Source organism: Malaya genurostris, chromosome 1 (genome assembly GCF_030247185.1).
Source record: "Malaya genurostris strain Urasoe2022 chromosome 1, Malgen_1.1, whole genome shotgun sequence".
Classification (NCBI taxonomy): Eukaryota; Metazoa; Arthropoda; class Insecta; order Diptera; family Culicidae; genus Malaya; species Malaya genurostris.
Window position 1 is genome coordinate 32,185,755 of NC_080570.1, and position 72,089 is coordinate 32,257,843.

General features: G+C 37.0%; 3 protein-coding genes across 4 annotated transcripts; 2 read left to right on the plus strand and 1 right to left on the minus strand.

Moving 5' to 3' along the window:
• The first annotated feature begins 4,615 nt into the window (after nucleotides 1–4,615).
• Nucleotides 4,616–19,977, plus strand: LOC131436040 (alkyldihydroxyacetonephosphate synthase). Of its 2 annotated transcripts, none has more exons than XM_058604476.1 (5): nucleotides 4,616–5,299; nucleotides 10,033–10,119; nucleotides 10,177–11,365; nucleotides 11,633–11,737; nucleotides 19,425–19,977. In XM_058604476.1, exons 1-5 carry the CDS (start codon nucleotides 5,226–5,228, stop codon nucleotides 19,794–19,796), a joined length of 1,827 nt encoding a protein of 608 aa, XP_058460459.1. In that variant the 5' UTR covers nucleotides 4,616–5,225; the 3' UTR covers nucleotides 19,797–19,977. The 2 variants fall into 2 exon arrangements, with proteins under 2 accessions (XP_058460459.1, XP_058460469.1); XM_058604486.1 differs by lacking the exon at nucleotides 4,616–5,299 and adding an exon at nucleotides 9,810–9,923.
• An 18,443-nt stretch (nucleotides 19,978–38,420) lies between these two features.
• LOC131436052 (odorant receptor 49b-like) lies at nucleotides 38,421–39,556 on the minus strand. The gene is made up of 6 exons (XM_058604498.1): nucleotides 39,454–39,556; nucleotides 39,150–39,401; nucleotides 38,991–39,090; nucleotides 38,824–38,928; nucleotides 38,609–38,764; nucleotides 38,421–38,550 (listed from the first exon to the last, which is right to left on the minus strand). Exons 1-6 carry the CDS (start codon nucleotides 39,546–39,548, stop codon nucleotides 38,467–38,469), a joined length of 792 nt encoding a protein of 263 aa, XP_058460481.1. The 5' UTR covers nucleotides 39,549–39,556; the 3' UTR covers nucleotides 38,421–38,466.
• Nucleotides 39,557–53,478: 13,922 nt separating this feature from the next.
• Nucleotides 53,479–54,961, plus strand: LOC131436058 (uncharacterized). Its single transcript, XM_058604510.1, has 6 exons — nucleotides 53,479–53,993; nucleotides 54,051–54,302; nucleotides 54,356–54,455; nucleotides 54,514–54,615; nucleotides 54,679–54,834; nucleotides 54,908–54,961. The coding sequence occupies exons 1-6, from the start codon at nucleotides 53,479–53,481 to the stop codon at nucleotides 54,959–54,961; spliced, it is 1,179 nt and encodes a 392-aa protein (XP_058460493.1).
• The last annotated feature ends 17,128 nt before the right edge of the window (nucleotides 54,962–72,089 follow it).

A 72,089-nucleotide genomic window follows, 5' to 3' on the forward strand; every position in this document is an offset into this window, starting at 1 on the left:
GGAGTAACAGGGTAAAATGTACGAAAATATGAAAAAAGTTCACTCGATTTTTTACGAGACCGGTCAACCGATTTTGTCGCCATGGAGCACCTTTTCAAGATTTACCCTCTGAGAGAGTGTTAAATATTCGATCGTGAATATCTCTTGTTGTATACAACATATAAACATCATTTTTGTCTTTCTCATATAAAAAGTTATGCAATCATAGTGAAAAACGACTTTAGAATGGTGGCCCGTAGGGCCGAGTGTCATACACTATTCGACTCAGTTTTTCGAGAAGCAAAATATCTGTGTGTCTAAAAAATTCTAAAATGAAGGAATCACGTTTCATAACACAATTTCATTTAATTCATAATTGAAATCTTAAATTTTAACACATCAAACCTGAGTTTATGTTGCAAATATGTTATGCCCATCAATGGAAGGGGCGTCACGTTTTAATTTCAGTAAAATTAGTTCAAATAGTTCGTGATACGAGAAAAACACTGTTTTTCTTAAATCATGACTCGTTTTGCTCATTTCTAGAATTGGAATTTTGTCCATGTACTGTCCTCAGCTCTTAAAAATGTTGGCGCTTAAAAAATGTCTTGAAGATATCACCAATTTTCAAACTTTGACTACGGATGTCAGTAAAATTTTACTGACTTTCAAACAGCTGAACATTCAGTAATCTGTGCAGTAAAAGTTTCATTTGCTGAATGATCGATAGACTTCGAACTGTCACAATTCTACTGACTTCTTCATCATTCAATACCGACGTTCGGCGAAATTTACAAAACAATCCTCAAATATGTAAACGTCTTGACCCGTAAAGTATTACTGTTTTTTTTTGGTAAATTTTATTGGAGATCTGTGAAAGGAAGGAGCAATTTTGTTTTCAAACATATTTTCATGCGATTAATTAGTAGTGTTTGAGTGTGATGAATGAATTTAATTACATTTGCTCTCTAGAAATTAATTATACAAATAAAATGATCATATATCATTCCGATGCAATTCAGTAGAATATGGAATCACCCATCATATTTTCAGAGTGCTGAAATAAATAGTTGTAGAAGGCTTTTTGAATATATTATCCCAGTTAAAACTTACCGCCTTACTTATTATCTATTTTCCGTACAACAATCAATTTGCACCACTATTTTTTACAGCTCTAGAAGTTTTCACATCTTTACGTCCGAAAATGACTTTATTTGACAGATCTGTAATTCTACTGAACATTTAGTGATGATGACTGAAATTCTATTGGTAAAACTTTTACTGAGTTCGGCAAAAGAAATGTCATTTCAGAGTTCATAGACGGTATCAGTAAATGTATTTAACATAGGATTTGCCGATATTCAGTAGTTCTTTGGCAGATGACCGTAGGCTGGGTAAATTTTACGTATCTTTCAGCAAAAATAATATTTTACAGATCATTACCGCAAAAATTATTACCGATCACCAAAAGAGAAATTTGATGTACATTGCAATGTAAACAATGATACACACTAATCACCTGCTATTGAAACGGCATCTGAAAATAACAGAATCAAGATTAGGCTTTCTGGGACACCCTAAAAGGGATGGAAATAATAACACGAAAAAATAAAAATTGTTTATTGCAATAAAGTGAAAATCTACTGTCACTTTGACAAACCGCAATCAAACCAACGACGACACGACCTGCCACTCGAGTATCAAGACTGTATCGAAAATTTAACTACCCCTCAGTAACTGGTAATGTCAAAACGGATTTGCTTGAAAAAATGTTGTAACTGGCAACACAAGTTGGTAAATTGTTGATTTTGAAAAACAGTTACCAGTAGCCTTGGTAACTACGTATGGAATGTAAACAAAAACAAGAGATTCTCACTTAAAACGAAACCACTGAGTGTAGTTGGGTCACTGTCAGGTATTAAATTTATTATTTCAGAGAGTTTTGAGTCATTTTTTATTTAATTTGTATCTTTTTTTTAAGAACTGAAACAATACAAAAAATAGTATATCTTACGATGGAAGATTTTGCAAATTATGCAAGATTTCTACTAAAATCTGGAATTTCAATTTCTCCGTTTTCGATCGCCTCTCGTTCTTGTTGCTTTATTAAATCGAGCGCATCCTTACGATTTAAACCATAATTGCTCATGAAAATTCGGATGGCCCATTCCCATATAAGAACAATATCAATAAATTCCGTAAACTACAAAAATATATGAAAAATGTACAATATTACTTTATTTATGCTTTTATTACCCCCCCTTTTTGTTGTACTGGAACTATTTTTTCGTCCAGGAATTAAGCCATGTATACTGCCTGTTCGTCTTTTATTATTGAGGACACTTGTTCCCAGGTCGCGAATTTTCCTATTGCTCGAATACGATATTCGCTTAGATACTTATATTTTTCGGATATTTCAATGAGTTCCTTTTTATAGATTGTAAATGTTTTTCCCAATTTATCATTGGAAAAATTGTATAAATTCTTAGACACATAATCTATATATTATCACTATTTCAGTTTATGATATATGATATATCTTATCATCCTACTTCGTTGAGACAAACCAATAACATCGTTGGCGTTTTTTCTTTTAAGTTTAAGTTGCCCGAATAACTGTTCGGGCTGGGGAAATAATAGAAGTACCCACTATTTACCGAAATACAAAATATAAGCTACAGCTAAAACAGGATGATGAAATAAAACTCCAGAACTTTGTGGTCGCAAAACGCCATTTGTTCAGTGGCGTCTTTTAGTTTTGGTCAGAAGGTTTTATTTGTAACGAGTATAAATTTACTTTATAACAGTATAGTGGTACCGAGCTTCTTCGGGCGAATAATAAGACCATTGAAAAGTGAGATTACGAGTGATTTGTTGTATGATTCATTTAGGTACAGCATATTTTGCAGCTAACTGGCTGAGAACAATTCCGGTTGGGTACATATTTGATTGTCTGGAATTTGCGGGTAAATTCAATCACTGTCACAAGGATTGGTGACGCAAATTGAGAGAGTTATTGGCTAGTTTCTGAGGAGAAGAACGTCGTATTGAACAATTTTGTGGCTCTCCATGTGATCCATAAAACGGTGAATTGACGCAACCGAGGGTGGATAGTTTCGCTTTTGGTACAGAATTTATCGGTCACAATACAAAACGATAGCAGTTTCTGGGAATTCTCTAGAACGAATATGAAGAAAATGACATTATATACGGGAGGTGCACTCACCACTAAAATAATCTGAAAATGATTGATAATGTGTACAAGATTTTAATCTGTTCAGAACAAAATGCAGTTCACAAGAAGAACTATATCAGAAAAATTTAAAATTGATTGTAGGAATAGGTTTCGTATCTAAATTTGTATATGCAATAGTATGTAATTGTTTTTTGTATCTGAGTTTTTCATATGAAATAGTGTCATTGTTTTTTGTCAGTTTTAGAAAATCATGGTTATAGATAATTGTGATATCTTTCCTTAAGGAGGAAGAGCTGTAATGTCAGCGTTCTGAAAATGATATTCTTTCAATGTAAATGTGCTTTGACACGATCATGGACAGAAAATAAACAGCTTAAATAATGTGTTCTGATGAAGAGCTGGTCTTTTTATCGGTTGATCTTCAAGCAAGCAACATCTTTTATTTCAACAGTACCGAAAGTCCTGAGGATTTTAGGAACAATCAAACAGTATGTAACGAAGGACATAATAGATCCAAATTATTTAGATTTCACTAACTCACTAAATAACCGGAAAAGACAAAAAAACTCAAATCGGAGGAATTGTTCCACAACTATTTCAAACTGTTTGTTTATTTATTCTGGTACTCCTTGGTAACTAGTTCATAGCAACTTAAACAGTGTTGCTCGAATAGTTAGTTTTTGTCATTTTCAAGGGGTCGCTATATTTATGGTAACTGGTGGTAAATCGCTCACGAACACTTTTTATTCCGATTTTTCTTCGGAGTGTCTGGTCGTGTCGTCGATACCAATGTTTTGCAATGTTTCACCAACAGCGTCCGTTCACGAGACAAGAATATCGATAGAGCTGCAATCCATATTATGTGATACACTACCCATTTCTGACCGTGTTTTTTTTCCTCGTGCATCAAACGGTAAACATCGGCACGGCATCTAGTCAACCTGGGAGCACGCGATGATTATGACAAATGCGCGCGCATTCGCATACAAGTTTTCTGTTCGCATTACAGCCGCCCATGTGCTCGGTAGAATCATTCACTGATGACGGGCTGGTGGTTCTCAGTGATGACTCCTTGCTTCGATTGCGGTATTCATTTCGGCTAATTTCAAGATTGTTCCGTTTTCCGAGTTCATTTTGTGGTGTATTTTTATTATGACTCTTACATTTATTGTTGAAAAAATGAGCTACTTTTGTAATTGCAACCAATTTCCAATGCTTGCTGAGCCGAGCTAGAAAATGAACCACTGCCGTGAACTACAATCGGGGTGTCCCTCGATGCGACGCCGTTTTTCACGGTGCCGTGAAAACTCTCATTTTTGTGTCATGACCCTTTCTCCCTCTCTCTCATATGTTTCGTACACGACCAATCGTTTATTTTGCACTACATTCTATCACTGCTTGTGCCATATGTAGGATGAAAATGTGTGTGCTGGAAAGAATAGGGTAACTACAGAGTGACTTCATCCGACAGAACCCTTCGTTCAGTTAGCAACTTTCAGGGCTCTTGTTCAGTCGTGCCGTGCCGGAAGTTACAGCATTTGTTCCGATTGCAGCATACTATATCGGAGTTAGCTAGAAATAACAGACCAAAAACTTAAAGGCAGATTACTGTTATCGTGAAAAAGCGACTTAACAACTAGATAAACACGACTTTCGTTTCGTTTTCGAATAGTAGTGAGCCGGATTGAGCGCAACATAGCCTAGCCGCCGCGGACACTTTAGTGCGTCAGCAATTAGTTAATTATCTCCGGCAGTAGGAACTAGTTCAATCTAATTGGAAGCAACGTACGTCCGAAGACGAACCAACGAAATCCGAAATCTAAATCTTACTTTGGAAAACTTGGCCTGTACTTGGAAGCATCTGAAAAGTAGGAAACAATTTCCCCCAGTGAAGGGCACGTTGAGAGGCAGTACGAGAAAGGCAAAATCGGAAGAAAATCGATAACGAACCTGAAGGCGAAAGTGGAAGAGGGCGCGCACCGAGAAGGCGGCATCCATCGACACTAGCACAGGAGGAGAGTTTTTATACCGCAAAAAGTGTTCCCCCTAAATGACTGATCAGAACCAGGTCGGTTTAGATCCGCAGGCGGGAAAAACCATCCAGAGTGTGATACCGAAGAAGCGGTGAGTTAAGTGATCCGGCAGTAGCAATGCACAAGGACTTCAAATTACTTTGTGAATGAATGAACGCCTGAAGGAGGCGGCTGGCAAACATGAACGCAGGACGGTCGGGATGAATGGTCGGGAAAATTTCGAAGGGTGTGTGCTTCTGTCAGTGAGAGCGGACCACGAAGGTCTATTTGAAGAGCAACGGGAGTACGAATCTGGGTTATTTACCATACACTCTTACACACATATGAATTCCGCGTGGTTTTTCACTCTGTTTATAATATCTCCAACCGAGCGCGTGGTGTTTCTGTTTTCGTCAGATGGAAGCAAATTTCCACAGATTGTCGGCATGCCACGAGTGGGGAAAATCGGTATTTCTCAATTCCGAACTCCTAGCTCAGATAAGTTCGGCAAAAGTTGGGTCGGGTGATTCACACTTCCTGGTCTTTTCGTTCGACACCGTACTTGCGCAACAGATAAAGCATGGGGCATTTAGTGTTGCGAAGTGTTATGTCAACATTATTGATAACGACTTATCTTACAAGAGTCTCTATTTAATCTTAGATCAACGTAAATCTATCAATGTCGTCCTATTTAGATTGGTTCATCGAAAAATTATCGTTTATCATTGGATGGTAGAAAATTGAATAGCTTTTAATTTCCTGCAAGAACATTAAACAGAAAATCTTTTTTGTTATTCTGATTACCTAATTACACCGCACACTTTATTCCAAATGCATTCGACTAAAAATCGGCCACACTAATTTTACATACATTAACCTTCCGGTTGTCGCGATCAATATGTCAAAATTTGAGTATGGATTTGAGTAAAATTTGCGCAGCTCATGAGTTCTCTCGCATTTATACATACTTCAGAATAAGTGTTGAGTTTTCAAACATTTGTGTGAAAAAAAATACAAATACAGGTCAATGCGTTTTCATTCTCGGAATATTCTTATTGAATTTAAGAATGCGAGAATACGTCATTTTTCATTGCCGTTTCTAGATCTGGTTTTTGAAACCATAAATCATCAATCATAGATGTTTTCAATAGAAATTTTGTGGTTTCAATTATGCTAAGTGAGAAGTACAACATAAGGATCAAAATCGTTCAATTTCGACTCCAAACCGGTCAAAAGGAAACGGATTTGAATCACTTTTTTGGGCTTCCGATTTAAAAGAAAGAATTACTTTGTATGTAAACATTTAAGAATAAGAATGTCTTTATTTTGAATGCAGGGGACTATCGTTTTGAGTTAAACTCACTCAAACTTTGAAAAAAATATTTTTTCTCCTACCTATGAACAGGCCCGTACCCAGGATTTCGTTTCGGGAGGGGCCCAAAGATGAAAAAATAATGTTACTGAAGACTGCTTATGTAGCTAATTTTCGGTGTGCCATTTACGGGTGTTTTTAACAGACACTTTAAACTTTTCCACTGGAACTGTTATTGTATTACATTATTGTCTGAGACCTTCTAAATAATTATATATCTGTTTTAGATTTCGGGAGGGGCCCAAATCTTAGATGATTCTTAGATTTCATTTGAATCTTAGATCGGTTCAGCCATCTACGAGAAAAATGGGTCCACAATTTTAATTTCGTTTCACATATCATCCTGTAGTTCCGGAATCAGAAGTCGGATCCAAACAAAATTCAGGAACCTTGTTTAGGAGCATACGAATTTTCGTATGAATCTGAGTTTGTTCATATGAATCTGAGTTTGTAATTTTCATATGAATCTAAGTTTGAGTCGTCTTCGAAAATAAGGTAAAAAATTGAGTGAAATTATTTGTCACATACGCATTTGCTGATCTCGACGAACTGATTCAAATTGTATATGGGTGTTATGTTCTTCCTGCATTTATTGCTGTAAGTAGTTTAAATCAATATAATTATGAAATTGTTCTGAATTCGGAAGTACTGCCATCTTTCCAATATGTCATATTCGAACGATTATGTTGCCAAAAACGAACCGTGCCAAAATCGGTCCGAGGCAAAATTTCTTTAAATAGTAGTACTTAGAAACAATTGTATGTAACAGTATAAAAAATCGTGTTTTACGTTGCTCCCAAGCCTTTCTTTGCCATACAGCGCTCAAAACTCCTACTGCTGGAATAGGGGGAAAAGTCGCTTATACAAAAATGTCGATATCTCCTTTGAAAATGGACGGATTTTAACAATCTATGGCTTGTTGGATAGCTATTACCGTGCGGAATCTAAGTATGAAAACATATTCTCTTTTCAAGGTCAATTGTGACAGATACTGCCAAAAAACAAATTTTGACATAAAATTTCGTATAACTCAAAAAGTAAACATCCGATCTCAAAACCATTAAATAACATTCTGGGTGACGGAGAGACCTTTCATTTGCGACTAGTTTGATCAAAATCGGTCCAGCCATCTCTGAGATCTCGACCTCTTAGTTGACAACACACATACAGACACACACACACGGACATTTGTTCAGTTCGTCGAGCTGAATCGATTGGTATATGACATACGGCCCTCCGGGCCTCGGAAAATTTTTCGAAAGTTTGAACGAATTCTGTACCCATTTTTTATATATATAAAAAAGGTAAAAAACAAAAATGGTTGTACCAGTTTCCAGTTTTGTTTTATTATGATTACATGGCTACTTTGATGGGAACATTGCTAATGTTGAACGGCTTGTCAATTGACATAGTCGAAAAGTGACGGAAAATGCTAGCAGCACGATTAAAAATAGTTACTCAAAAATTGAGTAAGATCCCACTCATCTACAAAAAAAAATAGAACAACTCTAATTTAGAGGAAACTCATTAATTACTCAAATTTGAGTTCTTCCACTGAAAAACGATGTTGGGGTAAAATCTACTCATTTACAATTTATTATTTCATACTAGCTGACCCGTCGAACTTCGTCTCGCCCAAAATTTATTTGTTCGAATTTATGTTTTCGGACAGCAGAATTGTCAAACGACTAAGTGGTTGACGTTTCTCTCCAATATTTTTCTGATTGCTTAACCTACTTTTTAATATGACTCTTGCAATCCGTTATTTAAATGGACAAAAACGGCAGCATTTTGTATTGAACCAGAATTTTGTATTGAAAAAATTAACATAATGTTGAGTTTCTTTTCTAGTGTTGCTCATTCGGTAGAGTAGTAATATTTATAATCTGTATTAAACTAAGTAACCAAAAGTTCGTAAAAATGAAAGATGATTTGACCTAAGTAGCATACAAAACTAATGAATAGCAATCTAAACAGTCAATGTTAAAGGAAATATTCACGCTTGAATGTTCACCCGATGCTACAGAACAAACTTTGAAGTAGCTCCTTGTTCCGCAGCGAGCAAAGTTCTGTCAGAACTTTTTCTGTACGTTCAAGTTGCCATAAGTACTGTAAAGCAGTAAGAAAATAATATTTTTCGGATACTGTGGAATTTTTGATGGGTTGGAAAGACTTCGCTTCAATTTCATATAGATTTTACCAATTTGAACATATTTCACGGAATTGAAAATATATAATTCCAGTCTCAATCCATAATGGTAATCATCCTAAACATCGGTATTTAATTACAACTGATTATGTGCGCTCAGTGTAATCTAAATTTATTTGAATGCAAAATGCTAAGAAAATTTCATTACTGTTCAACCTTATCGTTTCTACAGCACCATCTTTTTAATTTCGCAATAATTTCGATACACAATTAAGCACGTGGCTCGGAGTGACGAATAACATGAATCAAGTATGCATGCGAAAACTTCACACAAAACAACTCGTTGCGCGCCAAAAGATTCTTTCAACGATCTAGTATCCCTTTCTTCGACGGCCAAACATTTATGCAACTCGATTATGCGTCAAACACCTATCGATGATCTAGCAATCATTGGCGACTTTTTCAGTGGAAAATTCCATTGTCCATACAAAACAACTTTATGGATTTTTCCCACTTTTCCTGCAAATTTTCCGATTTTTTCGATGTACGAACCCGGTTGGGGTAAAAACTGATCAAACAAAAAAAGAATCATGTAAATCCGTCCATTCGTTCTTAAGTGATGCGAAAATGAAAGGACTCTTTCGTTAAATCTTTCCTTCCATTAATACTAGCAAGTTAATCGTTTTCGGAATCTATCGGAAAAAAGGGAGCAATCTCTAGTGCACTACTTGGCAAGTGAACAATATAGATGTTGTAATCATGTCAAGCCCTGTAATTTGGGTGATAGCATGACATAAATCCCCCCTCCCTACTAGATAGCACAAGCTGACAAAAGCAACACGTTTTTTTATTGTACGGTAGTGTTTATTCGTGCAACGTGCTCAGTGCAATTTGTCCTTCCATTTATGGAATCCGAATAGACATCGTGTAGAACATGGTATCGAATCGATAAGATATCAAAGTGCAAAGACCCTTATCGACGTGGTCGACTGGTCGAAAGACACGTTCGTCAAACAGGAACTATCAATTATTCACTTGAACTAGCTTTCAAAACGGTAAGACAACAAGAGTTGATAGTAGCAACCGAGGCCTGCTTTGTTGATTTCACTCACGATACATCCTACCCGGCATTATCGGTTAATCGGTGAAAATTTAAGACGCAGACAAACAGTGGAAACATTCTTCGTCGATTGAATTGATGGTACACAATTTCAAGTTGGTTGAATTTTTTCGTCTGTGCTCTATGAACGCGCCATGTCATGATTCTCACCAGATGTTAGTGCAGCTTTGAACTAATTTTTTTCGTGATCGTTTATTTTTTCAGCCAACAACTGCTCAAATGGAATGGTTGGGGCTACAAAGATTCCCGCTTCAAGTACACAAACGGCACGCTGATTTTCACCGGTAATCGGTAAGCTACTGTTGTCAAGTGTTCTCAATCATCTAAAACTAACACCTGTTTTTGCAGTTACCCAATCGGAGGTTCGCTCTCGCTGCCGTACTTTAAAGAATACGTCGAAAAGTATCTCGGAGTGGACCTGACGAATCGACACGAAGGTAAACCACTACCAGTGCACTTTCCGGATCCGGCACCGTGTCCGCAGTTCACAGCCACACTCCGCCAGCATGGTATCGAATTCAGTCAGGCCGGGGAAGATCGGCTCATTCGGTGCCATGGGCAAACGCTGCATGACATTCATACCCTTCGTACGGGACAGTTCAAACGAATTCCGGATGTGGTTGTGTTTCCCACCAGCCACGCACAGGTGTTACAGATTGTCGGGGCGGCCAACGAGTGCAACGTCGTGGTGATACCGTACGGGGGTGGAACTTCCGTGTCCGGAGCATCGACGTGTCCGGAGAATGAAAACAGACCGATCGCCTTACTCGATACCAGTCAGATGAACAAAATGCTGTGGATCGACAAGGAGAACTTGATCGCCTGTTTCGAGGCCGGCATTGTCGGACAGGATCTGGAGCGAGAGGTTCGAAAGTTGGGTTTTACCGTTGGACACGAACCAGATAGCTACGAGTTTTCTACTCTGGGAGGTTGGGTGGCAACCAGAGCGTCCGGTATGAAAAAGAACCTATACGGAAACATCGAAGACATTGTCGTCAAAGTTAAAATGGTAACTGTCAGAGGGGTACTGGACAAGGACGTCACCACGCCACGGGTATCGTGTGGTCCCGATTTCAATCACATTGTTCTAGGATCGGAAGGAACGCTCGGGGTGGTGACCGAAGTCGTCATAAAACTGCGACCATTACCCGAGGTGAAAAAATACGGTTCACTGGTGTTTCCCGATTTTGGTTCCGGGATAAAATTCCTCCGGGAGGTAGCCAAACAACGCCTACAACCTGCCAGTATTCGACTGATCGATAATGAGCAATTCGTGTTTGGTCAAGCGCTCAAACCGGCTGGTGGAACGTTGTCCAATTTTACCAGCTACCTGCAGAAAGCCTACATCACCAAAGTCAAGGGGCTAAGTTTAGACAAGATCGCCATCACCACTCTAGTGTTCGAGGGAAATGCTCAAGACATCAAGCTGCATGAACGGAAAATTCTAACGATCGCCAGTTGCTACGGTGGCTTCTCAGCCGGCAGCACCAACGGAGAGAAGGGTTACATCCTAACCTTTGTAATCGCTTACATCAGGGTAAGAATGCGCAGCTGAATTAATCGTTACGACTAATCTGCACCCTTTGTTTAGTAAGAGTAACTATTTACTCTTACGACCTATTGACCATTCACGGAGCATTCGGAATAATATTTACATAGATATTGTTGGCGAAGATGCTTGCAAAGTGTTACGTAAATATTTACCGACCACCCTAGCGGTCACACACTAGTAGCAAGATGAGAGAAAACGGTTGACTTCATGCCATGTAGTAATAATGCTAATTTAGTCATTGTCCATTTTTAGGACTTAGCTCTGGAGTACAACGTGGTTGCGGAATCCTTCGAGACATCCGTTCCGTGGAATCGATGCGAAACACTTTGTAGCAATGTGAAAAATCGGATTGGAAAGGTAAGGAAAGGTTGTGGCATAACACATTTTTCATCTCCTCTGGACTCGATTTCGATGGAAATACCACACTATATTTTAAGTTGAAATATTTGCTCAGACGACTGCAGATGGTGGCCTAGCTGATATAGAATTCTCATGGAATGTATTGTATTGCATAAAATTCAGATAAATTACCTTCTTTGTTTCACGGAAAATAGGGTAACAGAGGTATTTTGGCCCACTTTAGGATTGATTTTATTTTGGCCCACTTTGAATAAATATCCACCAAATGTTGTAATATCTTTGAAAAATCCTTCCGCAATGGATAATTTAATGTGATTAGCTTCAAATTTATGCAACATCAGTTACTTAACATCAATAAAATCCGATAAAAACGATAAAGTTTGTTAGGTGGGCCAAAATATATGAAGTGGCCAAAATACCTCTGTTACCCTAACATTTGTCTTGATAGTCACGATTGGAGTATGTGGCCAGCTAGAACCAGAACCGGTTTCTATGCCAGATCATTTTGTTGGTTTGTTCACATTACAATTCGACAAAGAAAAAAAAAACACTAGGTTCAGTAGGAAATCGAAAATTCTAGAATTCCAATCAAAACTTGACTGAACCCAAATTGTGATATAAATATTTAGATTCTCAATCGTTCAAGTTGTCGGAAGTATATACCGAACATGACGGACTCACCTTACTTTTTGCATTTTAAACCGCAAGGTTATAGAGATCGGATAAAAATTGGTTTCTTGATCTAATTTCTGAGTTCAGCAGAGTCACAGATCGTTGCCGGTGAAGAGGTCTTGCACTCTTTTGGTCTGAGTGATTTTAGAAAGGCATTTAAGGAGTGTGTCGAAAATAAGCTATCCACAAATTTTTCTTTCAAATTATGACAAAAAACGATATTTTATTCATACTAAAAATGGATCCTTTATTGTACGAGGTTAAACTTGAGCATAATGAAATCCGGATGAAATTTAAGTTATTCCTTCATGAATTTTCGAACTTTTGATCGAACACTTCTCATCAAGCTCCGGACAAGTGTTGCATCGCATTTTTTGGACGCTTGAGCCCAAATTTTTTTAACTTCTGCATGTTTCCAGCTGCCTTACCAGTCTTCTTGAAGACCCTTTTCACGATTGCCCAGTAACGTTCGATGGGTAGAAGCTGAGGGCAATTTGGTGGATTGATATTTTCTCAGCAAAATTTATACCCTTTTCCGCAAACCAATTGACAGTGGTTTTAGCATAGTGAGCCGACGCTAAATCCGGCCAAAACAGTGGAGGTGTACTATGCCTCTTATATAAAGGCAGCAATCTCTTCTGGAGACACTAGGATCGATAGATTTCTGCATTTATAGTTCCGGTAGTGTGAAAAATGGTTGACTTCAAACCGCAGGAACATATTGCTTGCCATACCAGTACCAGTTTCGACCGAATTTCTCCACTTGAATCTACCTGTCCGCATCGCTCACATCCTCCCCAACGACGACTGAAGTAAAGTATTGTGGACCTGGAAGGGTTTTTGAGTCCTCCTTTACATAAGTCTCATCGTCCATCAAACTGCAACAGACGCGAATGCAATTTCCGGACCCTTGTTGCTGCTCGCTTCTTTCTACATTTAGTGTCGAGATTTTCTGCTTCTTGTAGGTCTTCAGGTGATTTCGCCTCTTGATACGCTGGATCATTCCGACACTCGTTCCTGCTTTTTTGGCCAAATCACGTATTGACAATGATTTGTTCTTCATGATTAGAAATGCCATTTTCTGGTACAGTTTCGAGTTGGAAGAACCGTTCCCCAAACTTAATAATGATGGTTTTAACACTGGCATGATGAATTCCAAACCGCTTCGCCAATTTTCGCATAGTAATACCCTTCTCACTTAGCCATGTGTCCAGAACTTTAATTTCCACTTCCTTTTCAATACGCGACATTTTGAAAACGCAGAATTTGAACCGCACAAACAAATAAACAAATGAAAGCTGACAGCCAAACGCACAGCCTGCTGTGATCTGAGCATAAAAATCCATCAAAAATACATTCGTACAATACAAATGCATGTGGATAGCTTATTTTCGATACACTACTTAAAATCCTTGGAAAACAATTATTTTTGATAAATGGTTTGACAGCAATTAGGGTGGAAACGGAACAAGGAAAGCTTCTGAATTGGAAAGATGAAAAACAATTTTTGAATGAGTAACATAAATTTCTAATTGTTTATTAAAGACTGGCCCAGAAAGTATGGACGCACACTGATTTCGCTGTAAATAATTCACAAGTGTTAGATATTCAAATTTTATTCGATATACTGATAATATTACACTACAACAACAGAATATTATTTTCAACATTTGCTACTTAGCCATTGTAGACTGTTTCCTAAGATGTGCCTTCGTTAATGCCCAAAATTCCTTAATTGGTCGAAGTTGTGGGCAATTTGGTAAATTCATGTCTTTTCGGACGAAAGTGACATTTTTGGTAGTATACCATTCTACCGTTGATTTCGAGTAGTGGCAAGAAGCAAGATCTGGCCAGAAGACAACAGGATCCTTGTGGTTTCGAATCATGGGTAGAAGTCGTTTTTGTAAACATTCCTTGATGTATATTTCGCTGTTCAATGAAGCAGTGGTGATGAAGGGTTTCGAAATCGTACCGCAGCTATAAATTGCTTGCCAGACCATAGCTTTCTTACCAAATTTTTCGACTTCCATCGATGTCTCGGACTGGTTTAACACATGCCCTTCTCGCACCGTATAATATTGTTATATTGTAATTAATCTTTTGCTCGAACGCCTTCAGTATACGTTTATCCAACTGAGGGTTAGCAGGACCTTTTTTTCGATACGTTTTCGGTTTATCCTCAAATGTGTTGAAAGATAGGAGGTTGCTATCTTTCTCAGTTACAGTCCGCGTTCTGTGCACCATTTGTACACAATTTTTCGACGTTGTTCTGCTGAAAGTCCACGCATTTCGATACAAACTAATGAAAACGTATAAACAACTGCACAAGTGGTTAGGGAAGAGTGTAAACAACAGGACGCAGCTATAAAAATTGGCAGATTCTGAACCATTGCGAAATGGCAGCGGTTTTTGATTGCATCGATACTTGCTGGGACAATCTTTACTAGTCTTTAACATATGTGTGGTAACTAAAAAATTAATTTTTCCGGTGAATGTGCATCTTTTTCACGGTTTACTATTGTAAAGAATGTTTTATGGGAAAATGAGCAATTTAACTCATTAATTACACATATTACTCTTCTACGAGTTTCTCATTGTTGAAAATTGAATAGTTGCCAATTAAACTACCCTTCACATGAAAACCCACGAAGAGAAAGTCTAATTGTCTAGAAGAACCAAACATGCTTCACTTTACTTGGCCACCACAGCATTCAATTATAGTCCTATATCCATGGAAACACAAAGAAAAAGAGACAAAAACAAAATCTTAAAACAATGGCTGGGGTACAAGACAGTACAGCGAGGATAGACTTGTGACGCGGTTTGTGTTTGTTTTCTGTTGACTGTGTTTCCATAGATATAGGACTACAATTGAATGCACAGCAAGTAAAGCGAAGCATGCTTGGTTCTTCTAGTCAATTAGGTTTTCTCTTCATGTGTTTACAAATGCAATGTAGTTTAATTGGCAAAGCAATTTCCCCGGTTAGGAGCTAGCTACGGGTTCGAGTCCCGTCTCTGCGGCAACATTTTCGCGATTTTCTTTTCAAAGTTACATTTATATGTCATTTTTCCTACCTGTTTTCACCGTTAGATACTGATCAAATTAAGAGATCTCTTTCTTCATTTCCCTGATTAAAGGGTCTAAATACATTCAGTAGAAAACATCTCGGTCGAAAGGAAGTATAAAAAATAATCGTAAATGAAATTTTTTGTGTAAATTTTTCTCTTACTGTTCGTAGAAAAAGTTTGACAAAGTTTGCAGTGTTAATTACATAATTACTATATAGAATCTGCAAAAATCTGCCGAGAGGAGAGAGCAACTGATGGCAAATAAGTGCAGAAACCGCACCGAGCAGTGCGGGTGGCAGAATGTGATATATTCAATTAAAACACGCGATCTCTTCGTATGTCACTTTATTCCGCTAATCTCGATCTTCTTCGTATGTCACTTTACCTGGCTAAAATCGATCTTCTTCGTATGTCACTAATTCGCGACCGACTTCGACCTACTACTAACTACTGTCAACAGGATGGCACCCGTGACTTTTGGCTTACTAATTAAAACTCGACTGCTTACTAATTAAAACTCGACTGCCTCCTAATTCCTTGTAAGAAGGCTTTTTATAAATCCTCTATTACTTGTTCTTCGGGTGAAGCCCGAAAGTTTTAGTACATTGCGGATGCAGAAGTTCATCCGACTTTCTTCCGAAGTCTTCTCTTGCGAGCTTTCGTTCGGTTGTTTTCACTAACTTTTCGGCCTAAACCCGAGACCATCGTGACCGTTACCGCGGTTGTCCGTGAAATTTCTTTGCTTCGGTGGTCCCTGAAATTTCTTTGCTTACGCAGGGCACCTCAGTGTCGCGCAAACAAAAACATCTCAGCAACCCCGAGCGCATTCCAAGAGCGTGTAAACAAAAACTGCTGCGCCAATGCAAACTAGCAATGCGGCAAATTCGCTAAGGGCGCTGCAAAGGCACATGAGTGTAATGAATGTGCAGAATGCATAAAGTTTGTACCTGTATAAAAAACTTTTGGTGTGTTCTGGTTTTCAATTATTTAACCCAGCGAAATTTGTTGGCCGGAATTTGATTGTTGAACCAATTCATCACGTTCCTCTATCATCATATGATAAAACAGGAAAACCTTTCTGTAATATTACTTGTTTTGGTGAAAAGACTCGACTTCCTCAAAAATCTGTATAAAGTCAGTCTTTTTCGCAAAATCCCTTTAAAATTCAGTGTCTTTTACTAATATACTTGAAAATCAGCAGAATACTGAAAAATCCTTATATCTGGTAACCCTGGTTCACATGCAGATCCGATTTGGCTGATAAAACATGTGCAAATGGTCGAATAAACAAATTTGCCAAATAATCTCTAATTCCTACCATACAAACTAAGAATTTCCCTGATTTGAAAGCTGCACCCTGTCTCAGTTTTTCGAATACGGTATTTCATTTTACTATTTCTCCATAAATACCAAGGAAAGTCGCTGAAACAGTAATGATCGAATGTTTTAGCCAATTTTAACATGTTTTTGTTTGTTCGTATTCGATTCATGAAAAAAAAAATATAAAATAGTATGCAAGTTTTTCAAATCTTTAAACAAAATCTGAAAATCATTATAATTGTTTAGTTCATAGCTCGCCACTTGAGCAGCGCAGCGATCGCAGAAGAGTTGACTGGATTCTTCAATCAATTTTGGGGCGAAAGAATTTGACATTTCTCTCACCTACATCGAAAATCAAGACTTTTTTACATTACAGACTATTGATGAAATACATAAAGCGAGTAATTATAACATGCATAGATAATAAAAATGAAAACAATAAGACCGCATATAAAAACCTGTTAATGGAATTGATTTCTGCCTGGTTCATATAAAAATCTTAGTTGCTTTTTCCTCAGTGTAAGACATTCGTTACGGGACTGATGTCCGAGTGTGCCATGCTCGCAAAAAAGTGTATCGCTCATCATTTGTTTCGCTCATTTTACATATGAAAGCTGGATATCTCGATCTTTGATGAAGTGCAGCAGGCGGAGACATTCTTATATTTATTTTAGTCTGAACGGTTTGCTGAATTTGTCACGCGAACAGATCGCATGCCACACCAAGTACTTCTTGACAAATTGGTCGGCCTTGGCAATTTTTTTCCGGAACTTCTCCTGAACAGCCACAGGAGATCTGATTGGTGTCCGCATTAATGTATGTCACGTTGTCCATTTCAACTGCACAAAACACTGTGTGCCCATTGCAAGGACCGAGCTCAATGCCCAACAAAATATGAGAAAAAAATGGCAAAATGGATAAAAAATTCCGATTCTTCCAGAGAACGTTTTTATTCGGTTTTTGCACATGTTCCTGTGTTAGCTGTGCGATGCAATTCTCTAAAATAGGTTCTGTGTTTGGCTCTGCATAAAACGGCTTTTTATCCGTCTTATTTGTCATTATTTTTTTTAGTCCAGTTCTTGTTTGTCATTATTTTTTTTAGTCCAGTTTCATGTTTCGACTTTTACGCTGCAAAACCTAAATCCACTCAGCGTTTTTATTCGGTGTTTTTATTCAAAAATACTGAAACAAACTTTCCGAAATAAGATATACTTGCACTAAAATTTATCGATCGATTATCTGACAACTTGTGAATCTATTTTAAAGTTGTTAAAAAGGATTTTTTCCTAATTGAGCAATTGGAACCACAAATTGTTGATTTTTTTCTCGGAAAAAACTATTTTTTTCGCTCGATGTGAGGCCATTTGGCTACGATTTTTATCGTTCGAATAATTCACGCTAATACTTGCTGTCGGTGGTTTTTCCTTTTTAGGGTAAGTTTATCTAAACCAGGTTGGCAGTTCAATGCATAGGACGCTGGTCCTACAAGCCAGTTGTCGTATGTTCGAGCCCCGACCTGGAAGGATTCTTAGTGTCAGTACGATCCATAGTACTAGCCATGCAATGATTCTGAACACTAAGAATCGGCTGCGAAGTCTGTTGAAACAGAAAGGCCAAATTCCACAAAAGGAATGTAATGCCAAGACTTTGCTTTTTTATCAAAACCATACCATGACAATACCAGAAAACCGATGTCATGACGCTTCCGACCCATGGAGTCTTCCTAAGCCGCTTCGGAGCACTCGTGACGATTTTAGTTCATTGTCGGGTAATCATTCTGTTCTAGGGCGTATAATAATGGATCTAGGTCTCAACTAGCGTTACTAACCGACACCCAACATCCAAATCTGTATCAACATAGCCAAACACGCTTCCGAAATGCGCTTGCGTTCGCCTGAACAAGCATGTTTTGACACCCAAACTGTGACAAACTATTTTCATTCTCGAACTATGACATGTGTGCTCAGAACTAATCCTTGTGTCATCTGTTAGCTCGCACACTTTCACTTTCCGGTCAACTAGCTCTATTTCCAGTTATTTTTGACACTATATAATGAAACCGACTCGTTGGGTCTTTCGCTGTGGGCTTGATCGGCAGAGGAATTTCACCAAACTCACGAAACCCATATTTCACGGTGTAATCTGAAGCAGCATTTTCTACGTTTTTTACCGTTTTACCTTCTAAGAACATGATTTTTGAGAAAACGAAAATCTTGTTTTTTTTTAAATAAAAGTTTATACCTATAAAACAAGAATGAGTAAATAGTATATAAAAGAACAGTCAATAAAAATGTCTGATTTCGGGAGTGGTCATCCTTGAAACTGTTTTGGGTTCGCACTTAGCAACGGGGGTTTGAGCCAACGTGATATAAAAACCAGGTTCGAAACTGACTCGATTTTCAGTTCAACAACGTTGAAACTAGGTTCGAAACTGGCTTCAAACAAACGGTTTGACAGCAGCCAGGGTGGAAACTTGGTTCGGATTGGCATCAAGCGAAAACGACATAAATCTATCCTCAACTGTCTTATATTTGATTAGTTCTACTAACTAGCTCCCATATAATTTGTCGAGTAATGCGAAAGAGATTATAAAACTGCACTGACCATCTACAAACCATTGCAGGAATGCGCCAAACATAACATCAAACACTACCTCATCTCGTGCCGGGTTACGCAGTCGTACGATGCCGGAGCGTGCGTATATTTCTATTTCGGCTTCAACCACAGCGGATTCTCGGACCCGGTGCACATCTACGAAACCATTGAGACGCACGCACGGAACGAGATTCTTGCCTCCGGTGGTTCCATCTCCCACCATCACGGCGTGGGGAAGATCCGTGCCCGGTGGTACCCGCAGAGCGTATCCCAGATCGGGGTCAACCTGTACCGGGCAACCAAACAGCAGCTGGATCCGAAGAACATATTCGCCGTGGGGAACCTTCTGCCCGTGGTCGGAGACGACGACGCCGGTCAGAATCTTATCTCCAAGCTGTAGATTTGCCTTACGATATTGCCATTTTGCCCCACGGTGGGACGGATTTCTGTTAAGACTTTTGTTTTTTTTTCGTTTACATTTCGATGTGACTAGCAATGACATTCCATTTACGTAGCAAATTTTCGTTAACGAGTGGCTTATAGTACAGTATGTTGAAATAAATGATTTTCGCCTTGTCTGATTGTTAATGTTTCGGGATGTGAAAGAAAGAAAAGTCCCACGATGACAAAACGATTCACTGTCAATTTTACTGTTGTATGATCCACATTCCAACACAGTTAACAGACGCCACAGTGAAGTCGTCAATGTGTGTAAGAAATTTAACTAACGTTCTGAAAAGTCATTACTTTGAGGCAATTAGCCAAGAGCGGTGCTACTGACGGTCTAAAAAACGCTGATGGGCACTTGCATTTGAACTTACACACGATAATGCTTAAGCAAAGCTCATTTCAATAGTTTACATAGTATTTCAAAGAAGCTGCGTTCGGTCAATAAGAATTTTGCTAAGATGAAAATCTTCTGACAATGTAGAGCATTCATCAATAAAGTGGAAATAGTAGAGGTGATCATATTAATGATGGTTTCTTGTTGAGAACTATAGAATTAGAGGTGCACAACATTGATTCTCCGAAATTGAACACTATATGCCCTCTAATGATTGTATTGATTGTATGATCATAGTATTGGAAATTGATTCAAACTCAAACTGAACATCTCAACGGCATGATGGCTACCATTGCCGGCCGTCCCCATCTTCATCGTTCACAGAGAAGGGTTAAAGATAAGGAAAAGAGGAAATGTTGGTTGGGGAACGTGCCACTTGATCCCTGATTCCGTAGGTATCGCGAAGTTGATGATTTGGATTGGTATGAGGTCTAGGATTCGCTGTAAGTTGGAAGTTGGTTTTCGCCATATAGTGCAAAAAATAAAATGAACATTAGAAACACACCGACAACACCAATCCTATCAAACCGGGAGTCCAATCTCCGTAATCACCAACTTGACACATCAACTATCGGTAACTGTAAAAGGATTAAAAAATTCACCTTTCCTCAACATAGAATCAACACATAATTACAATCATACACGGGCAAAATTCCGGCAAATGATTTGGGGAAAATAGTATATTTTCATGATATGATAATACACCATGGTTAAAAGATCTCGGATCATGATCCATTTGGATTGATTTCGTTGAAATTTAAGCGTAACGCACTTGACGTTGTTGGGTATAACTTCAGGCGTGTTTCTGCTACGATGGTAATCTTTGCAGCATAAATTCAGACGTTATGTTTTAAAATATGGAAATTTCAAATAGGAATTAAATGAAATGGTGTGATAAACGTATTTAATACGCGACTTTAACTAATGTCTCAAATGATGTGACGATGTACATTTGAAGTCCTCTTTTGACGCTATCCATGAAGCAATCCATTTTTCCAACATTTCGAAGGATTGAAAATGTTGATCTGCCAGGCCGTGCGCCATCGAACGGAATAGTGTGAAGTCAGAAGAGGCAACATCTGGGGAATACGGCGTGTGGGGCAAGACTTCCCATTTCAGCGTTTCCAGGTACTTTTTGACCACTTTTGCGACGGGAGGTCGAGCATTGTCATTCCGCTCTTGATATTGTGGCCGCTTTTCTTTTAGCGCGCGACTGAGGCGCATCAGTTGCGTTCGGTAGCGATCTCCTTTGATGGTTTCACCCGGTTTTAAGAGCTCTTATTAAATCACACCGAGCTGATACCACCAAATACAAATCATAACCTTGGCGCCGTGAATATTCGGTTTTGTCTTTGACGAAGCAGCTTGCCCGGGCTTTCCTCGTGATTTTCTGCGTTTAGGATTATCGTATCGAGCCCACTTTCCATCACCGGTTACAATTCGATGTAAAAACCCATTAAAATTTTGTCTTTGAAGCAGTTGCTCACATACAAACAGACGGCGCTCGATGTCCCTCGGTTTCAACTCGTACGGCACCCAATTTCCTTCCTTCTGAATAATGCACAGGGCCTTGAAACGTTTTGAAATGGTTTGCTGACTCACTCCCAACGATTCGGTAAGCTCTTCTTGGGTTTGGCACGAATTTTCATTAAGCAATGCTTCTAGTTGTTCATCTTTGAAGGTTTTTCCTCTTCCACCACCATGTTTGTCTTCGTCATCGAAATCACCATTTTTAGAACGTTGAAACCACTTCCGACACGTTCTTTTACTCAGAGCAGCATCACCGTAAGTTTCTGAGAGCATTCGATGTAAAAAAGTAAAACTTCCCGCAAATGGCGAGAATTGGGAACATAAACAGACATTTTCGAGCGTGAATAATTCGAAAACAAGAACAACTGTCACTGAAACGGCGAAGACAATTCGTTAGGCACTGTAGACACTCACTTTAAAGTCATTATCATCTATGTATTTTGACCAGCCTCAGCCGGTACAGCCACCTATCGGAAAACGGCAGAAGCAAAGTTGCTCACCTGATACTTAAAATAATCTACAAACTTCACAAAATTCGAGGGTGTAAAATTTATCGAAATTGGGCAAGTAACAGCTGAGCTATGATAGCTCAAGGTTACCGTTCCAACTTTTTTTCAGGCTTAGTGCTCCGCGTAACTTTTTTATAGGTTTGGTATTAGGAATGTGAAAACAGGGTTTTTTTGACGTGAATAGAGATGTCTATCTCCTCTGTGTGACGAAGAGCAAGCAAAATTTCTCCCCTCGCACTGACAACTTCAACGAGAGCTCTTCTCTTTCACATTTATACACCACTGTTGTATAAAGTGTGCACGCATCATGAGTGAGTTTGTTAATTTCCTTTTACCTCTTCCACTGAATCGCACCAAAGTGCTAGAGCATTAACTAATAAATTCTCTGAGGTGGATGAAGATACTTTCACAGAGGTGTACACGCCGGTGAGCACTCTGCTGTATGGTTTTCGTAGATGAAGCGTGGACACGCAAAATCAGCAAAATAAAACAATTTATCGTAAAATTTTCGATTTTCCTTGCAAATTTTTCATAGCAAGGCCAGATCTACTCTCTATTAATTGAAGTTCACAGAAGTGTTCGCTCACCATCACGCGCTAGTGGTCACTTGGGTGTATTTAGACGAGAGCGCGTGTGAGCGATTCATGCGAAGAGAATGTGTTTCACTCGCGCCAGCTGCTTTAACCACAAGCACACACTCAAATGCTGTCTATTCGACACTGAGAAGAAGTGCGCTTTCCTTTTTGTGCGGTGCTTCGTTTTTTGCATCCTCTGTGTGGACAAGAATCTGACTCCAGCGTGTATCACTCTAGTGAAATGCCATCTCTGGACGTGAATACGTCTTACTTTACTATGAAGCGCCTTTTCAAAATTTACCCTCTGAGAGAATGATAAGTTTTTGATCGTGAATATCTTTTGTTGTATCTAACGTATCAAAATTATTAAGTATCAATTTCAAGTTGTATGATATAACCACAAATATCTAAAAATTCAATTTTTTTTAAATGTATGGTATCAGCAAGTATCAAAGAGAAAATACCATGGCGCTATTGGCTTTTCTCGTACCTGGGACGACGGCTCTGAGGTAGTAAGAGGCATTTCATTTCTGCCTTATCTACTAGGTTGGTATAAAAGGATAACATTTTTTTTTTATTCAACTATATATTTACTGCCTAAGATGTTGAGAGCAAGCTAACTATTGATATATTACAGTTCCCAGCATCAAGATTTCAGTTTCTGAATATAGTTTCTGGTTCAGAATTCAGATGTAGAATGAAGCAATCAGTTCTGCTGCGGGACGGATTTGTTTTGTGCACCGTTCGCAGTGTGCGTTTTGTTTCAAACAAGGCAAATTACATCAGCATGCAGCTGCTGGTCATTTGCATTGGAGCAAAATATACGAAAAGTAAACAACTACGAATCAACCCTTCTAAGGGCTATAAATGTTACCAAAGGAATTATTAGAATTACTTATCTGTTAAATATGGAAACCGGAAGTGAGAATATAAATTTTAGTGTACCGAACTTCGCAACACACAAGGGAAAATAAAACCAACATTCAACTGCTTTGTTGCGTTCAATATCGCAGAAAATTTCACATATCCCCTTTTGTATTGTGTTGTATTGTGATAGTTTCATTCGCTGAAATTTGCAAATCCGAAATGAAATAATCAACATCAAGTGTCAGTTTGTTGTTATTTGCGAGCTGTTAAGACCGCCTATTTGTGATAAAACCGCAAACGAAATCGCTGAAAAGGAAATTGTTTCAGTATTCAATCAATTCGCAATTCTAGAGTTCAGTTCTGGAATTATGCAGTTTTAGAATCCAAGATCAGTTTTTTTTTGGTAATTTTCAGAATCCAGATCTAAAGTTCAGTTCCTTGTCCAGAGTCCCAAGCTAGAGTTGAGTACCAGAGTTCGAAAACTGAATCTAGATCCGAGATCAGAATCTTGATTCTAGGTCTGGAACTAAATTTCGAAAATGAATTCTGAACTTGGATCTGAATTTTGAAACTTCCAAACGAAAATTTAGTTCCGAAAATCCCGCCCGGAATTTGGATTTAGTATTCAGGTTCAGAATTCTGAAACTGAGGTTCTGGAACTTCGAACCGAAACCCAGAAACAGAACTCAGATCCACTACATTTAACAGTTCAGGTCCTGAATTCTAGACTAGAATACAGGTCTAGAATTTTCTTCCAAAACTCAGTTCAATATTTCTACAAGTATAACTGAATTCAAGAACTAGATTCTGATCATTTTTTAACTAAATTCCGTATCTGGATTCCAGCACTGATTTTGTGTGCCTAATTCTGGATCCGAATTTGAAAACTGAATCTTGGACCGGAATCCTGTAGCTGTAAATTCAACTGCGGTTCAGAATCTATGTCCAGAATTCAGTGCCAGTCTTGGTGCTAATACACAGGTTCAGTGATCCGTTCAACAATTCAGAATCAGAATTCAGTTGCCGAGTTCAGGTACAAAATTCAATTCCAGAAAAATTGAGTTTCAGAATTCAGTTCTAGCATTTGAAGCAAAAACTCAGTTTCAGAATTCGAACGTTCCATCTCGCCATATCGGTTGTGTCTCTGACATTACCCACTCGTCTTTGTAAGTTCTAATCGATTTTAAAGTTTTGGATAAGGAATTTAAAAAAAAAGTACGGCTCTTTTCAAAAGACAGCCTGGTTCAATTTTGGAAAAACAAAATATGCAAAATGGTTTTTTGTGACAAAGCCAACATGTCCAGGAAATTTCATTCAAACATCGCCAGGCGAGAGAGACGTAGCTACTAAATTTATTTTTTCCTTCACAATATCTACTCCTAGTTTTCATTACATTTCACGATCCAACTTTGTTTTTCGTTCTGATTTCGAACATTCAACATTAATTGACATTCAAAATAAAACTTTAAACTTATTTCGAACAAACTTTTTTGTCGCTATTGATCAAGAGGTTATACATTCAATCATGTGCAAGGTTTCTTAGATTCCATATCTCATTTTAAATTATTTACTACATAGTTTCAACCAATGCTTCACGAAATAGAAATTTTCAAGCATGAATTAGTTAATATCGATCTAACCGACGGTATGTGGTCCGTAAAGGGTCCTCAGCACCGCATAGTATTGGAACGCAGTTTGACAAGTCTGTTGAAAAAAAAAAATAATAGAAACACACCAAACATGTTAGTGAATCCTAGCAACTAAAAAATGATCAACCAGAGACCTACCGCAATAAAAGTTGCCCGATTTACGCCGAAGAAATCTGCGGCAGTTAGCGTCGCCATGCGTTGCGTTCTTCCCAGCATAAACAGTAGGCTGCGCTGCTCGGGCACTGAGCGTCGGTACCAGCGGGTTGCATAGATCGCCTTGGCCATGTCTGAACTCTGAAATAATTAAATTTTTGAAGGAAAGTAACTCAATATGTTTTAAGAATTTCTTTGTAACCGATGTCATAAGTTGTGTACCCAAGAGCGAGTATGAAAGTAATTGGAAAATTATGAATATTAGTGTAGGTAATATTTTACTCATCAATGCTTTGTTGCTGTTGGCCTGAAAAAAGTGAAATAAATAATAATGTGTCAAATGTTTCCGAATACAAACGACGTCGCTTACTATGGCTAGTAACATCATGACCATACAGAGTACAAACAAGCATGTCCCGTAGAGTAACAGCAACAATGAACTCAGCATTGCTTTTATTTCTATGGCGGATCTGTCAAAAATCAAAACACAAAACATAACTCCAAAGCTATCGCTCTGTAAGACGATCATTTCATTACCTGTAAGCAATCCCTTGCATTTGCACGATTTCGGCAAGCTTTTCATGGAATTGTCTACTATTCTCGGACTCATCGAGCTGAGCGGTCTTCAGCTGAATTATTTTAAATATGCCAGACACGTGATGCAACAAACACCAACTGAAGCAATCTTGTATAACGGCCACAATTACAATGATAGCTATCACAACGTATTCGGTAATCGAAAATGATAAGTATATCCAAAAATTGAAGGCAAAACTGTACGTAACGGGTCTAGTAATAATAATAATAAGTTATTTATTTTATTCAAAGTTGATCGCAAATACCATTTCAAAAGTACTCACTCAGCCGTCGAATTTGGTTCGATTTTTGTCGTTGCGTACTTCAACGTGTTGAGAAATATTGGACCCAAACTATAGATCGAAGTAGTAATAGACTCAAAGCTCATGTATCGTTTAAAAAGTCGATTGGAGAACGACTGCAATTGGTGCACCGTTGCCTGTACATCGTCATGCGAGTCGACGGAACAACGGTCCAGGACAGATTTGATTTCATACAAAATTCGTTCCAATTGCGGACGATAGTTGAACATTATAATAGACTGGTAAAGTATTTTCAGTGTTATAAATGAATTGATTAGTGCTATCATCAAACCGCGTAACGTAAGATCCAGTTCCAGTACAATCGTATGCGTGGTCCAAATGAAACTGAAACATACAAATGATTTTGCCTTCCACGAGTTGAAGCTTCCGTCGGAGCGAGACCAGAACCCTGTAATCCGCATCATCCTAACTAGAAGATCCATACCGGAACTGTTGGAGGATAACTTCGTACACAACTTTCTTGGTTAACTTGAGTTCTAGACGATCAGAAGAATAATAAACCGAAAATCTCAAACCATCCTGGATACAAGCGTGTCGTCGACGAATAAATCTGAAAATTAACATTATTTTAAGGACATAACACAAGCGTCGTCAAGTGACTTTCACTTGCAGGGAGAAAAAAAACAACAATTTCTTCGAATAAATTCAAACTGAATCCTAATCGTGATGTGTTAGCTATGAAATCAGTTATTAATTTTTAGATAATTCAATTCAATACTCAAAAAGTTGTCATATCGACTGTTCGTAATTCTAGAAACCTCCCCTCGAAAGCTCCTTTACCGACACCACTGGGTCATTGAATAAAATTTACATTATTGAACAATCTCCAAAACGGACTGGTAATGAGTTCCAATTGATATTAATAATGCATAGCATAAACGGTTAAATAGAATATTCAACTTCCCTTCTACATCTCATGATCCCATGCATGATTGGTCATATTTCCCTATGAATCGCTTGATGACGGGAAAATGTTTCAATACTATTGATATGACATCAGATAATTTTCAACGCACTCATATAGGGGCTCCGATACTAAAAATCACCATTTGTACTGAATGCTCACAATCTTTTTTTTTTTTAGTTTAAAAAAAAACTTTTTTTGGATGGTGATAATAAAATAAGAGAAGACAGATAATTGCTTTTGATAAATTTTCCATGGAAGATAACTATTCAAGCTTACTTGGAAAAAAAATCTACGCCCTTGCGAGCGACCTTCCGGTAGCTAACTGGAACATTCTCCGTGGAGGACGAAAACATGCAAGCAGGCATGTTTTTGAGTTCTTTCTTAGTTTTATTTATCATTTCATCCTCAGTCCATCGATATTCGGCCGCTCCATCTCCTCCAACGATCGTTCGAGTAGTAGGCCGACGCCAGATCCGACCAAAGCACCGCGTCTTTATGCTTATGGTAGATCTTGATGAATTTCCCCGTTCAAGGCCATTCCGGAGCGACTTTGACATCCCCTTCTTGCTGATTTCCACCACGTCGTGAGTATGTCTTGCTGACAACAATTTCTCTATAGATAATGATACACAAAACTAACTTGGCGAGCAAAACAAAGGTCGCGACATAAGTCAAAAGTTTGTAAATTTTGACGAAAGTCTGCGAAAAACTCGATTTTTAAAAGTCTGCAAAAGTGTGCACAACAAAAAAAGTCTAAAACACTATATACGAAATCTGCAGATTAACAGACAAATCTGCAGATCTGGCATCTCTGAGGTCGACTGATAGAGCTGTCAAATTTTGTCTGTCGGCTCATGCGGGTTGCTAAGATTGGGGCTGGAACAAAAATGGTACAGAATAATAATTCATCCTTGAAATACAATTCTTGTGGACGTAAAGATATGGTAACGATTTATTCGGGAGCTAACATGGCTAGGTTAATTTCAGGTAAAAAGTGGGAGTACCTTAATTGACTTGTTTTAAGTAAAAAGTGGGCGAAAATATAGATGATCCATATCCATCCGTGAGAGAATTACCAACACAACCAAAAACGCCCTATCTTGCCACCAGTGTTAATTCTACATCGTGAACCATATCCAACGGCCTTTACACGGGAATTATTAATGTCATTTTTAATGATCACTAAGTAATGATACACCTTACACGTTCATTAAAAATTACTTTTTAGTAATGACACTTCCTATGATCGTGTAAGGTCCGCTATCGGTTTTGAGGGACACATGGCTGCCATCCGATGCAGCCAAAGTGACCAGAACTGCATTTGTAAATGTGAGTTTTTTTCTTATTTGTTCGTTGATGTTTTTGTTTGTTTTCTGATCGAAAAAAATGATTCAATTATTGTCTTAAAATTTTATTTATTCACTGGTTGGCTTCTTGCAAAGTATTATAACATACCTTATGATCAAAAAAGAACCGGAATTTTCATTTTAAAATTCCCGCGCTTGTCCAATCGGTAAACTTTTATTCTCTCAACGTTGGCAACATTTTTATACACATTCTGTCAAATTTTGACGCATATCGTACGATTAGTTTTTGTTTGGCGTCTATACAAAGAAGTTGAAAAATTTTCGTGTGGCGATTTTTATAATGGATGACAATTTAGAACAATGTGCGTGCATCAAATTTTATGTTGCAAATGGATTTAAGTGTTCCGAAACGTTGAAAATGTTAGTGTCTAGGAAAAACACAGGCATACGAGTGGTATAAACGCTTCAAAGATAGTCGTACAAGCTTAGATCATGATGAGATCCCTGGCCGCTTAACAACATCTGTTACTGAAGAAAACATTGAATCGGCGAAGAAAATCGTGTTGCAAAATCGTTCTGTACCGATTAGAGAGATTGCTATGTTGTTGGTCACCTCTTATGGATCAGCCCAACACATTTTAACTGATGTTTTGGGTTTGAAACGCGTCGCTTTTCGGCCACGATAATGCGCCGGCTCACACAGCGTTGGTTGTATCGAAGTTTTTGGCCAAAAACTCAACCAATATCATCAACCAAGCACCGTACTCTCCAGATATGGTCCCGTGTGACTTTTTCCTCTTCCCCAGACTCAAATTGCCATTGCGGGGAACGCGTTTTGAGACCATAGAGACCATAAAAGGGAATCCACTGCATGAACTAAAGGCCATACCTTCGGCGGTCTATAAAACTTGTATGGAAAATTGGATCAAGCGTTGGCATGCATGTATTGCCGCAGGAGGAGAGTACTTTGGAGGCGATAATAAAGAAATTTATTAAAAATTGAAATTTTGCATTTTTTAATAAAATTCCGGTTCTTTTTTGATCATAAGGTATGTACTATTGATAAACTAACCTTCATCATCATAGGCAGCAAAAACGAGACGACGTTTGGCGAAAGTTTTATGTCATGTTGGTTTTAACAGTCGTCATTGAATCGGTTCTGACAGCCGTCTGGTGCCCATGGCTGCCAAAGTAGCCAAAATGCCGAGCGGGAGGAACATAGCCCAGGAGAGAGAAAGGTCGCTTCTGATTTTTTTCCTGCAAGCCCAATATTCGTACTTTCCCAGAAACGCCAATTTGTGTCAATCTTTGGCTTTGGTAGTATTGCGAGCGATATAATTTACTTACCGGAGAGAAGGGGGAAAAGGCCCGGGAATTTCAGGGGGCCCGGAAATTCAAAATTGTTTTTTTCATTTTTCATAACGAAACAAAATATCAAAAATCGAAACAATTTTAGCTCACGAATTATTTTGTTAAAATAATGTATTTGAAAATCTCTTGATACGATGACATTCTAATACTCAAAACGTTTCTTAATTTTCATGTTTAGGGGCCCGTAATATTGCAGTCCCCCCGGGCCCGAATTTTCTCCTGGCGGCCCTGCTTATCGACGTCAAACGGTAGAACTATATACGTCAAATTCTGAGTATGATTGATTGCATAGTTTTACCGAGTGTCATCCATGGCTCGGAAATAATTAATGCAATTACGCAACTATTACTAATATCGGGTGGGTAGCGTTTGTTCAGCGTTCCGTACGACGACGGTTGGATCTAAAATATAAATTGACCAATTAATTAACCTTGTGCTATTTTCGTATTGTATCAAGAATGAGCTTTTTTGGTTTGAAAACCGATTCTAATTAGAAATGCAATTACCGCGAAACCGATGCCTTTGTCGACCTGGTTCGTATTAATACAATGGGTGCAATTGAAATGGGGCGGACAGAGTTCGATTTCTCACGCCAGCATGTAGGCTTAGAAAGTTTATTCCAATCGGTTGGTGGACGTCATCGTTGGGACGTAAAGACAGCTTTTTCATACAACCACCTTCGGAGATGCTTAATATGTTCACTTTTTTGAGTTTTTCAATTGCAGACTTATAGATCCTCGTACCTCTTTCTGTTTATGTACATTAAATTAAGGCCTGAGGACAGTGGGTCGCGTACGGATTTTGAATCTTCCTCCCTGTGTAGTATTTTTTTAGTAACTAAAGAATTGCTGAAAATTGAAACGCTTGGAATTACATACCTTTACTTGGTCATCGAATATCTCGACTTTAAAGGCTTATATCATAAATCTACCGCAACAAAGTCTAGATAATTTAATTTAGATACGATTAGTACATAGAACATATACGTATACGATGTCGCAATAAAAATTAAGTCTTATAATGAAATACAGAAAGATTTCTAAAGACACCGATGCAAAGGGAAGGTAGCCAGTTGGTCGATACAAAATCCATAACTTTTCGAATAAGTACATGATGTTGTAAATCTAGCTATCTATATATATATAAAAATGCAGAGATCATCCTTTGTAATCGCATCACGTAAGAACGGATGGACGGATTTACCTGATTCTTTTTTTGGTTAGTTTGGTTAGTGTCTACCACCGCCGGGTTCGTACATAAAAAAAATTAGGAAAATTTGCCGGAAAAGGGGGAAAATCAATAAAATTATTTTGTATGGACAATGGAATTTTCCGTTGAAAAAGTCGTCTATGCTTGCTAGATCTACGATGTATGTTTGGCGCGCAACGAGTTGCATAAGTGCTTGGCCGTCGAAGGAAAGAATACTAGATCGTAGAAAAAATTGTTTTGAGATATTTTGTGTGGAGATTTAAGATGCATACTTGATGGATGTGATTCGTCATTTCGAACCACGTGCTTAAATGGGTATCAAAATTATTGCTTACTAAATGACTCAATGACTGTTCTAGAAAACCGTTGTATGCAGGAGAAGAAGTTTTGATATCATTTACCAGTTGATCATTTGTGTTCAATGGAGTCAGATGAATAGTATTGGTCATTGCGGGGGGCAAGATTAACAAATCAGAAATTTGTTTAATGAATCAATGAAAAGATTGTGCTGTAGAAGCGCTAAGGTCAAACTAAGAGATTTTCCATGCATTTTTCTTTCTAATGATTTAGATTAGACTAAACGCACACAGTAAGTGGTTTTTAGATATCAATGTTCAAGATGGTTACCATAATAAAATGAGACTGTTATTTCATATTGCATATTCTGTGAAGAATGTTCAAATTGGTAAGATCAATATCAAATTACAATTTAAGCGTCGCGTCCAAGCAATCAAAAGTTCCACAGTACCTGAAAATATTCACTTTATTAGAGCTCTAGAATACGCATGGTACTTTTTGATAACTTGAACGTACAGAACAGATTCTAAGAAAACAATCTCACTGCTTAAAAGCTGTACACGCCTAATTATTTTTACGGATGTCGGTACAGTTTTACTGTCCCTCAAACAGCTGAATATTTGGTAATCCGTTCAGTAAAAGTTTTATTTGCTGAACTCCGATCTCTCATAATTATAATGACTTCTTCATCATTCAATACCGACGTTCGGCGAAATTTACAAAACAATTCTAAAAATATGTAAACGTCTTGACCCGTGAAGTATTACTGTTTTGTAGTAAATTGTATTAGAGATCTGGGAAAGGAAGGAGCAATTTAGTTTTCGAAATATATTTCCATCCGATTATTTAATTTATTTGCGTGTGATGAATGAATTGAATTACATTTGTTCTCCAGAAATAATTTATTTAAATAAAATTATCAGATATCTTTCGGATGCAATTCAGTAGAATATGGGATCACCCTTCATATTTTTAGAGTGCTGAAATAATATGTTGTAAAAGGCTTTTTGAATATATTCACTAAATGAAAAATTACCGCTAGAAATCAGTATTATCTATTTTTCTCAAGCAATAAATTCGCACCACTATTTTTTCTCTGCAAATCTAAAAAGTTTTACATTTTACGTCCGAAAATTATGTTATTTGATAAATCTGTATTTCTGCTGAATGTATAGTGATGGTTACTGAAATTATTCATTATTTTGTATTAATTTTCCGAATATTGGTAGAACTTTCACTGAGTTCGTCAAGAGAAATGACATTTCAGAGTTCACAGACCGTGTCAGTAAATAATAAATAACCGTAACTTTTCATAGGAGTTGGATAAATTTTACGTATCTTTCAGTAAAAATAATATTTTACAGATCATTGCCGCAAAAATTATTACCGAACACAAAAATAGAATTTTTTTTTGTGTAAAAAAAAGTTTCAAAGCTTCAAAGTTTGTTCTGTCGGGTGAAGAACATTCACGTTTGAGTAATTCCACAAAACGGACTGTTTAGAATAGAAATCTGTGCATTTGTTCAATTTTCGCTTGACAGAAGTATTTCATATTTTCACATTAATCTTTGGTGATTTTTCTTCTTTTGGAGCTAAAGCGAGTGTGTGTCGAATTCCGTTGATTGTAGGTTAAGTAATCAGAAAAATAATGGAGAGAAACGTTGACCACTTAGACTTTTGACAATTCTTCCGACGAGACGAAGTTCGACGGGTCAGCTAGTAATGTATATATGATTTTACAAGTTTGCACTCTGTTTTCCCTTGCATTTAGAAAGATAAACTTGCAATCATCATCCAAATGATGACAAATTTCAGGAATTCTGTGAATCAATTTAAATGAACTCTAGCGTTAAAAACTGTCGTCCTGTTGAAATGAATATTTTTCTTTAGATTTAATTTACCACAGTTGTAACTATATATGCAAGAGTCGATTTCAAAATCGGTCATCATATTTGGGCCACGAAAGATGAACTTTCTGAAGCGGTAAACAAATTTAAACGACTGCCTATTCGATCACCAATCGAATACGTAACTAATGCGTCGAGATTATACTTGGCTCTATCAATCTTTCCCCCATCGGGGTTGTAAAAAACCGGTTGAAAGACAATCTTCCCGCAGTCTCCTTCTAGCATTCCAAACACCAAGCGTAGCTTTAGCATAGGCCTCAGGCCCAGAGAAAGAGATTGTTCGGTCAATTAATGAGCCCTTTTTTTTGTTTTTGGGCCAGTTGATCACCAAACTTTGAGCATGCACCGTAGCGAACAAATGATACTAATAACCGCAACTTTACACAACCCGTGGATTTACTGCTGGTGGCAGGTTTAAGTCACATAAAACAGCATCCAAGCGAACCGATTTCAATGCGTTGTTGCATCCAACAGATGACTGGAAACAGGTTTCTATCGATCTGTGAAGTAAAACAAACATTTTTCGCAGATGCTAAAGAACGAAAAGCTTTGGTAAGAATTTTCGTAGAATACGAATCATTTTCAATTCGTGCATTAAAAATTTATGTATATTTTATATCTTCGTCTGCGAACTTAACATTTGCATTAATTTATGCCGCCTTCGTCGCCTCAGTGCATAGCCATTCAAATTGAACCGCTTGTGCAACCTAGCGATTGCATTTGAACCCATGCAGCAGACGTAAAGTTCAACTGGTGAACTATGAACTGGATTAATATCATGTTTTCAACATTCAGTTTCGTATATACAATATATTATACACTTTCAGTCAACTTGTAGATTAAAGTGACGTAAATTAAAGAGATTCATAAAACCATTATTTACTCAACTTTTCTGTACTTTTTTTATTATTCCGACGTTTCTTCTCATACACGTTAAATTGAATTAAAGTGAATAAATATTTTCGTTTCTCGTTTTCTAAAAATGTAAAAAACGGATCGCAAAAAAATCGAAAGTAAACTTAAAGGACGTGATTGATGACAGATTCAGATTACCCGAAACGCTTCGATAGCCGCGATTTTTTTCCCGGTCTCAAACTATAAAGACGGGGCGAGACCGCCGTAGTACAGATGATGACACTAGACAATCTTGTTTTGTTTGTTTATATTTTTTTTATTTTGAATATTTGGCACACCACGAAGATGTGTTGTATTTGCGCAACCAACCGGTTTTGTCACTTGGCGAGACGAATGTAAATCTAAGATAAGCGCGATAGATTTGCATACATTAGCGTATCCGGTCAATTTTTGTTTATGCTCGATAGTCCTGTTTGCGTCACAGAACATGGCTTGCAGTCGACTGGGGAGAATGATCTACAAACTTTCGATTCTGGTGCTCATTTTGCATAATGCACAAATGAGTTATTTAGTTTTTTTTTCTGAGTTCATTTCTAACTTCTCTAACAGTAGAACCAAACCATTTTCCGTTACGTACTCATCGAATCCCTTTCGAAAATGTGCTCACTCTGAAGGGTTTTTAAAGAATTTCAATAAACCAGTAGTCGTCAACGTTTTTCGACATCTACTCATCATAACCATGCAGGGAATACCCATGGTATAAGAGGGATTCCAAGGAATATCGATAAACCCAAAGTCGCTATAGGATAGCGTAGTAAGTTCGAAAAAAAAGTCAACGTTATATCGAATTTACTTCCTAAATACCCTTCTTAATCTACCTAGTGGTGTGATAATGCCTTTCTCTTTCTTCAAAATAGTCTCATAAAAACATTTTTCATATTTTTATTAAATAATTTGGGACACTAATTTGGGCTCATTTTTGACACCAATTGATTCAGATTGAATCGTGTAGTTCACAAAAGCATTCTTCATTGTTTATATCACATAGTAGGCATCATTTTTTTTTCAAACAAGCGCTTGACATTTGCGTTGCCTATTTGTATGAGAAAAGTTATGCTAATCTAAAAAGTCATTTGCTCTTCGAACTTGATCAATGGCCTAAGAATAATATAACACTATGGGTTTCCGAGGCTCCGTTCAAAAGTCCGTTTTTCCAGCAATTCTAATACCTTTTTTATAGAGAAAGGCAAGAAGGTTGTGCCAGTTTCCAGGTTTGTTTTATTATGATTACATGCCTACTTTGATGGAAAATTGCTATTGTTGAACAGCTTGTCAATTGGCACATTGTCGCAAAGCTGATTTACCGGTAGCGACACCTGCCAATGAAAAATGGAACCAAGAAAAGGAGGATTCTTTCGAAAATTTTCATATCGGCAGTAGTGATTTGTAACATTTTTATCGTTTATTCAATAGTACAAATAGATGTCAGCAATAAAAGTACACTCGGAGTAGAAGAAAATCGATTTCAAAGTGATTACTACTACTTTTTTTAGTGTAAACTACGATTAAACATGGAAAACCTTCAGAAATGTGTGAAATTGGGTAAGGTTAGGTTTTTTCGGATCAACATTTTTTAAAACAGAAACCAATGTAATGTTGATTTCTCGAGTACTAGAATGTATAGAGATCGAGTACTAATTATTTTGGATATTTTCAGTCACGTACCCAGAGGAGGGGCCCGAGGGGCCCGGGCCCCTCCCGAAATCAAAAACAGATATAGAATTATTTAGAAGGCCTAAGGCATGTGCTGCAGAAATAACAAGACAGTTAACGTAAAGAAATAACAGATCCAGTGGAAAAGTTTAAAGTGTCTGTTAAAAACACCCGTAAGAGGCACACCGAGAATTAGGTACATAAGCAGTCTTCAGTAACATTATTTTTTTTACCTTGGGCCCCTCCCGAAACGAAATCCTGGGTACGGGCCTGGATACTTTATTTGTTATTTCCAGGCATTTGAAAAATGGTATCAAACCAAGTTTAATGCTATATTTTGAATAAACGGTTGATTTCGCACAATGAACTAAGAGCAACATTACCAGCTCAGAGTAAAAACTGTTTTCTTCAACTTCTACTATGATTTTTCAAATGAATTTTCCCGTTTTCAAAAAAAATCGTTGAAAAGGTGGAGTAATTGGAAATTTTCCTACCGATTTGACAGCTCTTGCTGAAAGTATCATCTCTAAACAAGCAGCGCCTCTACATTTCAGTTTTGCGACAATATGCCAATTAACATAGTCGAAAATTGACGGCAAATGCTATCTGGGTTGTGTTCTACTGACAATTATCAGCCATCTGACATCGGTATGTTAGCATCAGCCTAAGACAAAACCTGACAACTGGCATCTTATTCTTTCTTCCAAATCATCCTTCTCGTCATTTTCGCCCTGTGGAATAAATACCAACGTATTGGCTACAGTGTAGCCATATTTACAGATTTTTTTATAACTATATGCTAAGAAAAAAATATTTATTAAATTTAAATTTTTAGACTCTCTCTTTGATTTGAAATAAAAATGAAAAATGTTTTGGTGCATGCATTTTTTTATTATATATAAATGCTTAAAAACAATAGAAACTGGTCCATTTTAGAACAAAAGCAGCCCCCCCCAGTTGTCAGGTCTTGTCTTAGGCATTAGCCATTTGAAAGTACACCGATTACGTTGAGCCCCTCGCGTTTTAAGCCCCAAACACTGCGATGTTTTGACACTCATCGCAACTCTCAAATTGTGAAAATTACTTCCACTTGATGTCCCAAAACACTATCTGCTGTGTTTTAGGTAAACCGACAAGTTATGGGAATCGACCCGAAATTCTCTAAATTTCGTGCAATAAACGAGGTAAACCGTGAAACAATTGCATTACTAATTCCTTGTTTACGTTGCAATCAGCTGATTTTGAAGTTCCGATTTAGATCTCAACAAGATGGCGTCGTGACAAGGGGTCGAGAATTATCATGTTATTTAGGGACAACATGTTTTAATGTGACGTTTCTGAATATGAAATAACACATAAGTAAAACATGTTATTTCACTTAAAACATGAAAAAAAAAAGTTAACCCATAGTATGAACATAGTATAACCAAATACAAAGTTGCTCAAAATGATAGGCACCATCTTTTGGAAAATTTTATTTATGTGATTAATCCCCCTAAAAGTGAGATTAAATATTATTTTAGCCCAGGGTCAACCTCGAAACCACGTTTTTAACATGTTATTAATTAGGAGCGTAAAAGTAGGCTTTTGAACCACTGCACAATGTTTTGATACAAGAATCGGTTTGTTTCGATTTGTTTTTAATTATTTTGAAGAAGATATTCAGAGCACCAAGTTACTTTTATCTAAATTTATTAAGTGAAATCGCGATAAAATAAGCGCAACTGTTGTCTCGATTTTTTTCAACACTGCTATAGAAAAATTAAAGATGAAGATGATAGTTATGACATAACTCAGTGGCGTATCTAAGGGGAGCGGAGGGGTCATTCGCCCCGGGCGCAACGTTGTTAAGGGGGGGGGGGGAGGGCGGAGCAAATTCAGCAGCTGCAAGATTCATATGGGTGGTCTATAATATAACTGAAACTGAAACAAACGTATCGCCAGCATGCCGTTTTAGTTTTATTTATTCGAACAGTTCCACTGTCAAATTTAAAACTGGTATACGCTGCCGTTCTATTTTTTCTATATTTGAAACACAGATAAAACGCTATTGGGGCTGCCAGTTTATTTTGTTACAATTTCTAGATTTAAATTTTAAAACTGACATAAATTCTGCATCTAGAACTAGAACACTCCTGAACTCCTGCCCTTAAGGCCTTTTTTTATTTTTCGCTCGTCCAAGTCATCTCCGGAGATGGAGTTCAGCTTTTTTTGTTTTTTTTTACTAAACTGAGTAGCAAATCTCATTTTGCCCCGGGTGCCAAATTTCCTCGGTACGCCATCGACATAACTTAAGATATCAGAGAACCTTAAATAACTAATTTCTGCGTGAATTAGATCGTCAATATGCTATGAATCAATGCAAATTAAAAAAAAATAGCCACATTCTAAGGTTATAATCTTTTACACAATTACAAGATTTTATTTTGCTTCTAAATTTCAATAAGTACTTCACACTGATAACAAATTCGACTAACTTTAAAGCTCTGGTTCTAACACAAGTTGCTCTGTACCGTAAAACTGTCTTAGGACAGTGAAGTAAGAAAATGCGGATTGCAGAGTCTGCTGAAATCGAATCGAATTGAGATACCGGACGATACTGACTCGATTTAAAACTTACCGTAGCGAAAGTTGCTCGACTGACAACGAAAAAATTTTCCGCCGTGAGTTTCGCCATGCGTTGAGAGCGGCTGAGTACGAATAGTAGGCTGCGCTGTTCCGAAACTGGACGCACGTGCCAACGCGTGCCATAGACTTCATCCGCGATTGACGTACTCTGAAATTAGAAACATAGTTCAAAACAATGCTTGTCTCTTCACCAGATTGGACGCAAACCGCGGTCATGAGTTCCGTGCCCATCATTGAATATGGGAATATTTCAAAAAATATATAAACTAATACGATTCCCATTCTGCTCAGTAAATCCGTATCTCCGCTAGCCTGAGGAATGATGAATATATGAATAACGATTTTCAAACCATTTAATTGGGCTCATCGCCTACTATTGTCAGAACCATCATCGTCATACAGAGTATGAGAACACATGCTCCGTAGATAACCAACAACAGTCCACTGATCGCTGAATTTACTCCTGTTACACTTCTAATTACAAAGATCTATTAGTACTTGAATATATTGACGATTCTTTTTTTTTCACACACCTGTATGCAACTCTTTGCATATGAACGATTTCGACCAGCTTCTCTTGAAATTGATGAACTTCACGAAACTCGTCCAATCGCGCGAATTGCACGCGAATAATTTTAAACAAACAGGACACTTGATACAGCAGAGACCAGTAAAACCAATCCGTAACATAAGCCACTGTTACTAGGTGCATAAGCACTACATTGCTAACGAGCGTTACTGGCAACCATATCCAGAAGTTAGAGGTGTAATCGAACAGTACGTAGCTAAGAAATATTTCTTACAATGATATCTGATTGTTTATAATCATACACTTACTCGGCTTCGATCAATCTTCTTAGAGGTAATGAGGGTTCTGTCGTGGCATACTCTATGATAGTTACACATGTTGGAATAGTAAAATATATTATCATGGAAAAAACCTCAAATCCATAGTAGAATTTAGCAAGTCGTCCGGTAAAGAATTTCCATTGCCGGAATATCGTTTGAACCTCGTAGTGAGTATCCAGCGAACATTTTCCTAGGAGACACTGCAGATCATCGATGATTCGCTCCAACTGCGGACGATGGTAAGCAATCGAAAATACTTGATAAACCATTTTCATCGAAATGAGAGCTTCTATTATCGCTTTCATTGTATCCCGAAAGCTTTGCTTTTGTCGAAGAGGAAACAAAATTAAGGGAACCACTACCCACGAGATGCTAGACACCATGTAATATTTGGCCCTCCAGGATCGAATGGTTTTGTCTGAACGAGACAAGAAACCAAACATCCGTAACAGATTGATGGTGAACTTCATTCCACTGATGCCCTAATCGATACTCTGTACCTTGAAGTTGTTTGAAACAAGAATTTATACTTGTAGGAAGTGCCTATTAAAATTGTCGTTTACTTCATTTTCATTATTACACAGCTAATTACAGCAATCATTACTCCTTTGGATGCACTCAATTACAATTATCATATTTCTACTGAATAAGACATATATTTTGGATCTATTCTACCAACATCAATTTCTAGATATTGTGGAGCCATCTAGGGGAACAATTTACAACCCAATCTGCCTTAAATGATTGTACTTAAAGTTATTTAACCCCTAACTTTTTGTCATCAATTAAAACCATTATTCGAAAAGAGTTTCGATATCTGTAGTCAATGCTCAGTTGAAAAAATGTTATCATTTCAATTGAGCCGAAGCAAAGAACATTACTGTTGACCAGTGGTGGTAAATTGCGAACCGAACGCCGATGCTTCTGCAAATTTACTCAAAAATGTTCACCGAGCGTAAGCATGCGATAGGTTCGAAAACTATTCCCTCGTTTAATGCGAAGGTGTTCTGTGCTCGGTGTTTGGCGAAGCAATCTGATTCGAACCGTTCGGTTGGCGGACCGAAATACGAAAAGGGATTTTTTTTACTCTTGCAAATTCGATGTTTAATAAACTGGTGAGTCAATAGTCAAGAAAATTAAGTAATTTCAGGTATTTTCAACGAGCGAATTTAAATTTGATGTTCTATATTGTTGAATCAATAGAAGTTCAACTTGGATAATTTTAGACATTTTCAGAGAGCGTAGAGTGGCGAAATTTGAAAATTCGGATTTTTTTACTAATTCGATGATTTATTAAAGAGTAAAAAATCTTTGGAAATTATCTGCCACCGTAAGGTTTTTCTTTTTGAAAAATTGTTAAAGTGTGGATGTAGGATGGCGCAATATGAAAGTGTAGGATGGCGCAATATGAAAACTTGTAAGTATTTTGACTTTTGCTGATAAAATGTTTCATTTACTAGTGAATTAATATCAATTACAAATTGCTCATTTTTGAGATTTTCAGGGACCATAGGATGGTTCTACCTGTATAATGGTAAAGTTTTTGACTAATGTCAATTCGATGCTCTATTGGTTGATGAATTAATAGCAGTTCAGATAAGATGATTTTCATGATGATGATAAGAACATTTTCAGCGATCGTAGGGAGATTTAATTAAAAATTTGAAAATATTTTGATTTTTGGTATTTTAATGTTTATTTATTTATTTATTTATTTATTTATTTATTTAGGTATAATCAACAGACACAATATGGTCCTAATGATAATTTCTAGTAATATATAAAAAATTTCCAAGTATCCTACTGCGTGATAGATTGAAGTCAAATCCTGATGAAACGCGGTTGAATGATCTCTGCAAGCCAATAATAGCATTGTTAGCACCGTAGTTGGTTCGTCGTAAAGGAAGTCGAAGAAATGCACTGTTGCGAAGAGCCCGGGGTCGGACGTTGATATTAATTTCGCGGAGCAAAGCAGGGCAGTCAATCCTATCGGTCAAAACATCCGCTATCAGTGAAGCACGTGCCACATCTCGACGAACTTGTAGTGTATCGAGACCGATTAATAACCCGCGACTTTCGTAGCTTGGTAGTTGGTGAGGATTGTTCCACGGTAAGCGCCGTAGGGCGAAGCGAATGAATCTGCGTTGTATCGATTCGATTCTATGAGCTCCGTTTATGTAGTGAGGGTTCCAAACGACAGAACAGTACTCCAAGGATGAACGAACAAGCGAGCAAAACAGAGATTTTAAACAGTGCACGTCTGTAAAATGTTTAGCCATCCTCATAACAAATCCTAGGTTGCGAGAAGCTTTAGAAACGATATAGCTGATGTGTTGCTTGAATGTCAGTTGCTCATCGAGAAAGACACCAAGGTCTTTAACACACGTCGTTCTGACTATCGGGGATCCTTCCAGAAAGTAATCAAAATGAAATGGCTCTTTCTTCTTCGAGAATGTGATGGTCGAGCATTTGTCAGGATTCAATTTCATACGGTTTACTTTACACCACTCGGCGAAGCTCAACAACTGTCGTTGAAGAAAACCTGCATCTTCTGGGCTTCGAATGTAATAGTAGATCTTAACGTCATCGGCAAACGATAGACGAGGGCCCTCTAGAGTAAAGTTGACGTCGTTGAAATACAGTAAAAATATTAAAGGCCCGAGATGACTACCCTGCGGAATTCCGGACGAAGCGATAAACTCATTGGAAACGTGATCGCCGATTGTCACTGCTAAACGACGATCTACAAGATATGACTGCAGCCACCGAAGGATGCTAGAGCCGAATCCAAGTCTTTCCAATTTAGCAATTGTTATATTGTGATTTATTATATCAAAGGCAGCAGAGAGATCGGTGTAAATAGCGTCTGTTTGTAAGCCTTTTGACATACCATCAGTCACGTAGCACATGAATGACAATAGGTTGGTGGTTGTGGAGCGCTTGGGCATAAAACCATGTTGAGTGTCAACAATATATTGCTTGCAGTGGTTGAAAATCGGTGCCAGAATAACCTTTTCAAACAGTTTAGGAACTGCACTAAGCGATGTGATGCCACGGTAATTGTTCACGTCTTTTTTGTCACCTTTCTTATACACTGGGAACATAAAAGAAGATTTCCATAAGTTGGGAAAAACTTCTTTAGAGAGTGACATCCGAAATAGTCGACAAAGGGGAGCAATTACACCAGTCGAGCAATTTTTCAATATAACTGCCGGTAAACCGTCAGGGCCAGAGGAGGTAGACGACTTCATGCAAGCGATTGCCGTCCGAATCGAATCCTCGTCAATATGAATGAGATTTAAAGAATTATTAGATTCTGGAACGTTGAGCGCGGCGAGTGTAATTTGTTGCGGGCTTAAAGTTTCGTTTGTAAAGACACGAGAAAATTTTTCCGAAAAAAGCTGGCAGATTTCCCGCTTACACGAACCAGTAAACTCTCCAAACTTCATTATAGAAGGTAACTCAGACTCCTTCCTTTGCTCGTTCACGTGTTTCCAAAAAGACTTCGGATTGGATTTCAATTTCCGTTGTACATTTTTCAAGTAGCTGACATGACAACGCTTGACAGTTTTCTTATATAATTGATTGATCTGGACATATTGATTACGCAGTGTGTATCCGCCATGTTTTGAATACCGTTTTAGGACGGCTCTTTTAGTCGTTTTCAGTTGTCTCACTACGGTGGTCTGCCATGGTGGATGCAGGGACAGCCGTTTGGATCGTTTTGGTACAAAGAAGTCAATCGCGTAGCTCATGACGTTAGAGAACGTTTGTACAGCAGCGTTGACATCATCATTGTCGAGAATTTCCTCCCAGTCAATATGTATTAGAAAGTCGGTCATTTTAGTGTAGTCAGCTTTATTAAAATTATAGCTGATGATGTCGGTCGTGTTGTAGCCATCTGGTGGAAGATTAGAGTTGAGCACAATATGAAGTGGCGGGTGATGTCGAACAGATTTGACCAAAGGAAACGGTGAGGCACTAATTATAGGTGCAACATCTGCTCTGCTCGAGAAGCATAGATCCAGCATTCGGTCGTTTTCGTTGGCAACAGGATTCGATTGGCGAAGTAAGTTCACACTATAACCGTCGAGCAAGGTCGTAATGCCAACATGGAATGTTGAAAGCGTCGGATCAGCGAAAAAGAATCCACCGGAAGTTCCTTGCCATTTGATTCCGGGAAAATTGAAGTCTCCAACAATTAAAATTTCGTCGATTGGACGCGCGTGAGTTGAAAAAATTTCATGAAGGGACTCTAAGTGAGCATTGATTAGAGCAAGATCGCGACATCGATCAGGTGGAAGATAGACCACGCAGAGGAAGAGTGTGAACTCGGCTAGCTTGACACTGATCCACAATTGCTCGACACGACTACCAGGCGTTGATTCGATCAACTGCGCTTCGAAACGTCTATGTACCGCAACGAGCACCCCGCCTCCGGTAGATTTGGGACTGTTAAGAGTACTGCGATCGGTTCGAAAAACTTCGTAACTGGCACCAAACCCCTGGACAGACAGCGTGTTTTCTCGGAGCCAAGTTTCGGTAAGAGCGATAATGTCAAAACAATCGTCTGAACTTGCTAACAAATACTCGTCGACACATGAGTTCATACCACCGACGTTTTGGTAGTAAATCTGCAGATTGGAGTTACTTGATCGGACTTGCGATGGAAGGCTGGAAACTGGGATCGGATCAGTGCTAGAACCGTTCAATGCAGATGAGTACTTGCCATTTGTGGTGGTTTGGAAGACCCCCTTTTCGTTTCCGCACACAGGACCGGGACGGCTGACGATCGCTGGCGGCAGTGGCTCGACTGTGGGGAACGTATCGGGGGCTTCCATGATGCTAACTATGTTGCGTCCCAGTCCAACCTCAAACGATAAATCACGCGCATCAATGGTGCTGGGCAGCAAGAGGTTTCCAACGAGGGGTAGACATCTACAAGCGCGAGCAAGATCAGGACATGGATGCAAATAAAAAAGACAATACTTGCCGTGGAGAAATGTTTGGAAGACTCCTTCATCACACCCACACACAGGACCAGGACGGCTGGAGGACGCTGGCTGCAATGGCTCGACTGTGGTGAGGGGTTCAGGAGCTTCCAAAATGCCTATAACAGTGCGTCCCGGTATATTTCCATGCAATCTCATAACGTCATTGGTGTTGTCAAGAGGGAAAAAGGCGATCCAGGTGTACCTTGCTGTTCCATACTCACAGGCGTACTACGGTCATTCTTATCTGGAGTAGGCGGAGAAACATCGATAGGCGGACACCAGACATCCTGCTTCCGGTTGTCCTCAAACTCGCGAAAGAGGACACCTTGAGGCCATGTGTCAGGATTAAGTGCAACATCACGATACTTAGCAGGAATTCCAACTTTGAAGGAGATAAAGTTCAGGGTGTTGACGTCCATTCCTTTTTTCACCAGCGGGATGACCGAAATTTCGTCATTGCAATTCAGTCCATCTTTCGTTAGTTTTTCGACCATCTCTTTACTAACGCTGGGATGAAAGTTAAATATGTTCAATAGATAAGCGAATCAGTAGTAGGTAGAATTGGATGATTTTGGACGCTTCTAGCGAGCGAGCGACGTTTGTTAATTTTGGATATTCTCAGCGAGCGCTGGATGGCTTAATATAGAAATTGTAATTTTTAAACTATTTACAATTCCATGCCAACGGTAAAGCGGGAACCGAGCACCAATGCTTTATACATATTTGTTTAGAAATGTTTTCCTAGCAAAAATATGCAAAAGCTGTTCATTCGGTTAATGGTAAAGTTCGCTTGCTGTTCGGCGGAGCAATAACACATGGATCAATAAGTCCCGAGACTAACAATGGAAACAACATTTTTTTTGCAAATTTTTTTTATTCAACAACATAATCACGTTTTAGGGTGATACAATGGTTCCAACGTTTTTCCAATTTTTCAATACCATGTTTATAAAAATATTTATTTTTCGCTCCAAAATAAGCTTCAATTTCAGCGATGACCTCCTCATTTGAGCCAAATCTTTTTCCCTGGAGCATTTTTTTAAGATCAGCAAAGAGCCAGTAGTCACTGGGGGCTAAATCTGGCGAGTATGGGGTGTCGGGAAGCAGATCAAAGCCTAATTCGTTCAATTTCGCCATTGTTTTCATCGACTTGTGGCAGGGTGCATTGTTGCTATTTTTGTTCCATCGAAAGCAATCGCGGCACCCACTTGGAAAAAAACCTTTTTCATGCTCAATTTTTCATGAAGGATAGTAAATACACTTCCATGCGATATCTGTGTCGTCTCAGCAATCTCACGGAGCTTCACTTTACGATCTTTCATTATAATTTTTGTCACTTCACTCACATTTTCCGGTGTAACGGCTTCCACAGGTCTTCCCGAGCGTTCCGCGTCATTTGTATCGGTACGACCACGTTTAAACTCGACGAACCACCGACAAATCGTTGCTTTTGATGGACAAGAGTCCGGATAACATTTTTCAATCCATTGTTTCGCTTACACGGTGTTTTTACCCATTAAAAAACAATGTTTTATCAAAACACGAAACTCGGTTTTTTCCATTTTTTAAACAAACTACAAAATGACTTTACTCCAACCTCGATAACTCAGCTGTTTCTGATCGGATCGACTTAAAATTTTGACCCGTTTCAAGCAAAGGTTAGTACTCTAGAAAGACGTGGTTACTGGTTTACTACGAGCGCCATCTCTGCTTTAGTCTCGGGACTTATTGATCCATGTGTTATGTACCAAACCATTCAGTTGGCAGACCATCGGCGAAGGTCAATTGAGCTCTATTCGATGCGTAGTTTCATTATTTATGGTTCGATGAAATGCCTACCTACAGCATCAAAACTAAATTCTATTTCAGTTGATGAGCAAAGCTATAGCGCGTTAAAAATTACAATCAAAATCACAGGCACTTCGACGATTTGCATGTTTAAATCCGATGGTTCACCACCACTACTATTTATATATTAATCAATACAGCATCCGATTTGGAAAAATAGTTCGCAATTTCTCTTATAAAGCTGCCTTACCACCGAATAAAATGCTTAAAATTATTTATTTATTTATTTATTTATTTATTTATTTATTTTAAAATTCTAACATTCCATTTGCTATCTATTAAACATTGAATTAGCAAAAGGTAAAGTATTCCCAAATTTTTATATTAAGCCATTCCACGCCCACAAGATATGTATAAAATTATTCTATTCGAATTTAATTCATTCATCAATCAATGAAGCATCGGATTTGCAAATTCAAATACTAACATTTTTCAAATAGAACCACACTAAGCTCGCTGTAAATTGGAAATCCTATTGGAACTGCTATTGATTCACCAATTAATAGGGCATTGAATCGACCTTTGTCAAAAATTTTAAAATTATCAAATTTTCATTGCTCTTGATTCACTATTAAATGGAACATGAAATCAGCAAAAGTATAAATATATGCAAATTTTCATATTGCACCACCCTACGCTCGATAAAAATGTAAAAAATTATTTCCAGAATCAACAGACCATCAAATTAGTCTAAGATAAATTTTTGTCGATTTTTCAAATAGAACCACCCTACGGTCACTGAAAATGTCCAAAATTGTCAAATTTTAATTGCTTTTGAATCAATATATAATAAAACATCAAATTAGTAAAAATCAAAAAACTTACAAATGTTCATATTGCGCCACCCCCGCTCTCTGAAAATGTAAAAAATTATCCAATTCGAACTGCTATTTATTCACTAATCAATAGAGCATCGAAATGAGATTAGTCAAAAAATTTTCTATTTTCCATATACAGGCACCCTACGCTCGTTGGAAATGCCCAAAATTACTCAATTTTAATTGCTATTGACTCACCAATTTATTTAATATCGAATTTTCAAATGTTAAAACATTTTCAATTTATCATATTGAGCCACCCTACGCGAACACGTTTTGCGTGTTCGGAATCGATGCTTTACCACCACTGCTGTTGACTATTGGTGCAATAATCTTACATGACTCCAATATATGTCGTTTTCGTTTGAAAAACAGGCTTTTTTCACCTAGCAGTGTGATGACCTTTTCCATCGATCCACATGTTTTCTGCATCAATAATCGTTTGTGACTAGAAAGGCTGGTTATTGATTGGTTTATTCAAATAAGTAGGACAAAATATTTATTGAATGTATTTGATAAATACCAAAAATTGCGTTTATTCATTGATTTAAGACAGTGACAATCTATTTAGTTATAAAAATATATCACTTTAAATTTGAAGGTAATAAAGAATTTCCAATATAAGATTTAACACGTCACAGTCGAACTATTAACAGTTATGTTGCCAAAAAGGAACCGTACTAAAAACAAATCAAGCTAAAATACTATGCTGAAGTGTACTGTATTAAATCTTCCAATCACACAGAAACAACTGTATTGGAAATTGGGTCTAATTTTGATTCCAAGCGTCATTTCATTATGCTTCGTTCAAAACCTCAACTGTTGGGATATGGTAAAAAAATCGAACACACAAACATATCAATATCTCTGTGAATAGTTGACGGATTCTTACAATCTACGGCTCGTTTGATGTGGTATTACGTTAACATAAATTTGGAATCATATTCAGTTTTCACGGTTAATTGTAAAAAATATTGTCAAAAAACTACTGTACAATTCAAACGTTACAGGACTTCTTAAACAGCGCTGCTCCTAGAGTCGCCATCTGTCTGAAATTTTTAAACGTCAATTGTGTATTCTCCAGTGATGCCGTATAAAATTTTCATGACATTTGAACGTATAGAAGCTGAGATATCGCGCTAAATGTGACAGTACATTTGTAGTGTAGGTCGGAAAATGAGCATCAAACAAAGAGCCAACATCAAGACTGGCACTTCGGCATTTGACGCTTGGTTTCGGGTTCATTTTTGTAAGTTAAATGTGTTACGTAGCGTTACGAGCGATATACTTTTGTAAGTTATAGATGTTACGAAACGTTACATGAGTTACTTTTTCGTAAGCTATAAGTGTTACGAAGCATTACAAGCGTTACTTTTTTTATACATTATAGATGTTACGTAGCGTTACATGCGTTATTTTTTACGTAGGGCTACGTCTTTCTTTACTATGCTTACCTGGAAGCATTTGCAAAATTTCACAACACAACATTTGTTTTCTTGATGACTTTTTCCCTGTTTGAGTATTTTCTTTCATTCTTTCACGAAACCAATAGGAAAAGCTGAGAAATTATTGTTAATACCAAGTTTATTACGAAAACATTGTTTAAATAGTGAAAAAATAGGTCCAAACACGAAACATCAAAATCAACCGAATCTATAAATAGACCCTGCTGTGATAATCCATGAACGGAGACACATCGAGTGCGCAGGTCTCCATCTACGTCAAGATAATGGAACTACAACCGGCATTATTCAACTGGTGCTTCAGTTGATGGCGAATATGAGGCTTCATTTCTCAAGCCTAAATGCAGAAAAACAACAACTACTTCTGCTGTTGGACATTCGCAGTGTGAGTTTCTCTTCAAACAAGAGCGATTGCGTCATCCAGCTACTGGTCGTTTGCATTGGAGGAAATGAAAACGAAAAGTGGCCAACGATGGGGAACATTATACAAAATTAGCCGTTCTAATGGCTCTAAATGTTATCTAAAGAACTATTAATGTTACTTTTCTTGCAATTCGAAGGTAAAAATATCCAGTTTAGTACAAATATAGAGCAATTTGATAGGTCGTGCAGTTTTCGTTGTGTGAAATTCACACCAAACGAATGCAAATAAAACCAGCATAAGGCATATCAATATCGTAGAAAATATCACATTCTGAAAGCCTTCAGTCCCGTGACTGCATCATTCAGCTGCTGATCGTTTGCATGCGAGCAACAGAATTTTCATCTCATTTGTAAGGACGTCGCCTTCAAACCCCGATTTAGCCACTAAAATCACAGACTAACAGACAGGACACTCAAATTAGATTCTTCAATCATTTTAACGGTCATTTCGAATATTCCTTTATTTGGGACAGTGCTCACATGTGTCATGATGGCGCCACGTTACCCTATCAAAAACATCCTGTCTGTCATCTAGACTGTGTTTTTTTTTTCATTTACCAACAGAGTGGCCATTCATACAGAATTACCTGTAATGTATTGATTTGTATACGTCCATGCGAATTTCATGCAGGATACAGATTTAATACATATTGCCAAAACTATTTACATAATTGTGCCTACTTCTCATCCTCCAACGCAAGACAAAATCGAACCCGTTTTGGTACATTATTTACTTGCTTCTGGTCTGCCGCCACTTAATTTCGGGTGAAAACTACCAACACAATAAAAAATAGTCTAGATGAACAACGTTGAGTCAAATAAATGGTTACCTTCCAACATCGCGAAAAAGTTAAATATATTATCAACGTAATCCAATAATTTATTGTGACGATTCATTTTCAAATATTTTGATGAAATCAGGCATCCCTGCAAGCAGCTGATCGGTGTTGACAAACGAGGGGAAACCAACTAGTAAAAAAACTTTTACATAACACAAGGGGTGTACAGATAGTAAATAGTTCGCGCAGTACAATATAGGTGGAGCTAGTGCATCACGAAAAATTATTTTTTATAAGAATTTACTCATACTGTCATGTCGGTTAGTCTGTGCTAAAATCACTGTAACTATTTCATATTACTGCTTCATTCGCCTTGCTCCACATTGAGAATAGATTCACATTGCCCCGGTGAACGACCAAAAGGTTAAAGCCGGGGTAAAATAAATGATATTAATAATAATAATAATAAGATTCACATTTTTTGAAAATTCAACTAATATTTATAAAACAGCTAAAAACACTAATGATGTTTTCACTACTCTGCTCCTAACTTCATCTCAATGGATTTTTATCCATCCTATCGTTGATCTTTTATTCATCCCATAAATTAGCAATGGCGGCAGCAATCAAAAGAAAATATTCCACTATTACACTCTCACCCGCATACGCATGGCTGCCAGATGGCTGACTAAACGCTGCCAGCTGGAAAACCATGGCTGGGCAGACATTCTGGTGACCGACTGCCTCACCGCTACCAGATATAAAACTCAAACGATACAACCGTACCCACCAGGATTTTTCCACATTATTATTATTGGTGAAAAATTTACTCGTTGAATTGTCTAATTAATGGTTTAATGGCTTACGGAGATCTAAAGAACTATCTTTTAACATCATTTTATTAGTGAAAACAGATAGAACAGATATAGACTTTCTATGCAAAGTAATACATATATTCTATGAAAATATCTGGCATCTCTGTGCACAGCCGATGAAACACACATACACTTCACAGCGTTATGTTGGCGTATAGCGGAATGAAACCAGTGCTACTAGATTTGCCACAATGGTTATTTCATTAGTATTTAACACGTTCTTTCTGGTAATATTCGAAGCTGAAACAGTTTTATTGAAATATTAATATGAATAATATAATTAAACTAATGTCGCGGATACCAAAAACATACTTTTTGATGATAATTTGAGGAAGATAAACAATTTTTTGTTTTGTAACATTATGAGATCACTTGGCAACTTTGCGAAACCAAATGAGATGAAAACAAAGCGCAATCAAGTGAACGAAGTGAAAAACTTTCATCTCATATTTTTTAAGACTTTTATTGCTTGTCGGGTAATTTTTGAAGTTTTTAATCGTTAACTAAACAAGTGGCAAGTGAACATAACTAATTATGAAGTCATCCAGCATTCAATGGTTGTGTAATTGTGCGAAATAGTGATCATGTTTTGAGACGAATCGATTAGTAGATATTCAGAAACATGACGAACTGTAAATCTCGAGACGAAAATGTGTCCTAAATTGAAAAGTGAGTTTATTTTATATGAAAAAAACGATCACCGAAGAATTTAAAACCACTTCTTTCAATAGGAAAGTGTGACAATAGCTTTTCAAATCATTTTAAAACATTCCACAGTTTGCTTCCGGTAGGTTGTAAAATATTATTCATGTTCAAAGTTATGAGGTGAAGGGATGAGATGGAAATAGGAGCTCAGATGAAATAGGGAGCCGTTGCCCTATATACATTAGTATTTTTCTAGTCGTTCGAGCCGCTCTTTTGAACTTTTGAACTATTCTGTTCATTGTTCGTTCCGTTCGCAGTGCGGCTTTCGCTTCAAACAAGTGCGGAAAATTCTTCAAAATATAAACACCACGGATAGAATACATATACAAATCGACAGTTCTAAGGGCCATAAATGATAGTGTTATAGAATCTACATAGAATCAAGCAAAGAGTTAATTGGGTTTCTTCATATATTTTAATTTGATTTTATAAAATCGATTTTAAATCAGAATAAGTTTCGTCACTAATTCATACGACGTCCAACTTCATGGATGGGTGCCATGAATCGATGCGGAATGTTAGCGCTGTAGGGAAAGGCACACAAGTTTGTGGCAGGTTTACTTTGTGCGCCGTTCGCCAAACGTGTGGCAACCGATTTCTTCGGAATTTTCTTCGTGGAAATAATTGGCAACTGTGTTGAAAGTTGGAGAAAAGGTAACGTTCGGTTCTTTACTGAATCCAAAGCTTTTTACTAAAATCTGATGAGATTTTACCACCGAAAACAGACATCCAAGCTAGTACAAACTTTTTCAAAAAAGCTGTGTAAAGCATACAAGTGAAAATGCGTTCAAAATCACTGTTGCGGACAACTTTGCACGCAAGAATTACTATTGTATTAATTGACTGCTCAAAACCCCTCTACAGGAGAATTGCTACTTGGTGTTTGCTTTTTTAAACAACCGTTAAATATCTTACACAAATTGAAATCTTCTCTTGGATGTCTGTTCTCTGTGGTTTTACTTGAAATGGATGATTCATTTGTAAAACAATATACAAAACTAAATGTGCATTATCAAAGTGATATGCTCCTTGTCGACAGCAGTCCTACGTCAATCTCGCGGTCATGTCTCTAACAGAGCTAATAAAAGTCATTTTCATTGACTCAAAATAGGCGAAAATGACGAGCAATTACTGTCACTTTCAGCTTCGCTTGCAAACTATGAGAACAAAATTCATGCCCAGTCAATGACATAAGCGGAAGAGTAGTTTCAAAATTGTGTATTTTCTTTCATTTGCCCTTTCAGTCATTTGCGGTTCTCAATGATAATCCCATAGTATGCAGTGTCGATATTCAACCGAAGCTGTGAGAATCGAAAATGACAGAAAAAGGTATCACAATAACTTTTACCTGTTGGTGCTCGGGAAGTAGTTATTTCAATTTGTCATAGTTTAGTCACTATTTATAGCCAAGCGTCACAGATTTTCAATACATCGATGAAAGAATGAGAATTAAAATTCTGCTGATGCTCCCTGAAGAGGTTAGTTTGGTTTCGTCTTGTCATACAGGAAAGAGTGACGTTGGCAATTATTCTCTCTCATTTTTTCAATGAGAAACGAAAATGCTTCGTCTCTCTTCGTTTGTTCTGTCGTCGGTCAATTACGAATGAGACAGTAAAATATTGAAAATGAGGCTGTTGGATTGGATTCTTTCATTGAGAATGTGTGACAATTTTAAGCTCTGGTTTGCTAACATCCAATACTACAAGTTTTTTGTAAGTTATCGATGTTACGAAGCATTACATGCGTTAGTTTTTCCTTTCTCATATAGAAAAGATATACAATAAGTGCAAAAACCGACTTTTGAACCGAGGCCCGGAGCAAAATCAGCAAATACGAAATACAATTATCGATCGAATAACATCGTTAATGTAGGTGTATCATTCAGGATATCAAACTGGATATGAATTGTCAATACCAGATGTTGCGAATCCACGGTTCAAGACTTCTACATTGGCATTTTACTTGTTAACTGGTTGTTCGACTAACGAAGCCCATTGAAACATTAATGACGGGAACCACATGTTGCACCAACTACCTGATGAATACGGTTCTTCAGAGTCATCCGTCGACCGAGTTTACATTCCGCAGAAGTACCGAACCCGGTCAGGATGTCGAACGGCAAGAAACAACCGTTCCGTACGATGACTTCGACGATAGAACTGTGTAAGCTGGTGGGATTGTGGCAGGACTTGGATCCCCGGACGCCAGGTTGGCGAGCCGTATTCTACATCACCACTATGGTTATCTGGTACATTCTTCCCGGTTTGATGTTCACCATTCGGCAGGAGAATAATTTGCTTATACTACGAAGTATCTTGGAATGTAGCGCCATGACGGTCTACACTATTCGGTTTTGTGTTCACGTGTTCTATCGAGCAGATCTACAGCTGTGCTACGCCGAAGTACAAGAAGTACTTACCAGTTTCGTCGGAAGTACCGGCTTCGCTGTACAATCCACTTTGAAACATTTGCAAAGTTCGGCGGAAAGACTACTGAAATTCTATATCATAGCGGTAATGTGTCAATCTGTGTTGTACGGACTCGTTCCCGCTCTGGTCACAATCTATCGATACATGGTCGAAGGGGACACCGTGAAGTTGCCACCAACAGTACTGGAACAAGAGCAAGTAGTTAGTCTCGTATTCTCGGCAAGGCAGTAATTTTATCGTTTCGTAAGTAGTTTTGTATTGTTTGATCATCGCTCAAACTTCTGGATTTGGCTTGTGGTGATGATACTCTCCATCGTCGTCCAGTACATGTTGCTGTTTACTTTGACCTTGAACGAAGCCTTTCTCTGGAATATGTTGCACCACGTGTCGTGTCTGTTCAAACTGGTCAGAATGGAAATAGCTGAATTGGACAACTGTTTGGACGAGGAAGCTTTTAAGGAAAAATTAATTCGTATCGTTCACAAACACGAGATTTGTTTCAAGTATGTATTGTCATTAGCACCCTGAACTCTCAACTCACCAGCAGCGTTTCCAGGGCTTCACGTCTTCTCGAACGGGTTCTTAGTCCAGTTTTGGGATTGCTGTACATTTTCTGTATAATGCAGATGTGTTTTTTAATGTTGATAATGTACACGGTATGAGATATATGCAAAATACTAGAATATGCAAATATTAAATAAAATATACTCACAGGTTGACGACCACCTCCAAATTGGAATGATGATCTTTGTGTTGAACTACATCCTATTTTTGATCTTCTCATTTTCAATGCTCGGAACGGAGCTGATTGAATCCGTGAGACTCGTTTAGTTGGAGTTATTATTCCGTTCCATTTAAAACGATTTCTTTCCTCCATAGAGTGCCTCCGTTTCCGATGCCATCTACAGCAGCTTGTGGTATAAACGACCGGCAAAACAACGCTACTTGCTGCTGTTCGTACAGATGAGATCCCAAAAGATAGTTGCTATCACTGCAGGCAAATTCTTCAACATTACCAGAGCGACATTTGCGGGGGTAAGAAAGCAGTCCCTACTAATGAATCGAAACACACAGGTCTAATTTATGCATGCATTTTCTTCCTTGACAGGCCCTTCAGTCTGCATTCTCGTATTTTACCATTATGCAAAGTTTCTACGACTAATTAGCTCGGTCACGCTTATCTGAAAACGAGTGATTTGATCAATTTTGATTTATAAAGTTTCTATTTAAATAATGTAGTTTTGTTACTGTGCAAAATGTTCAAACTCAGAAATATTATCACAAATTAAATAAAAGTTACAATGAAAATAATAAGAGGTATTTATTGCTTATAAAAAAATTAGAACAATTCCGATCAACTCGGAAATCCAATCTCCATGATCGCTAGTTCTCTGTAATCATTAACTTGACACCGTTACTATTGGTTATTATCAAATTTACTATATATCACAGTAAACTGCGGTGGCGAAAAAGGTTACTAATACACTACAAATTTTTTAATGCACATATGACAGTTTTCCCAATCAGTACACTGAACCAAACATTTCCAAATATAGGGAATATTTCTCGATATACACTGCTTTTTCGTGCTGTTAATACGGCTCAGAATCGCAATCTGATCCTAACTCGGATGAGAACATTTTGTTTTTCTAAAATTCCTTATTTATATAAATATGTATAGGATGTGCACGCAGAACTAAACAAATTAATCTTAATGTTAGTTCCAGAATTTTAATAACATTTCCGAATTATGTATTACAATTTCTTAATTTGAAAAATTACGATTACAGTGATATAAATATACAATATCAGGTGGTTTAATGAATAAATAAATGCTTCAAAACAAAACAATGTAGTATATGAATAAACCGTAATTTGCCTCAACGAGAGCTGAAGTAAAAGTTATAAATATAACTTGTTCTTTTCATACTAACAGATCGGCTGAAAAGTTCGTATCGTTTCTATGAGAGGGCGCCACTAGAATTAAATCCATACCATTTTTAGTTAGTACCAACCTTCAAAAGATACGTGTATAAATTTGACAGCTGTCTGATTATTAGTTTGTGAGATATTGCATTTTGAGTGAAGCTACTTTTGTTATTGTGAAAAAAATGGAAAAAAAGGAATTTCGTGTGTTGATGAAACACTACTTTTTGATGAAAAAAAGTGCCGCCGATATCAAAAAATGGCTTGATGAGTGTTATACAGACTCTGCACCGGGCGAAGCAACAATTTGTAAGTGGTTTGCAAAATTTCGTACTGGTCATATTAGCACCGAAGACGATGAACGCAGTGGACGTCCAAAAGAGGCTGTTACCGATGAAAACGTGAAAAAAATCCACAAAATGATTTTCAATGAACGTAAAGTGAAGTTGATCGAGATAGCTGACACCCTAAAGATATCAAAGGAACGTGTTGGACATATTATTCACGAATATTTGGATATGAGAAAACTTTGTGCAAAATGGGTACCGCGTGAGCTCACAATCGATCAAAAACAACAACGAATTGATGATTCTGAGCAGTGTTTGGAGCTGTTATATCGGAATAAAACCGATTTTTTTCGCCGATATATAACAATGGACGAAACATGGCTCCATCACTTCACTCCGGAGTCCAATCGACAGTCAGCTGAATGGACTGCACGCGATGAACCGAACCCAAAGCGTGGAAAGACTCAACAATCGGCCGGTAAGGTTATGGCGTCTGTATTTTGGGATTCGCATGGTATAATTTTTATCGACTACCTTGAAAAGGGAAAAACCATCAACAGTGACTATTATATAGCGTTATTAGAGCGTTTGAAGGACGAAATTTAAAAAAACGGCCTCATTTGAAGAAGAAAAAAGTTTTGTTTCATCAAGACAATGTACCGTGTCGCAAGTCGATGAAAACCATGCTGAAATTGAACGAATTGGGCTTCGAATTGCTCCCTCATCCACCGTATTTTCTAGATTTGGCCCCCAGTGACTTTTTCCTGTTCTCAGACCTCACGAGAATGCTCGCTGGTAAAAAATTTAGAAGCAATGAAGAGGTAATCGCTGAAACTGAGGCCTATTTTGAGGCAGAGGACAAATCGTACTACAAAAATGGTATCGAAAAGTTGGAAGATCGCTATAATCGCTGTATCGCCTCTGATGGCAATTATGTTGAATAATAAAAACGAATTTTGGCAAAAAAAATGTGTGTTTCTATTAAACGATACGAACTTTTCAGCCGAACTGTTATTTGTTAACTTTTTTTTTAGTGGTAAACAAACTTTCTATTTGTCGAAGTTGGAATGGTTCGTCTGTTGAATGAAATGCAATTACTTTTTAGAAAATAAATATCGAAATTTCAAATTTTGACTGAAAGTTTAAACTATTCGCAGAACAGTTCACAGCAAGGGGCAGATCGCTTACTATATGCACTTTTAATTCATAGACAATTCATAGAAATGACAATTTTCTTTTACCTTCTAACTTTCCCTGAGAGAAAAGATAATGTGCAGCTAATTTAAATTCAATGTCATGAACGCAATGAAAAAAATATCGCAATCAAAGTAACTTGTAATACACCGTTCATTTCATTTTATTTTGTTCTATATATCAGAAGTTATCCGCCAAACATTGCCTTCACAGCCTTTAGGTTTCGTCTTTTCAGCACTATTCATAACATTCATGAGCAAAGTTAAATACTACTTCATAACTCTTGAAAGTGAAGGTCTAAAAGAACGTAATTCTACATTATTTATAGGCGATATTTACTTTCGTCAGAAGAAACACATTTAAATATGAAAATGTTCACATTTAGGCATTATGCTCAATTATTTTTGACATTTCACTTCGTTTTGCACGCGAAACGCAAACTATTAAACATGGCTGAACTAATAGCTTTTTCCGTCACGAGATGGTGTTACTGTGATGTCTTGTTCGATTTGTATTGAATTCGTTAAAGTGATCCATATTGATATATAATATATTTGTTATTATAGAATCTTTATGAGCCACGTTTATTTAATTCATCATGAGCTTTGTATTTTTTTCTTAGAATCCATATTCCCACGTGACATTCACTTCTACTTAGCATAGATCCACCACATAAGTACAATCATAAAGACATGAATTATTTGTCTTTTTTGATGTGGAACACATTTTTGTTTTCTCTATAGGGGTACAAAATAGAAATTCAAGGGTAAATTCACCTAGAAATTTGAACACTTACAGCTCAGTCAGATTAGTTTCAATTACTTATATTTTTTCACCAACTGATTGGAAATATTTCTACGTATTGATTTGAATATTGAAAGCCACGTGTTTTCAATTATATATGATTGAAATTTTGAGCATGCTCCCTATTTTTAGCTTTCACCGGTTTGCTTTAATCTTAAATGTCATACGAGCTTGGATAAAATGCTATGTTATGTCATTCTCACCAGAAAAATCTGCTGCTACCCCAGGGTAAATTTTGATTGCTGAATATTATTTTTCTAGTTTAAATAAGTGAGCTCGATTAATATTAAGAAAAAGTATATCGCTTCAACCGAAGTCGCAAGTCGAAGTGGTAGTACCATTGTTACAAATTCACAAGAGCAACTTAACGCTATAAAAATAACTGCATGCAAACAAAACTTGAAAACAAGCTTGGCTAAGAGAAGCCTAAATATCGAAATTCGTTGCACTAGGTGTAATTGGGCTATTGATATAATTTCGTCGGATACAAGACAAATACAAATCAAGGTATGTATGTATGTGTTCGATGTTGGTTCCTGATGTCCGTTTGTTTGAAGCCACCTGACTTCCGGTGAAACGCATCAACGGTGGAGCACGTTGTATTGTGTTAGTGCAGAGAAAATTCGAGTATTTCGCAAGAAAGAAAGGATTTTTACCCGTACTTTGACGACTCGATGTTGCAACACTGCGAGTCCAGTGAAAAGAAAGTCCATTGGACTATAAACCAAAAATTAACTGGCAATATAGATTGAAAATATCGATCATTAGAAATTTTAAACTTGCTCCACATCAATAGCCCAAACTGGACTGCAGAGATGGCATTTCACCAGAGAGATACACGCTAGAGTCAGATTTTTGCCACACCGAGGATGAAAAAAACGAAGCACCGCACAAAGAGGAAAGCGCACTTCTTCTCAGTGTCGAATAGACAGCATTTGAGTGTGTGCTTGTGGTTAAAGCAGCTGGCGCGAGTGAAACACATTCTCTTCGCATGAATCGCTCACACGCGCTCTCGTCTAAATACACCCAAGTGACCACTGGCGCGTGATGGTGAGCGAACACTTCTGTGAACTTCAATTAATAGAGAGTAGATCTGGCCTTGCTATGAAAAATTTGCAAGGAAAACCGAAAATTTTACGATAAATTGTTTTATTTTGCTGATTTTGCGTGTCCACGCTTCATCTACGAAAACCATACAGCAGAGTGCTCACCGGCGTGTACACCTCTGTAAAAGTATCTGCATCCACCTCAGAGAATTTATTAGCTAATGCTCTAGCACTTTGGTGCGATTCAGTGGAAGAGGTAAAAGGAAATAAACAAACGCACTCATGATGCGTGTACACTTTACACAACAGTGGTGTATAAATGTGAAAGAGAAGAGCTCTCGTTGAAGTTGTCAGTGCGAGGGGAGAAATTTTGCTTGCTCTTCGTCACACAGAGGAGATAGACATCTCTGCTGGACCGCTGCCAACCAGGCTCTACCAATCATCATATATTGAGTGTCTGAGAGCCGATCTGTCATAACTTAAATTCTCTTGATATTACACTCACCAGGACGCTCATTGATTGCCGATGCGATTGATATTACCTTCATTTCTCCTGTCACTGCTTGATTACGATGTGACTAATGGCGTTTTCGTTTTTAATTTGCACTACACCGGTGCAGTGCTACACTGAGGCATGAATAAACCAACAAAAATGACGAAAACATAAACAGTAACCATTGACTACAATTAACGATTCCATTGCACAGAGCTACACCAAACTTTTGATGAGTGCTACACCAGTGGTATCGGTGCAGAAAAAGAGTAGCACTGGTGTAGTGCAATTGGTAAAAACGAACGGTTTAGGTGCAGCTTTCACTACACCTGTGTAGTGCAATTAAAAAACGAAAAAGATATAAATATTAATCAAGCAGCATAAACATTGAATTAAATTCATTTACACCAATAAACTCCGAAGTCCGATGACTTTTTGCGAAAACCAATTAACTTTTTCAATTTATGTTTATGTTAGTACTGTCGTGGAATTTTTTTACTTCAACAGGGAATAGGAGAATAGCGGCCCTTACACGAGTCATTAAAAATGTCATTACTAAAAAATAATATCATTTTAATGAACATGTAATGGTGCACTAATGACGAAATTTCTAACAAATTTACTTAGTCATCATTCTAAATGACATTTTTAATGCTCGTGTAAGGGCCGCTAATGAAAAAGAAAACAAAAAAGTCGTCTGTCCTTGACTGTATACTCATTCTACTTGGTCATAGAACTATCGAGTATCTCATTTGACAGACACTTTGACCGTACCGATTACAGTTGACGATGATTTAAGTCAGTCTGTCAAGGTCATTTGACATGACTGACAAATTGCAACTCTGATAGAAACACACCTAGAAAAAATCGTGTAAATTTACTTCTTCTGAGACCGACATATATGAGCGTCAAAAAGTATTCAAATTTACAGTAATTCTAATTTATATTTCATGCATTCTAACATATTTTTAAGCGCCAAAACATGTAAATTTACACGTTTGCTTGATAAGTGGGTTATGTATGACGAATATTTATATCATTTTTGTAAAATTCAGTCGTTTCACGGATTACGTTCTAATGAATTGTGTCACATGTGGATTTGCGTCACCTGTAAATTTCAGAATTTTTGGCTGTGAAGGTTATGCAATCACTGTGAAAGCCGACTTTTGAACCGAGGCAGAATGTCTGTATGTGTTTTTCTAAACTCACTTTTCTCGGAGATGGCTGAATCGATTTTCATGAGCTTAGATTTAAACGAAAAGTCTGATAACCCCATACAAAGTTCCTGAATTTCATTCGAATCCGACTTCCGTTTCCGGAATTACAGTGTGATATGTGCAAAAAAGTAAAAATATCTGCACTAACTTTTCTCAGAGACGGCTGAACCGATTCCCACAAACTAAAAATTCCTATTTCAAATTATTTCTTCAAATTGAAATGCTTAATGCAGAATTCGGCAGTTCAATTCGAACCGCCAAGCAGACGTAAAGTCTCTGCTATTTGCAGAAAAGTTTTTGTTTAGCAGAATCTTTACGTCTGCTTAGCGATTGACCTGCGGATTTTTGCATTAAACAGTTCAATTTGAGCTGCTATGCACTGATGAGTCTAAGACGAACATACGTTCAAGAATTCCAGATAATATTTTAAAGTCTCCGCAGACAAGTTTTGAAAAGTTTGAGCACACGAAACACTCCCTCAAAAGTGATAATCTTTGTAGGACTAACGAGAAAAAAATCAGTGTGGTTTGAAAAGTAAGTCAAATGCATAGAATTACCGTCAATCACATTCAACGCAACATTGTGTGGCCTAATGATCTAATTGTACATTAGTCATTGGTTGTCATCTTCTTTAGATGTGGTGAAATTTTTCCACATGTTTTTTATTCAACATAAATAAATAAATAACCACGACTGAGATTACCGGTTTTCAGACATCTGCCCGAGCATCCGGCTATGCTTTGATATCATCATCCCATTACCATATTCAGCTAATCCCTCGTCGGCATCAGCCGAATTATCATAAGTTTTTCTGTCATAGGTTACGAAAACAAAACAATTTTAGCAGCATATTTTGTAGCAGATAGAAGTAACGTGCAAAACAGTACTAGATATTAAAATAATAATGTTGGTTCAAATGTTGTTTGTTAGAAAAACGGAAATATTGTCTTTCATTCTACATGAATATTTTGTAAGTAAACGTGAAAATTAAGGAGTTATTAACAGAAGAGAAAGTAAACAACTCTTATTGTTTATGTGGCCTTACGAAATGTTCACGTCGATTCTCATTTTCATTTTAAGAAATGCCGTCAAACCAATTCGTTGAACATATTTAATATTTAATTTATTTTAAATATTTTCTAATTCCCAATTAAGATGAAATAAATGATAGAATGATAATAATTTGTTGCTTTGGGATCCAAACTACCTAGCCGTACGCTTTAAAACTAATGTTCATAACGCTATCGTTGAATAATTTTCCGGTGCCGTGTAAAGCACATTGAAAATGAATCGATAGTAAACCGGTTGATAATTCCCTCAGATTCAAATAAGAGTGCAGCCAACTCTGAAGCGCTTCTCAGCACACAAAAGCGCACGGAGTTCTGAGCTTTTATAGCGTTACTGACATCTGGTTACTTAGAGGGTAAACATGTGTGACTAAAGAGCTTTTCGATGGGTGCGTTTAGTATCGGGATGTGCGTTTTGTATCGGGATGTTACAATATACAAAAATATTAAGTTGTAGATTGAGATATTTAAAAAGGGGTTTAGGATTAGGTTTTAGGATTTTTACTTGCTTTATTGCAACAGTTTAGACATTACTAGCTTACTGCACATTTTTCTAGCTCACTGAATTTGAGACAGTTTTCATGCGTGTTTGTTTCTCATACAGTTACTTTTTTGGATGGTGTTGGTACACACTAAGATTTAATTCCTTTGTTCGGTAATATTTTTGACGAGAAATTTCGGTAATCTATAGAAATGACCGATATTTCGGTACATGAGTTTTATTTTACAATAATTATGCAAATTTTCACCGGACGATCAGTTTTAAGTAAATTTTCACTACAGAATTTTGTAAATAGATATACAATTCATACGGTAAATCTGAATAGTCGCCGAGTACGGTAAAAATCATGCTGTCCGTATGGTAAAATTATCTTCCAAAAACCGAACTACTGTGAAAACTGATTGTCGTGAAACTAACTGTCAAACAGTTATTAAAATTTTCAGTAAGTGTCTTTTTATTAACCAAACGAAAAATGTCATGAATGGATTGAGATACAGGTGCTAAAGTTTTTAAAACATTAGAACCACAAAACGCTTTTTGTTTACTTGTTGGCAGAAAATAATTTTGTATCACTTGTCCATTTGCTGCCTTCACAAATTGTTCGAGGGTAATTTATGGTGAACTCGACGGATTGTGCAGCGTTTTTGGAAGGCGCTCATAATTCCGGTTAGGCGAAACATTTAACCCTGTTTTTCGTGGAATAAAACTATAGCCACAACAGGTTGTAATTTCCTTCATTCGTTTTTGTGAATTTGTGTTGTTTTTTTGAGATCCGAAAATCCAGAATTTTAACCAAAAGAAAACAAACAAACAATAAATTACCGAACAATCAGTTAGATCCTATTGGTTTACAGTGTACGGTAGTTGTTTGACAGTTTTACCGAACGATCGGTAATCAATTTAATTACCGAACTGATTACCGAAGGTTCAGCTGTTGAAAATTCGGTGAAAAATTACCGAATTCTGCGAAGTTTTCTAAGTGTGTGGGCTACCAATGGTAGCTCTTGCAATGTTTCTGGCTGGTCTTCACTCTAGTTGCGACAATTTTCCTTGTTGACGTATCCATTTAACCAGAAATTGTCTTCGTCGTATTCTACAGTGGCGTTACTCCGTTGCAGATCGAAGAAGGCTGCTTTTATTCCCCTCATTTTCGAACAGCGCTGCCAATGTTTTTTGCAATGTCAGCTCTGACGATTTTTTCTGGGCGAAAAGTAAATCAAAAGTGAGTTCTTTTCTTAAAAAACTTCCTTTCGTTTTTCTTTCAACTACGCTACTACTTCGGTGGCTAGATTCAGTTTAAATAAAACGCAAAATAAGTTATTTTAGCCCAAAATTTCGTTGATTCTGAAGGATCAATTCATGACAATTGATATTTTGAATATGACAGGACGTATTTCCCGTGACGGTGGTATCTTGAGGATTGCTCTCGCTTCAAAAATTCTACAATTTTCTGTGTTCACAAATTCATTGAGCCAAAAACAATTTTGCGATGAAATGGCGGAGTGTTCGACGCTTACCATGGTCAAGCAGCTTCAATTCACGCAATTTTCTGTGCGTTTCACGAATTGGACTATTTCTATCGAAATTAATTTTCACAATTTGAAAGCATTGTTCTTAGTAAGCCAATCCATGATGAATTGTTGAAGATTATTGAACTGCAGAGGTGCCAGGTAAATTTTTTTAATATCTTCAGGTAGACTGTGAATCCAAAAAACTGCCTATGAGTTTTAATCTCTCTATAAACTAAGCCACTAAGTCAGTTTGATTTGATGAACAAAAAAAAACCAACGCGACCAATCGAATAGTCTGCAAGTTTTGACAAAAGTGCGGAAAACTCAATTTTCAAAAATCTGCAACAAAAAATCTCTGCAGTACTTCATAAGAAATCTACAGAATTGCGGACAAATCTGCAGACCTAGCAATTCTGCTGACCTGAACACCAGAGGCAGAGATGCCAGATATTTTCATAGGAAATCTGTATTACTCTCTATAAAAAATCTGTATTTATCTGTATTCACTAATAAAATAAATTTCAACAATAAAATTATGTTAAAAGATGATATCCCAACACATTGTGGCTGTAGAATGGTAAATTCAATGAGACAAAGACTTTGCTTCTCGTCACTGCAATCAAATACTAATAGATTGCTCATACGAAAAAAAATTATTTTACTTCTTGGGAAATTCGTAATAAATTTATAAAATCTGTATTCTGCATGCGTATGTAAAAATATGTAAAATACAGATAAATTTGTATAAATGGTATCTCTGACCAGAGGTGACTTTGGCAGTTGAATGATCATAATGACAGCTACCCCATCGGAAGATGTGATACACAAAAAACCCTTCACCCTTCATATCTTAGAAAATAGTGCAACATATTACTTCAACAAGCAGAACTAATGACATCGTGGAGTTGATTTTGGTGGAAATTTTTCTAGGTATTTATGCTGTGAAATGTTTCGCGAATAATTCAACTTTTGGTTAAAATCTAGCAGTCGAGTAGTTATTCTGACATCGCTGGTTAAAAAATGACTCTGCTCAAGAGCAAGGTTTTTTTTTACAGTTACACTCTTATCAGCCGCTACCTAGGTTTGGGTCGAAATCTACCCAAAATCAACTAAAGTCCGCAATTTTTTGGCCTCAATGTTTAGCGTAAATGTAAAATTGCTCAAAGTGTTGTCATAGCAACTTTGGTAATTCTCGTTGCCTATGACTCACTGCCTCATAAGAACTTATTCTATACTAAATTATAATTGAATTGTGGGCCTTACTAACTGTGACTTTACTTTACAACGACTTTGCTGCCATTTACCCAGACTGGTCCCTACAGCCCACTAATGGGCATTAGCTTTTTTTTCAGTGGGTACCGTGAACAAGTGGGCAATGAGTAGCAAATAGTGGGCTTCGATACTTAAAAAATCTTTCTTAGAAAGGCCCAGAATCCTGATGTCGGATTCAGAATTCAGATTCATGTTCGAAATTCAAACCCAGAATCTTGATTCCCGGTTCAGAATTTTGGTCTAGATCTGAAATGTCTGTCTGGAATCCAGACCCAGAATCTAGGCCTGCGATCAGAACTTATGTCCAAAACACACGAAAACCTATGTATTCTTGTTAGGAGTTCAGGAGTTGATCCGGGGTCAGCATTCTGGCCCAGAACCAAAGTCCAAGTCCAGCTTGTAAATTAAATTCCAGAATCCAGATGCAGAATTCAGGTTCAGGTAAAAAATCTCAGTCAATAATTTTGGTCTAGAATCTGAGTTCAATTTCAGAATTCAGATTCCGGTCCAGAAGTCCCGATTTTATGTTCAGAATTCAGATCCTGCACTCAGATCACAAATTCATGTTCAGAGGTTAGATCAAGTTACTCAATTCAGGTCCAGATCCTGAATCTGTGTACAGAATTCAGGTCCAGATTCAGAATACAAATAATAAATTCATTAAGGAAATGGTAAGCATGAATCAAAAACACAACTTTAAAACTAAATGGCAACAAATTTGGCCAGCGATGTGTTATTGTGGTTTTAAATTGCAGGTCTTCTCTAATAATTAGGGTTTGTTTTAAGACATAAAACCGCCTTGAACTCATGTTCATACTTATCATTACTTTCATCTTTTTTCTTCATATGTTGCTTGTTGGCAATGTTAAGAACAAAAATGACGATTTTAGAGTAAACAAGTACCATTCAATCTGCTATTCCTAAACAAACGCCACTATCATTTCTCTTCTGTTCTCATCCGAGACATCAAAAAGATAACAGAAAAACTGCTATGTTGCAATTGTGATTCACTTGGAATTGCTCGGTCGAAAATGATGCTTTAAGAAAACGGGAATTATTTTCTGATTATTTTTAACCGAATTAATAACAACCAAATGTACTGAGTTAATCCATAGCCAAAGAAATAAATCAGTTATCGCAAAAGTGAAACATTGATAGTGAATCATGGAAATTACACATGCGGACGCAATCCACGCATACTCGTATTGACCGATAATGATAATAACCGACTTGACCAATAATAACTAGGCAGGACTCCCTTGATAACCTCACTCTGCAGGATGATGAACAGCAGTAACGGTTCGTGTAGAAACCATATCGCACGATAAGAGACTTGCTGTAAACAATAATCGCAGCATTAAATGACAATTAAACAATCGCGTAATGCATTCGTTTTAATGTCATACACTTAAAGTCGTTATCATAGTAGATATTGGTGTCGGTTGCAGATAACCAGCTGGAATGACCTGTTTTTTTAAATATTTATTTTGCCAGTCAGAATGAAAAACTGAACATAATATTTGACGGATTATATTGTTCAGAACCTCACTGACCCGTAAATAATATCTTTGAACAACATACATAAAAATAATGTTTTTAATTTTGTACAATTTATGGGTGCTTCAACTCTGTCATGTCTTTCAAAGAAGAGGAAAGTCACTGATAACAGGTTTTATTATTGGCCTGCATGAAATGAGGCATACCTTTCTAATAATTTCTATTCATTGTGAATGTCGTTTGGGAGGATACTCACTTGTTTATCTGTCATTTGAAATATTAGCCGCAAAAAATATCGAATGTTTTGAAATCGATATGAAAAACACTCTTCCTCATTAAAAACATACGAATGCTAATTTGGGAAGCTGTAAAGAGGCCATTTCATATATTGAAATTTTAAGAGCGCAAAAAAGAGTCAAGCAAAATTACAAGAGGAAGAATTAGAACATTAATTGTACGAAGTGAGCTGTCTAATGCTAGTGAAATTTGATGTGGTATACGTAAACGTAAACAAATAGAGAAAAGTTTTCTCTTTCGTCTGATGTTAATAAATACTCTATTTTTCATAGATCGCCTGTAATGTCTCTCAAAAGTGGATGTTGATAGGTGGCTTATTGGCCGTTATCACAAAAAAACGCATGGTATAATAAATTTAGTTTCCGAATTTTATTCTTATAAAAACGATAAAATTGAAAAACTGATCAGTTTAAATTCAGTGATATTTGCAAATCTATGAAACATCCCAGAAGATTGGCATCACTGTTACATCAGTTTCAAATAATTCGAATCACAATTGAACAATCCAATCAGCGTGGTCACCACGAGATAGCGTTATGGTGATTGTTTCAATATATCCCATGTATTTAGAAAAATTTTTGACGAATTTTTCAATTTACTTGAGTTTGAAAGAATGCAGATGGCAAAACCTTACAAATATGGGTAAGAAAAACGATTATTCACGTGTTGTCATCAAACATATGATTTCAAATTGTCCTATACTCTTGACAATCTCGGATGAAATTTGAAATTTTCAGTTCACATACAGATTTGATTTAGATGATAAACCATGAGTAAATAGACTAGTCGTACAAATTTTTGATCATAATTTATCAAATAATCTCAAAATCCAACCCAAAAAAACAAAGAATATCCCAGATATGAGAACAGTACCCAACCTCACTTCTTCGAATTTGGTATTTCATGTTACGATTTCTCCATAAATATCAATCAAACACCACGGAAAGTAACTGAATCATTAATGATCGATTTTTTTACCAAATTTTCAAACGTTTTTGTATGTTAGTATTTGATTCATAAGAAAAAAAATAAAAACCCTGCATTTTGCTCGAATCTTCAAGCAAAATCTGAAAATTATCACCATCGCTTAGTTCAAAGCTCGCCACTCGGGCAGCGCAGCAATCACAAAAGAGTTGGTTGGATTCTTCAATAGCCATGAAGCGCAATTCGCTCACCTTAGATCGAGAGTGTTATGTTGGTAACGACTCAAAACATTTTTCAATTTTTCACAACGTTTGATGGACGATCAATTTATCACCAACGTTTGATGGAAAATTGCTTACATTTTATGAATGTAGATTTCAATTCCCTAATAAAAAAGTTAGCAACACTGCTTCAATGGATTTTGTATTAGATTGCTATACACAAAATAAACAAAACTATATATTTTCTGTTACAAAAGCAGTTTGCCGGAAAAATAAATAGTTTTACGACAACATTCCATATCCATTGCCTTTCGCGTGTTAAATTCGAGGTTCCTTTTTTCCGGATTACTACACTGAGCTAAATTCTCATTTTCACATTATATGCTATTCTAATGATTTTTCACTATTAGCATTTCCATTGATAGCTACAAAGTGTATTCAACATCATGCCAAATATATAAGATAATCTTATGAACATAAAACTATTCGTAACGTTATTTTTACAAGATTTTCATATAAAGAATGAAATTTCCAGTCTGAGTCAAATTTATTGGCACGCCCTATAACCATTACTAGATATCCACACAACATACATTGAAACAATTTATGAAGCGCATATTATATTCACTTCGAATTAATATAGATAGGTTTATCTATACCATATGACTAGTTCCATAAAATGTATATATAACTTTTGATGGAGTTCATCCCAGTTCTATATAGCAGTTATATATAGATCAAATGATTGCTGTTTGATTGACATATAAGATTCAAATCAATTAAAATACTGGGATAATGGTGCACAAGGGAATCAAAAACTTTAAAAACAATTGTCTTACCAAAAATTTGTTTTATTTTCGTATGTAAAGAGTTTCATAATGAAAATTCATTTTTATATTTCAACTACACTTACTGTTTTGGAACTGGCTGATTTCACTACTTCTTTTCTCGAGGATTTGAGCTATACTAGTCGATAGTTTTGTAAGGGAGCACCTCCTGGTATTTGTGAAGGAGAAGTAGGATCCCGAAACTATTAATAAAACATTTAAATCCTCTTATTAGACAGACAGAGTGATGAGACGTACCGGGTATTGATTTCATAATCCGTTAGGGCATATCCTTGAACGAAATTGAATGAGCTGTCTTGTCAGTGATTTAAAATAACGGAACTTTCTAAAAAAAACAGCTTCAAGCAGTACGATTCACAACTATTCTTTCGTAAAAACAAACTCTATTATGTGTCTAAGTTAAAATATAATTTAATGCTATTTTCTTCAGCTTAAGAAAACAGTGTCTCGTTTTCTTCCTTGTTGTAGATTTTGTGTACGCTTCCAATAAAAAATATAAGTTTTCACATGACTTTTAGTAAACATAATCAGCATGCGATTATCAGAAAAATGTAATGAATATTAAAATTATATTGGCTTAAGTTTCATCGACTTTTCGCATAACTTGTATATGGTATTTTTATCAATATCATAAAGATTATGAAGATATAAAATTCATTGAACATCATTTAGATTTTATGTAGAGTTCCATTAAAGGTCATAAGTTGTCATATGTCTTTTGTGAAATACCATCTGCGTACGATTCATAAGACATATCCAATGAATATAAATTATGTAACGAGTTAGGTTTCATCGGATTTCCATATACATTTTATGGGATATTCTTATAACTTTCATTATGGTAATGTCTATTTAGATTTAACGTACTCATTAAATAAAGATTATAAGTTTCCATATAACGTCTATAAATTATATGATTCAGATGACAAATCTAATGATTATAAATAAGATTTTCATTTCAGTGTAATAGAAAGAATTGAAATTGGTACACACTAAACTTCGTTCGAGAATTCTTCCATCTTTTGACGAGTTTAGAACAGCCGAACTACCAAACATTATCATTCTACTGACATTTGTTGACAGCAGTACCTTGAGGTGCCACTGTGATGAAATATTAAATTTGCTGAAAAAATCAGCTAACGAAGATGGAACAGCTGACACTAATTTAAGTGTGTACTACATGTAGAGCACATGAAAATCATGAAAATATACACCTACCTCATAAAATGAGTGCAAAAACTGTTGACATTCAGTGGAAATTATGCTACATTTATCAGATATGCACATCGAAACGATAAGATATATCGTTACCTCTAGATTCTACATGAATTTCATGTGAATGTCACTTTTTTCATATAGATTTAAATTTAAACGCTGTTGATCGAATCAAGTGTTTTGCACATACATTTGTGCTGTGCTCATTTCCACAGGAAAATGAAGTGTTTAACACATGTAGTTCCATTCAATAGCAAAACACATCACATCCAAAAGAAAAACACATCAAAGCTAAGTGAAAAATAATCTAGTTTTGCATCTTAGTGAATTTACATGTGAAATCTTAAAACAAATCGCTTTGGTTAAAAATTTTGAAATGAAAAAGCATATTAAATTGAAGTGCTATTGACATATGAATCGATCGTGCAAATTTTTATTATCGACACTCTACACTGAAAATTATTTTTACCAATTTTTGCGGTGGAATCGCTCATTGTCGAGTTCTTCTTCAAACTACTCAAACTTTGACTTGATCGTAGAAAATGGGTAGCGTTCTTTGATATGCATAACATTTGGGTAAACTTACATTTGCCTAAATTTTGAATTCGTTACCCTGAATTAGAGAGATGCACTATAGTTGATTTTGGGTAAGTTTTGACCCAAAATTAAGTAGTGGCTGGTAAGAGTGTAGCTCACCCCCTTCAATTGGGTCCCTGTAAGAAAAAATCGTCCAACGGGATTTCTTCATTATACGTTTGAACAAGCTTAGTTGTCTTAACAAAATTTCGTCTTTCTTAGTGAGATTTTACAAGAGCTTGACCTAACCTCGCAAAACTACTCAGATGAACGTTTGGCAGCACTCGGTGGTGTGTTAACATGCTCAATAAAATTCCATCATAATCAATAAAAAAAATGCGACCAATTATTATTCAAAACGATTTTACACATGATTTGAAAAATCTATCTATAATATAAACTCATTTAGATACTGCATTTTACATTATGTGTCATTTAATATTAAAAAAAATGTATAAAAAATCACAGAAAACAGTTATACAGGCTCACATATGAATTGTGTGTAAAATTTGCTCAATCTGCAAGCGAATACTTGCAGATGTCACCACGATCGACACGAGGTGCCACCACAATTTGGGTACCGCTTTCACACGAGACACAATTTTGGGTGCAACATTCACTTTAGGCTAGATTTTTGTTTTGCTGTTGGTTAAAATGACATGTTTGTTTTTGTTTTATTCCGATTAAATACTCGTGTGATTTATGCGACATGGAGAAAAAAGTGTGACAAGTGTTAAAATTATTGTAGTTAAAATATTTCTATAGCAGGCAGGAGGATTTTGTTATCGTTCGGAACATTGTGGAACGTTTAGAAAGATCGTGGCGAACTGTCGAGTAGGTGGCAGTAGTGTTTTCAACGTAAAGTAAATTTGAAATTTACACAGGAGTTTGAAAAATTTAGTTCGAGTCTGTATATCTGTTATCTGTGAAATGCATAACAATAAATCGAAAATAATGAAAATATCAATAGAGGAGATCATGCTAATAAAGTGATACTAATTACAGTCATCCGTTAGGATTAACGCTAGTACGACCTTTTCTGCTGTCATCAATCATAAGTAACTGTATAAAAACAAGTCTCAATAAGGAAAAAAACAAAACTTGGCGCCGGCGGTAAATAAGATTGATTGGAAATTTCAACTTTCTGACTGCTGTGGCTACACACGCAACATTGGAATCAAACACTACATGAGACATTCGATCGCTGCACGATGAATCACTCATAAAAGGGTCACGAGAAACGATTATCACCTATACCGAGAAACGAGCCTAAGTAGTGTAGCTCGCAAGTGTTGACATTTAAATTAACAAGTTCTTAATTTCTACTGTTTGCTGGTTGATCTGTATTCCTACACTCAGGCAAAAAATATATGGAATTTCATAATGATTTCGT

Bases quoted from the DNA above. Each gene is read 5' to 3' on its own strand.
- LOC131436040 (XM_058604476.1), top strand. From the start codon at position 5,226: ATGACTGATCAGAACCAGGTCGGTTTAGATCCGCAGGCGGGAAAAACC. The intron at 5,300-10,032 runs GTGAGTTAAGTG...TTATTTTTTCAG, and splicing joins AGTGTGATACCGAAGAAGCG to CCAACAACTGCTCAAATGGA. The intron at 10,120-10,176 runs GTAAGCTACTGT...CTGTTTTTGCAG, and splicing joins CTGATTTTCACCGGTAATCG to TTACCCAATCGGAGGTTCGC.
- LOC131436052 (XM_058604498.1), bottom strand. From the start codon at position 39,548: ATGATAATATATTTTACTATTCCAACATGTGTAACTATCATAGAGTAT. The intron at 39,402-39,453 runs GTAAGTGTATGA...AATATTTCTTAG, and splicing joins AGAAGATTGATCGAAGCCGA to CTACGTACTGTTCGATTACA. The intron at 38,929-38,990 runs GTAGGCGATGAG...ATCATTCCTCAG, and splicing joins CGATGATGGTTCTGACAATA to GCTAGCGGAGATACGGATTT.
- LOC131436058 (XM_058604510.1), top strand. From the start codon at position 53,479: ATGTCGAACGGCAAGAAACAACCGTTCCGTACGATGACTTCGACGATA. The intron at 54,303-54,355 runs GTATGTATTGTC...CAGCGTTTCCAG, and splicing joins AAACACGAGATTTGTTTCAA to GGCTTCACGTCTTCTCGAAC. The intron at 54,616-54,678 runs GTGAGACTCGTT...TTTCCTCCATAG, and splicing joins GAACGGAGCTGATTGAATCC to AGTGCCTCCGTTTCCGATGC.